At 43.4% G+C, this 72,089-nt stretch overlaps 1 long non-coding RNA gene across 1 annotated transcript; it reads left to right on the top strand.

The window, feature by feature from the left end:
* Window positions 1-55,837: 55,837 nt before the first annotated feature.
* Window positions 55,838-70,156, top strand: LOC309348972. The gene is made up of 3 exons (XR_014159600.1): window positions 55,838-55,923; window positions 68,530-68,701; window positions 69,287-70,156. It is a non-coding gene; the product is annotated as an uncharacterized lncRNA (long non-coding RNA).
* Window positions 70,157-72,089: the final 1,933 nt, after the last annotated feature.

Below are 72,089 nucleotides of genomic sequence, written 5' to 3'. Positions count from 1 at the left end.
GGATAAATGGACCAGGCTACTTAATACTGAGACAAGGAATAGGCTGATTAGATATTATTCACCAGGAATCAAGTCGCTGTGCAACCTCTTAGAAGTGTAATAGAAAATCTAATAATGGCTTCTATTAACATTCCAGCCAAAATGTAGGTCATAGGACTCATCAGAAATAAACTATCTCTGGGACACTATAATAAGGAAAGAAGATTTGTGCTTGGAAACATATTCACTTGTTCTGTTCCATAATGAAAAAAGAAATCAAAAAGCTACCCCAAATTTCCTATGAAGCATCTTTCTCTGGCCTGGCACACTGTAAGATTTAAAGCAAGTTAGGCCGAAGGAAGAAGCTTGATATGAAATTTGGGGTAGCTTGATTTCTTTTTCATCATAGAACTCACAATTCCCCTTCTGCTTTCATTCACCACATATTAAATAGAGTGTACAAGTTTCAAACTTTCCATTAGAGTGGGTTATTTTTTATCATTGACATGGAATGATAGATCGCAGTTATAAACCCAGTGTCTCTTAGGAACCTCTCTGAAGACCAGCTCTTATATCAAAATATTATCTCAGTCATCCAAAAGGCCAATGTAGAAGCCTGAAGAAGGGAACATTTTTGTAGGGCTTCCTTGTAGCAATGCTTGATAGAAATAAAGGAAAGAAACCTGGAGATAATAACAAATCAGATTCAGAAGTGCTAGGAAGTTCACCTGTAAAATATGTAATGCTTTCTCCTCCCAAACTGAAAACTTCAAAATGTTGCATCCTGTCCACATAGGACACTTGTTCCAGCCCAATGATAATATTGGATGCCCTTTTCTAGCTCTAAAAATGTCCTTCTTGAGGTGTGTCAACTAGAGTTGTGCATAGTATTTCATGTGCCATTAGAATACATATGTGTATACATGAAGTTAAGGGGCTTTTCCCCAATGTGCTTTACTTTACATTTGCTTGCACTGAATTGCAGAAGACATGCTGATTCTTCTTCAACAAGGCTTTTCCCTCTATATGCTTGGTAATTCTGTCTTAAATAATGCTATCTCCCAGTGTTGCCAGAACAGATGTTATGCTTGTTTTGTTGTTGTTGTTTTAAAAATTGGATCCACCTAGATTTCTTTTTTTAAAATAGTTACACATGGGCCACTTTCCGGTCCTCAGGTGTTCAAGGCTGATCTCAAGGACAAGTTAGACATTTTTCTTAGAAGATAAGCAATTTTGCATTTGACTTCTTTAAGAACTCTCAGATAGTTACCATAAGGACCTGGTATTTTGTCCATTTTTAGTTTATCAGTACGACCTAGAACTTTGGCCACCATTTGCCTTAGTGTTCCTCAAGCTGCTTTCCTCAGAAAGTTAGTTCTGGCACAGGGATCCACCTTGTGCAGTGAAGACAGTTGCAAAGAATTCAGTGAGCTTCTCTCCAATCTCTTTCCCCTCATTTAGCACTCCTTTGATTCCCTTGTTATCCAAAGGTCCAGTTGCCTCTATTGCTTCTAATGTTACTAACACATTAATATTTATTTTTAAAAAAACCATTGATCTTAATAATTTTAGTGATGTGCTCCTTGACTTCTTTTTTCACATCCCTTATTATCTGCCTGTATTTATATTGTGTTCTTCTCATTTGGACAATTACCCCCCTTCCCCCCTTTTTTTGAAGGAGGCCTTCTTCCCTATTACAGTCTCCTTGATCCTGCTTGTTAACCATGCTGGTATCCACTTGGCCTTGGTCTGTTTCTTAGGATTGCACCCTTAGTCTAGCACTCTGGCCATTACATCACACTGACTCTCTCTTGCTAGACATTCTGTCCTTAGTATATGCAAAAATATGAACTCAGTTCTACAAGTTCCCGTCCTTATATAGCCAAAATGGCTCCAACACATGCACAGAAGGGTGGTAGTGGTTAGTACTGTGCCAAAAGGGCTTGCAGGAATCCCATGGTTTTCAGAAACATAAACTTTAGGGGTGAAACCCAAAGTGTATGGAAAATCCAGTAGCCTGATGATGCGTGAGCATGTTTAGGTTCCTTGAAATGCTGAGTGACCATTGGTGGCATAGAGGAACAGAGGGAATGAAACAGACTATCCTGTAAAAGATTATTGGTGTCTTCCTGGCCCCCTGAGCAGGAGTACTTCAGACTGGACCACTTAGTTACAGGTTCCACTTTCAGTAGTATTGTTATAATATTATAACGTTATGCAGTATTCTTGCAATAAAAATTAAGATGGCTGAAGTGCTTATGCGAGTGAATATTTTCGAATGCTATAATCTTATGGATTCTTACTTGGGAGCGTTTCCTTCCAGGGTGGTGGCTTAGGCCCTGTCATGTTGTGTTTCCCCCCCTGCTCAGAATACTACTGACCATGGGTGCTGTATGTGACACAGGGTTTGCAAACTGCTGAGCATTTGAGAAAAATGAAAAAAGCCTGGAGCGCAATCTTGTGGAAAATGTCGTGGGAGAAGAGAATGGTTGGGAAAATGCAACTCTGAGCCTGTGTGTTTATTTATTTATTTCAAGATTAAATTCTGCCAGCCAAGCTGTTCAGCAAGTGTTAAATTGGCTGTTCCAATGTACCGTAACTACTCCAGCTTGCATCAGCTGAGGATTGCAGCCTTTTTATTTTTTATTTTAAGCAGTGGGAAGGCGGGTGGGGGTGGGGAGGTCTTTATTATGCACCATGTGTGAGCTACATTGTGTTTTGTCAGCCTGGAAATCACTTCCATCAGTGAATATTAGCTTGGAAATGCCCTGCTAGCACCACACATTTGAAATACATCAACAGCGTCTAGGCCTTTAGATGCCCTCTCTGGAATACATTTAAGGAGAAAATGCACCATTTTGCTTTGCTGCTGGTGGTGCAGCCAAAATTACTGGACTGACTCCCTCCCTCTGTCCTGCACACACACACAGAGAGAGAGAGAGAGAGAGGGAGACAAGAGAGAGTGAGAGACATAGACAGAGACAGGATATCTGTTTCTAGTGTAATGGGTCATTAATAAAAGAACTAGCAAAAATTTCTCAGTGAAGGAGCACTGAGAACAACTGAAGCACCATGGCTGATAACAACATGCAACAACTTCTTTAAGGCATGGTAATGGGGGGGTGGGGGTGGGAATAGATAAATGCAAAATTAGCAAGGAGGGATAGGATGAGTTCCTATTAAGTGTGTGTGTGTGTGTGTGTGTGTGTGTGAATGGCAGAATCACTCAGTACTGAAAGTCACTTTGCATACACAGCCATCACAGAATATACTTAAGGAAATGTCAAGTCTTGCAAAATAAGATGTCCTTTCACAATGCTAACTGACAAGGCTGTTTCAGACTGAGCTATGCATGAGAATCATACACCTCAGACTGGCTGGAGTGCTTCTCTGCATCATAACATGCACACCTTTGTTTTAATTAAAAAAATCTACTTTCTCTCAAGAACAAAGTAGCAACAATAGACATTACAATCCAAATACTCAGAACCAAAAAAGGACACAAACAGTCAAAACAATTAAACAAAAGGTCATTGAAACAAAAAAGGATTCTGCAGAGCTTTAGAAGGATGTCTCCAAATGGAGTGAATGGGCCATAAAATGGCAAATGCAATTCAACATAAACGAAGTGATGCATGTCCAGGCAAAAATATATATCTTAATTTCCCATATATGCTCATGGGGGTATGAACTTGAGGTGACTTACCAGGAGCAAGATCTTGGGGTTGTAATGAAAAGGTTCATGGGAGTGTTGACCCAGTGTGTGGAAGGTGTGGAAAGGGCAAATTCTATGCTAGGGATCATTAGGAAAGGAATTGAAAATAAAACTGCTGATACCATAATGCTGCTATAGAAACTGTGTGCAGTTTTGGTTACCTCACCTCTAAAGAGATATTGTGGCATTAGAAAAGGTTCAGAAAATGGCAGCCAAAATGATCAAGGGGGTGGAGAAACTTTCCAAGGAGGGAAGGTTGCAGCAGCAACTGGAATTTTTTGGTTTAGAAAAAAGGAGAATAAGAGGTGGCATGGGATTATTTATTTGCTGCCATTTTAAGTTTGTAGATGATTTTACAGTTCCATTTTTCTCTCTTATGTATTTGAAAGCGTGATTGTGATGGCAGCTGAGCTTTGCTCGTACTTAAGGCAAAGAGTATAATGGTCACAAATCCAATACATTCAGAACTGGCACAGTCCATAAGAAATCCAGCTGCAGCACTTACAATAAAACTTCCAATGACTTATAATAAGACTTAGACTTAACACTAAGCACACAGAACAGAACACCAGAACAAAGAGACAGAAAGACAAAGCGGGTGAAAGCCAGGCTCCTTCTGGCCTCTTATTATAGTCAGCCTGGCCTTGACAGAAAGATAACAGAACCAGTTTAAACCAGCTGTACTCAGCTTCTCAGAAGGAAATAACCCAAACAATAACCTTCTGCCTGTTTCTTTCACATAGGAAGAAAACTTTCCAGAATACTCTTGAGCTAAGTAGAACAGGAAAGATGTCTACATATCAGATCAATACTTTATGTATTAAGAAATGCAAACTGACAGATTGTTCTGTCCCAGGAAGTGGCCCCAAAGGAGGAACAGGATCCTAGCTCAAATGAGGTTTTGTGTTAGGAAGAGTCCCTAGATGTTGGGTCATAGGCCTCTTAGCACCAGGCCCAGATCCAGGAAGCAAAGTGAGGTCAAACTCCTGACAAAGCAGAGGGCAGGTTTGGCAAGCAAAGCAAGAGGCCAAAGTCCAAAAGACCAAAGAAGCAAGGTGGGTAGCACCCTGGATAGCTCCAAGCAGAAGCTAGGCAGAGAAGCCAGATAAGAATCAGGGGTCAGCATACTTTTTCAGCAGGGGGCCGGTCCACTGTCCCTCAGACCTTGTGGGGGGCCAGACTATATTTTGAGGGAAAAAGTGAACAAATTCCTATGCTCCACAGATAACCCAGAGATGCATTTTAAATAAAAGGACACATTCTACTCATGTAAAAACACAATGATTCCCGGACCGTCCGTGGGCCAGATTTAGAAGGCAACTGGGCCAGATCCAGCCCCTGGGCCTTAGTGTGTCTACTCATGGATAAGATGGACTTTAATTTTGCTCCAACAGCCAACCAATCCAGACTGAGCCTTAAAGAATGGGTTTTCCACTTCTTTTGAGCAGCTAGCCCCGCTCCTGATGAGTGGAGTCAGGGGCCCATACTATGGACTCCAGCAGCAAAAGGTAGACTATGGTTCTAGTATGGCCTCTGCGTTGGCATCCTCAGGGTCTGAAGACAGTAATGTGATTTCTTCAGACCAAAGAGATGCTGGCACCAAAGGCTCCTTTGTTGCTCAAGCTTCTGAGGTGGTAGGGACACCACAGGCTGAATCACACAGTATATTCTCCCACTCAGATATTTATTTTGTTACACTTATATCTCACCTTTCCTTCAAGAAGCTCAAGGTGGTGTACATGGTTCTTTCATATCCCTTGTGGTCCTCACAACAACCCTGTGAAGTATGTTGGCTTAGAGATAGGGTCAGGGTCACTCAGTGAGTGGATATTTCAACCCTGGCCTCCCAGGTCTTAGTCCAATACTCTAACCAGTACACCTCTGAATAATGGCTTCCTCTTCCGATGATGGGAAGTCAGAGTCCAGGATCATGACAGTGATTTGCCTGGGATTTTTTTTTTTTATTAATGTCAGAGTGGTATATATAAATTTTAGAATTTAACATTTGTTTTAACTTGATAGAACTGATCTATTAGAAAACCCATTTGAATGCAGACCAGTATCTTGGCAGGAGGTCTTTTGATAACTGGTTTGAAGTCAAACTGAACGGAGGAAAAATGAATGCAAATTGGGAAATTGGTAGGTTCAGGAACTTTTTAAAAATGTATTTCTGAATAATTTCTACCCAGGCAAGAGTTGAGAGGCTAGGTGGAGCAGCGGTGAATTAATGCATTAGATTTTTCACCTCTGAATATTGGGAGTCATATTTCACTGTCTCGTGATGATTCAAGTGGAAACAATTCTATGGTTTCACAATTTCTAAGAATGGATTGCTGCAAGTACCCGAGAGCCACGACTCAAAAATACTCCTGTTCTGAAGATACTGGGGTATTTCAGGATACAATTAAAGATAACTGACAGGGTTGTGTAGAAGAATTGAGGGAGGATTTTAAAAAGAACAATAACAACAACAATGTAGTTGTGGGAGGGTGAGTTATTGGTTTGCTTCTGATTCTGTTTTATTATGCATTGTATATTTTCATTTTGTATCCCCCCCCCCCCGTTGTGAACCATCCTAGGATCTTTGGATGAAGAGCAGTATACAAATTTAATTAATTAGTCCATATTAGATTCTCATGAGGAGGAAACTGGACAATCTTAGTTTTAAAAGCAGAGAAAGTGAGCCTACGTGCCTATGTAAGAATTGTGTAATCACCTTGTTTCAAAACACACCATGCTTCAAGGTAAAATGTGCTAGTTTTTTTTTCTATACACCCACACATACACACTCCATCTCTCTTGGATATGTTTTTCTCATCCCATGTAGTTGTTGGTCTGGGCAATGTAATAACATTTCTAATATAATTACTTGCAGCTGTTAAATATTTGTCTCTGCTTTTTCTCCCTCCGGTCTCTCTTTTTGTTGATTCCACTGCTGTCAAAATTTAGACTGCAAGCTTCTTGATGCAACATGTTTTACTTCCTGGCATTTCCAGGTAGGTCTGAGAGAGGCTCCCTGCTTGAAACCATGGAGAACCAAAGCAAATCAGCCTAGACGAGGGGTGGAGAACTTTGTCTGGGCAATGGCCCAAATAATTGTCTCCTCCACCCTTCACAGGCACAGTTTGACAGGTGGACAGAGCTACCCACCTGTCAATCACCAATATCAGGTGAACTTTCTTGCCCATGTGGGTCTTACGGAGCACTTCGGTGGCTATCAGGTCTTGCAGAGCCTCTTTTGGAGCACCGCACAAGTAATTAACAAGAAATTGATGTGTGTGGAGTAATTTTGTTATATCATTTATTAGATTCGTTTTTCTCCTATGGTTTATGTTAGTAACATGAATTTGCTTACACTGTATATAGTATATGGACAAGTATTGATATATTGTGATGTGATGTACTGAATCACAATGCTGGCATTAAGTTTAAAACAGATTATAAAACAAGAGGGAAAATACAGCATTGACAGCATGAACATGATACGTTTGAAGAAATGGGTAGGATTAGTATTTTATGCTGGCTTTGCTTCAGGTATCTTTAAACAATAATAATGGAGGCTAAATAATACAGATATTAGTAATCCAATGGCAAATATTAACAAAGGCAAACCTCCATTAAGTGACTTGATCATGAGACATATTAATTTAACTGATGTGGCAGATGAAATACTACCTCTAAGGATAACAGAAGAGGGTTTTGTTCACCACTGCAAATTAATCTCCAGCTTTGTTCATTCAAAAACTGCCTCATTCTTGATTTTCTTCTACCAAGGAACTTGTGCCTTCCTCCTAAGGATGGAGCCAGGTCTGGGTAAAGCTGGGCTTTATATTTTTTGCAAAAATAGGAGCCCAACAACTGTGTGTTTCTTCTTGTTCCCAGTAGTCCTGGGTCCATCCTGAAACCTACTGTACAATGCACCTAGGAGAGCCTCATTTGAATGTCTGTTAACCCATCCCACATTCCATCTTAAGCCTGAATCTAAATGCAGGCTCCATGGCTTCAACATCTGACAATCTTTCCCTGCTACCACTCACACCCTTGCTTTCTTTACCATTTCCCCTGATGATGAGTACCAGAGTACAGTGGTACCTCGGGTTAAGTACTTAATTCATTCCGGAGGTCTGTTCTTAACCTGAAACTGTTCTTAACCTGAAGCACCACTTTAGCTAATGGGGCCTCCTGCTGCCACCACGCTGCCAGAGCACGATTTCTGTTCTTATCCTGAAGCAAAGTTCTTAACCTGAAGCACTATTTCTGGGTTAGCAGAGTCTGTAACCTGAAGCGTATGTAACCTGAAGTGTATGTAACCCGAGGTACCACTGTACTTGTAAGCTGGCATGCTATTTTGTTCCCTTTTGGTTGTCCTGATGTGGAAAACAGAATTGGTATCCTTGTATCAGATCTGCTCTCCATTCAGCTTATACAGATAGGAGTATCTAACACAAAGCATTATTGATGTATGCTCTCTTGCTCCTTCTGGTTTTACCCATCATCATAAATCCAACCACAGCCCAGGAAAAGGACTGGCTGACTGGATAGATTTAGAAAGGACATGACTCACATATGTTTCCATTGGTCCACAGAACAGAATTGTGCTTCACACAGCACCTATAATTTAAGCACATTTAGAGGCAGGGGAATAACGTTTTAGAAATCAGAGCTGAAATGGCGGCACTGTGTGAATTCAAGCCCTCCTCTCCCTCTTGTGTGACCTGTGTTTTTCAAAAGATACAAGAAAGCTTTCCATTTCTAAATAAGTGGAGAAGGGGGGGGGAGTGGGGAGGGGGCTTTCAACCAAACTCACAGCGGGAACAGCCGACGCTATGTGAAACTCAATGGGGTCAAGATGGCTTGCCAAATTCAGGGTCTTTGTCCTCCTTATCCGCAATATTCCTAAGAATATTATAATGTATAACGCAGACAAACGCGCGCACACATCGACTATGTCATGTCGTTTGTTTAAAGGACCTTGCCACAGTTGCTTAATGGATCTCCTTATAGGTGGGTTTTTATCTTTGTCGATCGATGAATGGTCAAGGCCATTGTTTTTCTCCCTCTGGCTGGAGGACGAAGGCCACGGGGCTGTTCAAATGTCAGCTGCATTCATGTGCAAAACAGCCCCTGAACTGAACACATTATCTTTTAACCAAAATAAGTCTTTCAGACCATACCGAGCATCCTAAAGGATGTTGCACGCTTGAAGGTTGGTTATTAGTTGTACCAAATGCTGTAGTAGCATCTGCTCGCAACTAGCCAAAAATCATGTTTAAGAACAAGAAAATCTACTTCAGCCAAATCCCTGTTGGGAGGGCTTTAGCCTGAACAAAAGGCCCCCGTGACTACTGATTTCCATAACAGATGTAGTATCTGAGGCATGACAGCTCAGTGTAGTGCTGTTCCATTATATGCCGTTCCCTGCATATCCATCTGCAGGAAACAGTTCTTTCATTTTATTAATTGCTCCTAGTGTCCTCTACATTAGAATGCATTGCTCAGACAATAGGTTTTTGTGCCACACAGATCATTGTAATAGGCTAGCTTTCCTTCACTTGTAAAGTTAAAGGTTACTGCCTTGACATGTTTGAGGCTAGGAAAGCCTGTTATTAATCCCAACTACAGAGTTGCTTTTCCTGGGCTCGTGCTTAAGGAAATACTGTGTTTTCATACATCACTCCCCACCAAATGATCTACTGAATTAAGAAAGATAAGTCTGCGGAAACCAAGGTAATCCTCAGGCAGGAAATGATGTATAGTCAATAGTGGATGCCACAGAGTCAATAGTAGTGTGGTGTCGGCACTCACCTGATCTACAGATAGCTGGGTCCCTGTGACTTGGAAGGGTAGGACTGACATGGCAATCACTGAATTGACTCTGCCAGTGTGTTTGCACCACGCCACCCTCTGTCACCTTGGTCCTTCTCCCCTCTCCCAGTAAGCAGAAGGGACTCAGTTGTCAGGAGGCCTGGCGAGCTCCATGTACAGTATGCAGTATATACTAACTGAATGCTGCTCTGTCATTTGTCGGGACGTCCACAAGGTCATTAAATCAAAGTGTGTGGTGATAAGAGGATAATTGGGAGCATTATTTGCAGAGGTTTGAATCATATGGCAGCTGCACACTAAATTCTAATGAAATGAGATCTTGATCAGGTTGATTCTCCCCACTATAAAAGTGCCGCAAAAAGTTTGTAGCTTTTGGTACAGCACTAGCAGACATCTCCCTCTTGTGCATGGGTGAGTATCATTTTGGGTACATAAGGTCCAAAACTAAGATCACTATTAATATATAGAAAAGTAGATAATATATGATAATGGAGATGTTATTATTCATGTGCCATCACATCATACAATCTACCACATACAATCCTCTTCTTAAGGGTAATTTACTCATGTGTGCACATTTCATTTTAAAGTTATATCCTACGTTATATATCTCATTGCATGTAGCAAATGAACCTCCCCCTTTAAAAATCACAATTTTTTTCAACCATCTCATACACCCCCTTAAAAAAATAAAGTACAATAAACTTAATTAATTTCAGAATCAAACAAACAACCAACAAAACCAAAAAATCCAGATCACATCTCTCTAAAAGTCTTAATTGATGCTGGGTCTCCCTAGGTAAGATGTTCCACAAAGAGAGTTGCATTTCTGTCAGGTTGCATTTCTTCAGAGAGCTCTTTGGGTGTGAGTAGCCTTAAACTCCCATGCTTGTAACTACATGGCGCAGAAGTCCAATGCCTTCAGTGATTCTTTTAAAAATGACATCAAATATTTGGCCATAATATGATATTAAGCATCTTTAAACACCAAGTGCAATAAGGGCCAAAGGCAAAAGCGATTGTCTTAATTGTCACTAAAGATGTCACATCTACTATGAAATAGTGCCCATCCTTAACATTTTGGCAATCAAAACTATATTCAGCACTGCAACCGCACTAGGAATGAATGCAGAGGAAGGAAGGGGAATTGTATTCAGCCAGTAATGGCATATTGCCCCCCGCCCATAACCTGGAGGGAAGCCTATGGATCAATTCATTGCCAGAATTATCTGACAATACTCTAATGCTGTAAGATGCTTCTCCCACCCCACCATGACTCACAGATTTCTATGGTTCATAGTGATAGCTTTGAAGGTGTATATTGCAGAAGCAAGGGGAAGGGAGTGGTATATTAAAACAAATGTTCCTTAATGCTTTTTAGAACATGACAAGGCATCATAAGGATGTCTGGAGTGATAATGGGGAGTCCTTAAAATAAAATAAAAGCTTTCAAACTACACTCAGAAAAAAGCAGTGGCATATAACAGATGGGGGGGCAGGTAACAGAAACAATTGAGATCCCTTATGAAAAGCCCTCTTGCAGCACACCAGCTGTTTAATTGCAGGGTTGCACCTCATCTGTTAGGTCCACCCATCTTGGCAGAGAAATGAAAAGCAAACGAAAAAAAGAACGAAAATGAAAAAGGTTTAATTCGTTTCTCAGGTACGTTGAGACTGAAGCTGGGCAAATAATTGTGTTCATTTCCTTTCCCTAGCCATATTAATATCTATGTTTCCTAGACAGAAGAAAGCTTTTTACGATCCAAACATTAGAATTGTTCTGTCAGGTATTTAGCAATCATCGACACCTGTAACAACTGCAATGAACGTTGACAACAGCAATTCAAACTCATTAGCAGTACAGGTTGAGAAGAAAGGTGAAAATCTAGTCTTCTGAATCCAGTTTTAGGTGTTCAAGTTATATTAAGGGCATTTCCCATATGAATTCACTTCTTTTCATTTCTTTCCTTTTCCTTTTCTTTATTCTCCTTTCTCTCTCTTTTGGGTAGCTCTTATGGTGCTTTGATGGAATCAGATTACATATCCAACAGTGAGTTGTCAAATGGCAAAACATATGTATAGGTGACTCAGCCCAGTGTCTACACAAGAAAGCCCTTCACAAAGGGAATTAATTAATACATTAATAAATTCTCTACTGCAACATGTCAGTGACGTTGATAAGTTTAGCCAGTACAATTGGGTGTTACTTGCATGCAGTGAAACAAATAAATAGAATGGGAAGAGAAACCAGAGACGATAAAGAACACAAGACCCTGGTGTTTTCAGACCCTTTTCACAACACTTAGACTCTCTGTACAATTTGCCCTAAAGCCTAAGTTAGAGAGGTAGCACCATGTCATATTTTCATGGAAGAAGCAAGATTTGAACTAGGCACTTCTTGATTCACACTGGAGTACTGGAGAAGCAAAGCTCATCTAAAGTTTATATCCTGTCTTATATGACACCCCCCAGTTCTGTGAATGATATTTCCTGTTTCTCCTGCACTATGAAAAGAGGAAGAGAAATTCACAAAGATTTGTACGCCAACGTCAAGTGTTTAGATCAGTAAAGATGACAAAGGTGGAATCTACACATATATAAAAAAAATTGTGAAAATGCTTTTTTAAAAAAGTTTCGAAAAATATATTGAATTTGCCATAGCTCACCATCACCATCTTGTGTCAAATTTGTATAATGCACTTTACAACACACTTAAAATGTTTAGTTTGCAGCTGCAGAGCTAAGTCCCAAATTGAAGCCAGGGAGGAGCTAAGTTGTCCTTAGGAACCTAAATTCTCCCTGCTGCAGTCAGTGCAATTCACAGAATGGTTGTCAAGGACGTGATTTTCCTTCCTGTCATGGCTGTGGTTCCAGCAATACTGGAAAGCAAAGTCAGTACTCCTTCTGATGCCAGTGAAGTTGCTGAGGGCAATGGTAGTGTTGACACCATCATTCTTTAATAGTTTAGCAGTGTCTGAGTGAACTGGTGGAGGAAGAGGGGGGCGGGGGGAACGCACTGCCTCTGGCACCATGATCCCAGTGGGGTACTATCATGGCTGCCCCCCCCACTGGGCGCCATGCCCCCGCCTGCTCTCTGCCCCTGGTGCTGGAGCTTGAAGCTCCACCACTGTCTGAGTGTCCTCGGCATTTAAACCTGCTGTGAAAGGATCCAGGGTGCAAGGTGTATCTGGGATGCTATGGGATGAAAAAGCTACTATCTCTGCTGAAGCAGGCCTTTTTGCTAGGAATAGCCAAACTGGAATAATCCCCAGGAATATTCTAGCCCCTCTTTCCAAGTGTACAGCAACTTCGTAGCCACTTGGAGCAGCTCTTACCTTTAACAATGTTTTTAAAAAGAAGGGAAAGCATTTTTGGGGGGTGGGAATACATTTGGGCTAGGTAAAGGTAAAAGGTAAAATAGGGACGCAGGTGGCACTGTGGGTAAAACCTCAGCGCCTAGGACTTGCCGATCGCATGGTCGGCGGTTCGAATCCCCGTGGTGGGGTGCGCTCCCGTCGTTCGGTCCCAGCGCCTGCCAACCTAGCAGTTCGAAAGCACCCCCGGGTGCAAGTAGATAAATAGGGACCAGCGGGAAGGTAAATGGCGTTCCATGTGCTGCGCTGGCTCACCAGATGCAGCTTCTCACGCTGGCCACGTGACCCAGAAGTGTCTGCGGACAGCGCTGGCTCCCGGCCTCTAGAGTGAGATGAGCGCACAACCCTAGAGTCTGGCAAGACTGGCCCATACGGGCAGGGGTACCTTTACCTTTACCTAAAGGTAAAAGGACCCCTGACCATTAGGTCCAGTCGTGACCGACTCTGGGGTTGTGGCGCTCATCTCGCTTTATTGGCTGAGGGAGCCGGCGTACAGCTTCCGGGTCATGTGGCCAGCGTGACTAAGCCGCTTCTGGCGAACCAGAGCAGCACACGGAAACGCTGTTTACCTTCCCGCCAGAACAGTACTTATTTATCTACTTGCACTTTGACGTGCTTTCGAACTGCTAGGTTGGCTGGAGCAGGGACCGAACAACGGGAGATCACACCATTGTGGGGATTCATTTGGCTACCTTGTAACTATAAGTGTACTAAGTGCCCACCAAGTAAAAAGTCAGATGACTTTTGTCCACCATGGATACCCCCAAATTTCTTCCATTGTAAAAAAAAGGTCTGAGGAAAATGGGAAAGACTGGCTGTATTTAAAGAAACAAGCAGGAGCTGAATTTGGGCAGAGACTCCTACATGTTTAATTTTCACAGCTTCAGGCCATTCTTGGCCCTGATCTTGTAGCTTTCTCAGTAACAATGAAGGGGATCTTATCTCCACATTTCCTTTGTTCTCTGGGAAAGAGATGATCCTGTAAGAGTATAAATGATGTATGAAATGAAAAGCCTCCTGCTCCCAAAAGGAGAGGATTCAGGAAGTACTTAATGGTTTAATGTGTTATTTATCAGTTTGCTAATTGGCAAATTGCCTCAGACAACAAAACCTCAGGAGCCTAATGAATAATCCCTTATTTCACCCACATCTATTCCCCCAAGCAGAAATGCACTCTTTCCATCTCACTAGGCTTAGCATAGTTTCCTCAGGAAAATTCCCTTTTCTTCCTGTCTATCAGATACCACGGTGAAGTGAGAAAGCTGTGGAATATGAAGGCAGTTCAGTCCAACATGTACACCACCTTGAGCTCCTTGGAGAAAAAGGTGGGATAGAAGAGAATAAAATCATCAAGTAAATTAAAAAAACCAAAACAAGAACCCAGAAAATGCCATGTAAATCTAATTTGCAGATCTGAAGCATATGATGAGTGAATTCAGTTGCCACAATTTTATGCAGACCTCTTTCCTACATATATGTACTTCCTCTGGTGGGATGTGGTTTATGTCAAATTTAATCCAATACTTCACATATTGCATTAGCACTACATGTTTTCCCCAGTTGAATACATTATTCTACAGTGTTCAAGAAACAATAACTACGACCCTTAATTCACACCAGATGAAGAGGTGGTGTGTGCAAGGCACTGTCTGAAAACTGAAAATTCACCACTCTGGCAGTGTTTACAACAGTAGCAGCTAGCATTGTGACCTCCAGATACTGAGGGCTACAACTCTCATCTTCCCTAACCGTTGGCCATGTCCCTGAGGCTGATGGGAGTTGTAGTCCATAACATCTTGGGGGTGCTACATTGGCTACCCTTGTCCACAGCGCTGCAAACCGGAAATTAGAATGTGCACCAAGCAGCTCTAGTGTAAGGTACCCCCTGCCCATACGGGCCAGTCGTGTCCAACTCTAGGGTTGCGTGCTCATCTCGCTCTAGAGGCCGGGAGCCAGCGCTGTCTGCAGACACTTCCGGGTCACGTGGCCAGTGTGACGAAGCTGCAGCTGGCGAGCCAGCACCAGCGCAGCACACAACAGAAACACCATTTACCTTCCCGCTATAAAGCGGTACCTATTTATCTACTTGCACTTAAGAGTGCTTTCGAACTGCTAGGTGGGCAGGAGCTGGGACCGAACGACAGGAGCTCATCCCGTCGCGGGGATTCGAACCGCCGACCCTACGATCGGCAAGTCCTAGGCACTGAGGTTTTACCCACAGGGCCACCCGCATCCCTAGCTCTAGTGTACAAGCTACCTTTTCTAAAAGCTGTATTTGCTTGGTTCCAGTGGGAAGGTTGAACTGGGCATAAGGAACCTGAGTAAATCCATGCTCAGCTATAATGCTCATCAGGTAGAATTACTCGGTCCCCTGGACTGTGAGAGAGGGGGACGCTGCTCAGACTGCCCAAGTCTGCCCAACCCTGCTGTTGCCAAGGTGTCCGAGGCAGTTGCTTGAGGTGGTTGGGCAGAGGCAGGGACTGAGGAGGGGGATGAAGGAAAGGAGAGGGGTTTGGTTGTCCAGGACTGGCCTTGGATGGTCACATGAGTTGCCAAGGGGAGAGAATGAATCAAAATGGCTGACAAACCCCTACAGGAGGCAAACTGCAGGTCCATGCTGCATTTCTGCTGGTTGACTCAGGTGTGCCTGGGTGGATGGGCCTCTCTCACTTTCTAGGTGAGAGGTTGTACCCTGGATTTGAATCAGGGACCTCCAGCATCAGCTCTTCCAGTCATCTTGGGCTCTTCCTGCAGCCCATGTGTTCTAGCCTCTATGATTGGCTCTTAGGGCTGTGGGGAGGGGCAGAAAAATGCCCCATGAAAGATTGGTGTCTACTTGAGAGATTAGGTTGAGTGATTAGGGATCTGCTCTGTTGTGTTGCAATGTGGGTTTGAGTCCTGAGCAGCGCCGGATTTACGTATAAGCTAAACAAGCTATAGCTTAGGGCCCCACTCTCTTGGGGCCCTGCAAAAAAAAAAAAAATAAAGGGGGAAAAAGATGTAAATTTCCAAAATATAAAATAAATTCAACAATTACTTTGATAAAATACATATTTTGTTATGTGCAATGGCTTTAGATACCTATTAGGTCCATAAATTACCATATAGCATATATTCAACACAAAAAACAGCGACAAATTGTTGTTGACAAAGGACAGCTGGACCTATAAAGGGCCCCATTACCTTCAGTAGCTGAGGACCTCATCAAAACTAAATCTGGCCCTGGTCCTGAGATCTCCTTCTCTTTTGCCCCAAACGTGACTGTTTCCCCGTTCTCTCCTCTGCAGTATGCATAAGATGACTATGTTTCCCCTTTCCTATCAACCTTCACTGTTTTTAAATATTTTGATACGTTCTGAATGGATTTTTTTTTTTTTTTTGCATTTTCTGGTATTATTGGCTGGAACGAAGACCCCACCTTTCAGCTTGTTCTTGACTTACATTCATTTTTCTATGCAATTGTGTGTTAACCTTCTTGCCAATAAACAGTGTTGTCTTCTGGGCCTACTGAAGTGAGTAAACCTGCCTTATAAATACCTAAGAACTTGCTTTTCTGCTTTGCTGTTTACTGTCCTGGGCTCATCGGGAGAAAGGGCAGGGTAGACACCTAATGAAATAATTAACTCCTGTTTCCTGCTTCCCATCTCTGTGGCCTGTGCAGAGAGCCACTGCAGTCTGATGCTGTCAGTGTGGCTGTGCACACACACCATACAATGGCTCCCTCGAAGAATCATGGGAACTGCCGTTTACCCTCCACAGATCTACAATTCCAAGCACCCCGAGCAAACAACCGTTTCCAGCATTCTTTGGGGGAAGTAATATGCTTTAAACGCATGGTGTGTACACAGCCTCCTCAGACTCTGTGGGTACCTGTGTTACATACCCTCCAACATTTCTCCAACAAAAATCGGGACGTCCTATTCAATAATAATAATTCTACTATTCATACCCTGCCCATCTGACTGGGTTGCCCCAGCCACTAGAGGGCAGCTTCCAACACAAATAAAAACATAATTAAACATTAAACATTGAAAAACTTCCGTAAGCAGAGCTGCATTCAGATGGCTCGGGGGTTGATAGCTCCATACCTTTCAACATTTCTGTGATGAAAATATGGACGTCCTAAGGAAAAGCAGGACATTCCAGGATCAAATCAGAAACTGGGATGGCTTCTGTAAATCCAGGACTGTCCCTGGAAAACAGGGACACTTGGAGAGTCTGTTGTTATAGGCAAGGCCGGCCCAAGACATTTTGGCACCTGAGGTGAACAACAAAAAGAGAGACTGATGCATAAACCAGTGGTCAGTTCACTAGTAGGTACATCTGTCATTTCAAACTGTGTCGCCAACAGGAAGTCTGGTTCATACTATAGTCCGAGGGGCTGGCTGTGAGCAATAGGGTACATCCATCTTCACACAGAGCCACCATCCTAAAGGTCAGTCTTAACCCCGAAACTCTGGAATGTGACAAATGTATCCTATAGAAGATACATAGCTGGAGGTAATAAGTCTTTGAGCAATGTGTTAAAAGTCAGATGGATTCAGGGCTCGAGACAGTGCTGGAGCATACAGATAAGGCAATATATTAGGAAGTTGTTGTAGGAAACTTCCTAAATCTGTCAGGCAGGCCTACGGCTGACAGGAATGCCGGGGAGCCAAATACCGTGGTGTATCACAAAAAGAAGAGAACATAAATCAGGAGGAGACGACGTTATATAATTACTTATTTCGCTGATTAAATCTCCCATAAAGTGAGATGTACACTATAGCAAAGGTCATTAAGGCTTAACCAGGATATAACTCAGAACTGTCAGAATGCCTGAGTGATTCTCCAGGGTCACTTGATTTTCTTTTTCCAATTAGATAGACTGGAAATCTATGGAGACGGAGAAATTCTAAATGAACCTACCTTAAAATGAAGAAGGACACCTATCGGGCTGTTGTCATTCTATGAGCTCCTGCCTGGCTTAGAGAGGGAGGCACGATGCTCTCACGGGTCCAAGAGCCCTCCCATGACCTTCCCAAAGGCCACCTGGACCAAGGGCTCCAGCATCCTGTCAGAGGCCTAGCACTTCCTTCCCAAAGCCCAGGAAACTTCTGCCCGGCTTATGGAGGGAGGTGTGATGTTAGTCCCTCCAATTGTACTCATAAGCTGGTGCCACTCGCCCTAGCTGCTCCCCTACAAAAAATAAAATAAAAATCACCACACACCATTGTCCCTATCTGAAACCCTGGAGCACTGCTGAGAGTTAGTGCAGACAATACTGAGCTAGATGCACTCATGAAACTGATTTATATAATCCTATGGTTTTGAAGGAAATGGGTCAGTATCATGACTCACACGTTACAGATGTGGTCCTTAAGCAATGGTGGCTTTCCACCACTAAGATTATATAGGGTGCATAGCAGATCATGCATGGTGTTGGCATATCAGCCCTAGCTGTGAGAATGACCCATCTAAATGCACCCTAAACAAGTTGTTTTAAAATAATAATAATAATATCTATGCATGTAGGTCAATAAAATTCCTGTTTATGCTGGGCATAAATATATGATGATGTCATTCACATCATTTAGAAATGAAATCAGAATGTCTGGGGTGCTCTGTTTATACATCTGTGCTGCAGTATATTATGCATGTTATTCATACTTCAGAAAACCAACACATGAAATATGGGTCAGGCATATAGGATCAGGACTGGCACCAGACTGCTGTGGGCCCTTGGCCTGGTGTAGAATAAGGAATCATAGAATTGTAGAGTCAGGACCATCAAGTCCATCCCCCTTGCAAGGCAGAAATATGCAGCTATCCCTTGCGAGGATTGAACCTGCAACTTTGGTGCTATCAGCACCACGCTCTAACCCACTGAGCCATCCACTTTAAATCCCAAAAAGATGTACACATAATTTGAATGGTCTTTTGAAAGACACATTTCATTTCATGTAAACTGGCATGATCAAATAATTCTTGGGGAATAGCTACATTGCAAACATGCCTCAATTTATACCGTTTTTAATAGTCATAGCTTCCCCAACAAAAAAAAGGAATTTGGGAATTGGTAGTTAGCTAAAGGTGCCGAGAATTCCCCTTTCTCATTCACAGAACTACATTTTCCCAGGTTTCCCTGTGGACTGGAGAAACCATTTAAATATAAATTTGTTCTAAAGATATATCCCAAAACCCAGAACAGAAAATAAACTAATATGCAATAATATTAATTGAAAATACATTGATCTGCACTAATATTCATTGAAGATACAGAGCTTACGCATGTGTTTCCCTGTTGGATTTCATCCATGCTCTTTAAGTCTCAGTTGCTAATGAACTTGACATTTCTTTCTTTCTTTTTTTTAAAAAAAGTGCTGAGTGGCATGTTTTGGACTATTAGATCCTTAAATTATCTCTTCCATAATTTGCATGTGCCAGCATTAAATTCCATTTAGCTGTCTGTACTATGACTCACCCAGTAAACGGTTGTTGGCATTTGCACTGGAACAGTCTTGCCACCACCTCAGCCCTCCCAGCAAGCTGCGGTAAAGCCAATTATAGGAGGCCAGGTAAGTTTGGCTGCTGCACTGACTGCCTTTTATAGTCATTTCTGCACAAAAGGGCCCAATGGCCAGCCTGGGAAGGTGGGGCCCATCCAGAATTTGAGAATATTTGACTGCCAAGAAGATATTTCGAGCTGCAGTTATGTTAACTTACCGTATGGAGCAAGTGTTTGAGGTTCTAGCCCTGAGAGCTTGTGACACTTGGGATAATCACAGATGTTACAGAAGCTGTGGAATTAAGCCAATGATAATAGGGACAACGTAGGGGCGCGGGTGGCTCTGTGGGTTAAACCATAGCGCCTAGGACTTGCCGATCAGAAGGTCGGCGGTTCGAATCCCCGCGATGTAGTGAGCTCCCTTTGCTCAGTCCCTGCTCCTGCCCACCTAGCAGTTCGAAAGCACTCAAAGTGCAAGTAGATAAATAGGTACCGCTCTGGCGGGAAAGTAAACGGTGTTTCCTTGTGCTGCTCTGGTTCACCAGAAGCGGCTTAGTCATGCTGGCCACATGACCCGGAAGCTGTACGCCGGCTCCCTCGACCAATAAAGCGAGATGAGCGTTGCAACCCCAGAGTCGGTCACGACTGGTCAGGGGTCCCTTTACCTTTACCTTTAATAGGGACAACACACCAAACTGGCAAGTGTTTCTTCTTTGAGGTTGACTTGGACTCAGTTGGTTAGAGCATGGTGCTGGAAACGCCAATTTTATGATTCTTTATTCTACAACCAGTTTGCAGGCAGCCACCTGGGAACAGCCCCCTTACAAATGAAGGACACAGGATCACTACTGTTAGTCATAAAAAGAGAACTGTAATCTGACTCCTCACTTGTGGGAGCTCACGTGTTCCTGTCACCTTTGGCATGATTTCTTTTACAGTATTTCACAATCCACATTCCCACCAGACCAGAAATAACACAGCAGCATGCAAAAAAACCTACAAAGGCGGGGGTGAGGGGAATCAGAGAAATCACGATGTCAGGTGAGCTCACACAACAGCCCCAGGGAGAGTGCCGCATTCCAAGATCATCTAAGGAAATTAACTTCAGGCAAATACATTCTGTGGCAGCTCCAGCAAGCACCTTCCTGTGACACTCTCAGCTTGTACCTTGCTGTGGCCTGGATCGTGCGGGTCACACAGGCCTCTGCAACTTCTCGTCCACCAAGCGGACCACAACCACACCACACCAACCTTATAGTGTGTCTGAGCATGTTTTATTTAAGACCCAGAAAAAAGAAGAGGTTTATTGAACCAGCGGTGAGCTGCCAATTTGGCTGGTGGTTTGTGTTTGGCTTAGTGCAGAGGTGAGGAATCTTTTTCAGCTCAGGGGCCACACTCCCTTCCAGGCAGCCTACCGGGGGCCACACAAGAGTGGTGGCCAGAGGCAAATGTGGTCAGAGCACTGAATGAAACTTTTATGTTCATACAGCGAGCTAGCTTCTTCACAAGCTCACATATCCCTGGTCTGTATCCTCCATCCAGGCACGGAAGATGCATTGTCAGACTTCAATGTAACATTCTACTCAGACATGAACACTGAAGTGTCTGAAGCAAGGACTTTCATGCTCTGCTTATGGGCTTCCCATGAGTATGCAAAGTTGCATGGATTGGGTTTTGCTTTTTTCTTTCTATTTGCTTACCTGATATATGATTATATCTGACTGTGTGTAGATATATAAAGGTAAAGGTAAAGGGACCCCTGACCATTAGGTCCAGTTGTGACCGACTCTTGGTTTGCGGCGCTCATCTCGCTTTATTGGCTGAGGGAGCCGGCGTACAGCTTCCAGATCATGTGGCCAGCATGACTGAGCCTCTTCTGGCGAACCAGAGCAGTGCACGGAAACGCCGTTTACCTTCCCGCTGGAGCAGTACCTATTTATCTACTTGTACTTTGATGTGCTTTCAAACTGCTAGGTTGGCAGGAGCAGGGACCAAGCAACAGGAGCTCACCCCGTCATGGGGATTTGAACCACCGACCTTCTGATCGGCAAGTCCTGGGCTCTGTGGTTTACCCCACAGCGCCACCTGCATCCCACGTGTAGATATATAGATGCAGATATACATTTACTATGCTGTGATTGAGCACAATTTCTTGGGGAAATCACATATAAATATCTGATTGGCCACAGTGAGAAGCAGGAAGCTGGACTTTGGTCCAATCCAGAAGAGCTCTTCTTACATTCTTATGCTTTAGGGTAGTTTTCACTGACCTGGCACCCTCTTGACATTTTGGACTACAACTTCCACCAGGCAAAGTGAGCATGGTTGAATGGTAATGGATAATGGGAGTTGTAGTCAAAGAAATCTGGAGAAGACTGGGGAATCTGGTGAAGACTGGTTTAGAGCGCAGTTCACTGCAAATGTGCTTCCAGTGTCTGCTTCTGATACTTCTAGCTTTTCTGTTTATTGCTTCCTCTGCACAAACATTTCACATCTTGTATTTCCTATTTCAATGCAGAAAGAGGGGGAGAGAAAGAATGGCAGAAGCTGTAGACAGAAAATTATTTCCAGCAACTAAAACAATATTAGGCACGGAAGAAAACAACTACACATGAGGGGGACTTACAGTTGCTGCATTTTTGTCATTGTGTTCCTATTGGTGCTATTTTCTCTGGCAATTTACTTGTCAGAAAGATCATGAGAAACTGGTAATTTATTCTGAGCAGAAGGCATTGTGCTGCCGCCACTGCCTTTCCTTATATGCCTGCAATCTTTCATTTGTCTGAATGGAGCGATGGATGAGCAGATATCATTGTTTGGCATGCCTGGGCTGCCATTCACACCTCTCTTGTTGATTGTGGAGCACATTATATTAAGACAAGGCAGCCCTATGCCATCGTCTTACATCGAGGAGAAGCACTACCAAAGTTTAGGGGTAAATGTGTTTTGGTATCTAACTGCATGAGGTGATTTTCCTTTGTGCTACAGGCCTGTGGGCATGGGGGCTCAGTTTCCAGAGCAGTGGCAATGGGGAGATGAATACTTCAATCTTCCCATCACATTCACTGCTTCTCTCCTCCAAGCTCTCGTTCCATCTGCTTTCCCTGATGTCCAGGTTCCTGACCAATAGTTGAAACAGGGGACAAGTACATGGAACTGTTGCTGGGGAAAATGTGGGAGGGTAAGGGACAGGCTCAGCTCCCTCCTTCCATCTGCTTCCCCTGGAGGTCAGGGTCTCTAAGCTGTGTTTTGTAAAGAGGAAATTAGCTTTTGATAATGATGATGATTTTCACTTATTTATCGCTTTCCACAAAAAATGTCTCAGAGCGACTTACAAGTCCATAAAAATTCAGAAAAGTTTACAAACGTTAAAAAACAAATGCATCAAAAATGCAACAAAACATGATTTTACCAGGCATGTTTGTTCAACAGTTACATGAATATCTGTGTAGTGTTGAGATGTGCTTTTACCCTAAGAATCCCTGAGGAACTAAACAGTGCCTGTCAAATTCTTGTCTAGGGTCTCCCCTGACTGCCTGTCCCCAGGTGCTGGGGTCAGAAAAGGAAACATTGCAGAGAACTGTATTTTCCTACTTTCTGGCATGAGCATATTTGAGCTAGTCAGGGTGCCAGAGGAGGAGAAAGAACTGCTAATATGTCAACTTTTGAACAGAACCAGGATACCAGATGCTGACTGTCCCTCGTCTTTACAAAAGAGGCATTTTGAAGCAAGAACTGGCTTAGGCAGAAAAAGGAATCTGTGGTGATTCTTATCCATTTAGTTGAATAAATGTTCACTTTCTGCTGTTTCCAGGTTGGCTGGGAAAGACTGCCTAAAACTTTGGAGATCTCCAGCACAGTCAGTGTAGAAATTACTCAGCTAGATTAGCCAATGGTCTGATTTGGTATAAAGCAGTTCCCGTTTTTGTAGGAATTAACTCCTACATATACTCAGGGGCGTAGGAAGGGAGGCGGTGGGGATGATCCGCCCCGGGTGCCATCCCTGAGGGTGGGTGACATCGCTGCCCCGCCCCCCCATACGCTCGCAGTGGGCGCCCCCCCCCCGGGATGCACACCACTCTGGGTGCCAGAGCAGCTAGCTCCGCCTCTGCATATACTTCCCATGAGATAGAGAGGTATTTTGCCAGAACAATGCAAGTCAGTGCACTGGAGCTACTACTGCAATCAAATTGCAATGTTTCTGTTGCTATCCTGGTAGATTTGACTCCCGTAATCATATCCTCTATTGGGAGACTTGGTTTCCAGCTACCAATACATTTCTGAATGTGTTCAAATGTCTCCTTTTTATCCAGCTTGAGGTAGGCTAGGATGTTCTAGCCACTGCGACTAATCTTTTGTCAGCGTGGGCACCCTAGATAAGTGAAGTCATTTCTCTTCTATATGCTGGGCAGACACAGTCATTAATCATCGTTATGCTGGAGGTGAGAATTGTGGGTTGTGATGACCTGGAGAAAAAATTATAATTGATAGAGCTCCTTTCCTACATAGCTGCAACAAATACAGAAATGTGCTTGAAAGTTATTGAAGACTTGCCTTTCAATTTAGTCTTTAGACATGATTACATAGGGGTTTTAGTGTGGTATCATGTTCACAGGGCTGATCATGAAGCAGACTTGCTATTTCTGCTGCAAAGGACAGTATTTCATTTTACCATGCAATGTTTTAAACTACTTGTCTGCAACAATTAGAAAGAGAAGGATTACCCCATCTGATCCTCTGCCCTTTTAGTATATTATGCATTGAGCTGGTCTGAGAGCCCACTGTTTCGGGCGAAAAGTTTTGGAAGCAAATGTATCTTCATGCCGCCATGTTCATTATCTGAGCCTTAGTGGGTTGGGATCAGTTCTGTGACTTATCTAGGAAGTTTTGCCCTCACTTGCAATTGGCTTTCCTTCCTTGGTGCAATTCGCAGCCAGTGATGCGGAGTGAGATTCAGCTTACAAGTCTACTACCTCACCTCACTCTCCCACTTAAATCTATGGCACATTGTTGCTAAATTTGAAACCAGCAATGTTGCCTCCTGCAACTATGAGTGTGATCCAATTAAGTATTTTCAAGCACCATTGATTTCAGTGGGAAAGATTTAAGAATGTGCTTAATAGTAATAGTAATAGTAATTGTAATTTATTATTTGTACCCCGCCCATCTGGCTGGGTTTCCCCAGCCACTCTGGACAGCTTCCAACAAAGATTAAAAATACATTAAAATGTCACACATTAAAAACTTCCCTGAACAGGGCTGCCTTCAGATGTCTTTTAACTGTCAGGTAGTTGTTTATCTCTTTGACATCTGATGGGAGGGCGTTCCACAGGGCGGGCGCCACTACCAAGAAGGCCCTCTGCCTGGTTCCCTGTAGCTTAGCTTCTTGCAGTGAGGGAACCACCAGAAGGCCCTCAGCGCTGGACCTCTCCTATTGACACTAATGGAGCTTAAATCTGGCTAATAGTGCTTAAATCTGGCTGAACTGAGTCTCATGATATAGACAAAGGATAAAGCCAACTATAAAAACTGAATGGGTCAGGATGGAGAACCTGGGAGACTTCAACTTCCAGGAGCCAGAGACAGCATGATGAGATTTCAGAATCAGAGTCAGGAATTATGAGATTTCAGAATCATTTGTAGGGCCACATACTCACCCTCCTCAGAGTGGGGGATGTTGATAAAACACCCCTAACATATCTCAGTCTATTTATTATTTGCATTTGTTGGTTGCCTCAAAACAGGCATTCTCTAGGCAAGATAAAACAATCAGGTTTGAAACAGAATTAAAGCAGAACATATAACAAATCAAGCATTTTCAGTATGACACCCCCCCCCCCCCCGGCCGCCGCTGCCACCAGCAGAGACACCCAAACAGCAACAGCAGCAGGAAAACAGCTTTATCATATAGAAAGAGCTGAGTGAGCTTATAGGGCTGAAAAGCTGATCAACTACCATGAAAATAGAGATTACTACTATTGACAGTAACATTTCAAAAATTCTAAAGTGATCTTCAGAAGTTGTTAAGAGACCTGAGGATACAATAAAGTCTTTGCCCAACACTGAAAGGATATTAATGTAGGAACCAGGCAAGCTGATCTAGCAGTGCTGAAAAGGCTCTCTCCCTTTTAGTCACTCTCAGTATTTCATATTGAGAAGACACTTAGCAAGGACACTCCAGGCACTACAGGAATGGGGAACCTATGGTCCTCCCAATGTTGTTGGACTCCACCATCATCCCCAACCAGCATGGGCAGTGATTTGGGGATGATGGGAGGACCACAACTTCCCCACACCTGTCTTAGAGTATGGGTGGGCATATGGGAGGTGGCATTCCAGTGGATGTAAAGCTTAGCAAACAGGTAAAAAAACCACATTCTGGGCATCAAGCATGCCCATTCAATTATGTCTGATAACTGCAAGGCATATAAGATCTATGGCAACCACCCATCAGGTAGCAGAGGAACCAACCCCCAGGTTGCCAGGAACGGATAAGACAAGGAAAAGTCCTTACCATCTGCTTTTATTCAATATTTACAGAGAGAGGCTTGGGAATGCAGCCTCTTGGAATAATGGTGTTGTCCCAAGTAATCTCCACCTTCCTTCTCTTCCACTTCTTCATTCGTCAACAGCACCACCCCCTCTATGGTTGCCCTCTGTCTCTGAGCCCTTTGCTCTCCTACTTTTAAGGCTCGCTGGGTTCTGGGAGATGGTGGGTCTGGAATGCTTTCTAGTGACAATGTGTTAGCCAGCTGCTCCAACTCTGTCTCCTCCTCCTCTCCCATTATTTCCCACCTTTCCCCCTCATCTTCCTCTGAGCTGTGACCTCCCTCAAACCCCTGTTGTAATTCTGAACTGTCTTCTTCTTCTCTGGAAGGGTCAGGCTGGGGAGGCGGTCTCCACCATTCCTCCTCTGCCAAGTCCCTGACACTACCATGTTCATCCTGCTCTACATGTCAAAATGGTAGCTCAGGGACTAGCCATGAGGTAGCCCTGCCATAAAGAGTGACTACTGAGGAACAAACCTTCAAATATGGTACTTCTTCTTCTTTTTTTTACAGTGCCTTTTTCTCCACCTTCTAGTTTAGTACCCCCAGCCTTGAAAGAAGCCGCTGGTGCCACCTGTTCTCATTTACAGCACTGTTCTTCAGGGCCCAATTTATTAATGCTTTTAAACAGACCTGAAATCAGGAGTCAAAGTATTTTTGTCTGTGTTCCTCACTTGAAAGCAAAGATGACAATGAGTGACTATTAAATGGAAGAGGTAGTTTGCTGTAATTCATGGAGGAGCTGCTTAGGCAAATTAATCATCCTCACGAAATTATACACACTACCAGGAGTGGGATTTGACTTTAATTGTTTCCTCATGTGGCCATCGAGGACTTAATTCAGGCTGTCACTCTGTTTTTGAAAGCGTTTATTCTTCAGACAAAAATGGAAAGTAGATTAGGCTACACATGAACCTTGTTTTTTTAAGGTTTTGCCTCATGTGCAAAGTGGATGAACTTTCTAATTCTACTTTCAAATGTGCAGGTTGCAGTAGGTCTATGCATTGAACATGGGCTGATATGGTCACTTAACTACTGGCTTCCTATTAAGATGGATGTGTGTCCTGCTTTGGAGAGGGAAGTTTTCTGGTTGAAGGGCAGTCCAATCCAAGTCTGATTTAAGGATTTTAGTTGCCATATGGTGTGTGCAGTCAGTGGACTAGAAGGACTAGGCTAACCCCTTAATATTCCTGGTAAAATAGAGTATTAAACTATTAAAGCCTGGTGCCTCCTTCCCAAAGCCCAGGAAGCTTCTGTGGAGCATGTCCTTTCAGAAGGGTTCAAGTGTCGTCACCACAACACCAATGGGACACAGCACCATGCCCTCCACCATCCTGAGAAAAACTCTTAATCTCGGTTTTATTTTATTTTATTTTATTTTATTTTATTTTATTTTATTTTATTTTATTTTATTTTATTCTTTGATATATTTACAAAAAAGGAAAACACACACCAATAAATATATCTCAAGACTCCTTGTGCTCTGCTCCCCTACCCATTTCTTCCCTCCAAGAGAGCCCTGCCCTCTGCCTGCACCTCGGAACCACCACCAGCTTCTCCTCCTTGTTGCCTGCCTGTTCTCCAGCAGCCGCTACAAGCTGCCCAGGGAGGAGGCCAGCAGTGACGGCCTTAGGATGTTCCCTTGCAGGACAAGCACTGTCCTCTTCCTGGAGCTCAGCAGCGGCAGTGCTGGCAGGGGAAATAGGGACATTCTGGGATCAAATCAGAAACCAGAATGGCTTTCATAAGTCCTGGACAGCCCTTGGAAACTAGGGACACTTGGAAGGTATGGAAGTTATGTTGGTTGCCATGGGATTTGATGGGACAGTCCATTTCTGTTTCCTGCCAGCATTCGCTCTGGATCAGAGGTTGCATTTGCAATGACAGCACTGTTGTGAAGTGAAGCCTTGCCTTACATGAAAGAAGTGGCTCTTGGTACAGAGACGCCTTCTTGAGCAGCCACAACACCCAGGCAGATGCCTACAGGAAGCCCAAAAGCAGGACCTTAGTACAACAGCGTTCGCTCTCAACCTACACCTGGTATTCAGGGGCATAGTGCCTCTGACTGCAGACACAGAACCCAGCCATCTTGGCTAGTAGCTGCTGATAGCCTAATCCTCTTTTGATGCCATTCAAGTTGGTGGATTGGCACTGTTGAACACATAACAGTCTGAAAAGGAGTCAGCACACATGGGGATGTTGGGGGCCCATTGTTAGGTTAGGCCCTCACATGTTAGGGTTTGTGTCTTTTGGTCACTGAGCCTCTTGGGCTTGCTGATCAGAAGGTTGACGGTTCAAATCCCCTCAACAGGGTGAGCTCTCGTTGCTCGGTCCCAGCTCCTGCCAACCTAGCAGTTTGAAAGCACGCCTAAAAGTTCAAGTAGATAAATAGGTACCGCTTTGGCGGGAAGGTAAATGGCATTTCCATGCGCTGCTCTGGTTTCGGTGTTCCACTGCGCCAGAAGCAGATAGGTCATGCTGGCCACATGACCCAGAAAAACTGTATGCGGACAAAAATCGGCTCCTTCAGCCAGCAAAGCGAGATGAGCGCTGCAACCCCAGAGTCGTCCGCGACTGGACTTAACTGTCAGGGGTCCTTTACCTTTTTAATCATACTGATGGGTTGTTGGCCAGGCTGCTGAACTTCTGTACCCTGCCATTTCAAAATACATGCTTATTTCTTGTCCAATAACTTTAGTTTTTCAGACTTTTGGGGGGTAGGTGGGGTAGCCAGAGCCATAATTTATCTGTCGAGTGCTCAGGGCCATTTAAATCTTTTGCAAATATCCTGTCTTGAAATAAAGATTGCTAGCCATCCATCCTCCTGAGATTAATCCCCTTCCCTTTTCATTTCACATTGTGGTGGTCTGCGATATCGAATTAAGCAGTAATTGAGAGAGGAGGCAACCCTGTCTCACTTCAACCTTGGTCTTAAACTATCCTGTCAGATCCTTATCGGCCTTGAGCAGTGCACTCATTGGCTTGTCATAGATGTTTCAATCAAATGTATCAACTCCAGTTCACCCTGCCGAAAATGGCTTTCCCAGCCTTCTAGCAGCATGCATCACTCCCATGAGAGTGACTGCAAATCCCGCTCTGTGCTGTGAGTTTTAAGCGGCAAGCTATGATCATTCTAATTTATAATATAATTTTTCCAGAATTTCCTAAACCAATATTTATTCTAAATGTAGAGGGACGCCACTTCCTCACAGCGATACTATGCCTGTGGCAATGTCATCTAGCGCAACCATCTGCATGGATTTTCCTGAGAGTTTCCGATAAAAACGTAAGAGCCTGCTGGATCAGACTATTGACCCATGTAGCCAAGCATCCTGTTCTCACAGTGGCCAACTAGATGCCTTTGGGAATCCTGTAACAGGACCTGAGAACAAGAGCCCTCTCTCCTTGTGGGGTTTCTAGCAACTGATTTTCAGAAGGTGCTGCCTGTGACTTGAATGTTTCTGAAGGCATCTCTCATTAGCAATTTATTTCCCCCTCCCAATCCCAATTCATAAGCCACTCCGGGACTCAAGAGTGGGCTAGAAATGCTTCAGATAAACAAACAAAAACTCTCTGTGTGATGTGCAGGATTTGTGTGGAAGTCTCCATTAGATATTATAGCGAGCCAGGTATGAAGAGTTGCAGTGTGGAAACAGCTACCAGATCAGCACATGGATCAAATAAAATGCAGATAGGCTCATATTTTCATGCAGGGTGGAGTTGCACGATGGTATATTCCTTTTGGGAAAATATGTTTCATATTATTTCCAAAATTACACAGCAAACCCTTCCACCCAGTTCAGCTCTTGCCTTGTTATCATTAGACTCAAATGTAAACAATAACCTTAAATGCAGAGATTTAGTATTTTTTCTATTATCAGCAGCCCAATGAACAATAGCCCGATACTGGAAACAACCTATAGAAATCCCCATTGAAATCTGGGTAAATAATATTTGGAATGTGGCTCTATAGGAATGCCTTACTTGCCACAGAAGGGTAATTAAAGGCACTTCAAAGATGGACACTTTGGGTGAAACTTGGCTTCCATTCTTTTCCTTTATAAATGAGACAGAAGATACTTTTATTCCACCCACAACACAAAAATCTCAGTGGAGAGGAAACTTGAATTGATAATGCATAAATAAACGTATTGCTTGTGCACTGTGTACTGCATATGAAACTCAATAAGACTGTACCACTGGGCAAGTTACTGTAGCTATATGTTGTTCTTGTATTTACATGAAAACCAATAAAAATTATTTTAAAATAAACAATATGCAGAATGGATATGTAGATACATAGAATAGGTGTGGTTTTTCTTTATTTCTTTAGGCAAAGTCATTTGGTTTTTGGAGACATTTTTGAAAAGTGAGGCTCAGATTCATGTTTGAAAATCAAAAACCTCATAATTGGCAGAGAATTACATTGATGTGGCTCATTGATTATGTCGTAAAGAGAACTTACTGTAGAGGTATTGAATGCTGTTGGATGGATTCTGTACAGAATTAGAATCTTCTGGGAAGGATGTGTAGAATCTTTCCAGATACATGTCAAGAACCAGACAATTTTTAAGTGTAAGATTCTGTAAGCTACCAAAGTGGGATGGAAGCTAACATATTGTAGAATATCTAAGGGTACAATACCTTGTGGTAGACTGACAGCCTTGCAGCCCCAATCAGGGTAAAGAAGTCAAAGTGGGTGCTTTGAGGAGAGGAGGGAAGAGCAGTGAAATCTATCCTGCACCCAAGAAGTCTGTGTGCACAGAAGGTGGCAAACATTCAACTGCTCAACAGATTATTGGTGCTGCCAATGATGACGATGCTGATTGCATGTCAAAAGGGAGGATTACTAATTCCAGGCAGCTGAGTTTAACTGCATGGGTGATCAGTGACGACTGCACTGGCCATCTGTTTGGAAGGAGAGCCTTGCAGGCCAGCATATACCCAATGCTAGCTGACTTTAACTCAGCAGATTTAAGAACAGTTTACTCTGTTACAGGCTGACAGCACTGATGAAATTGTCCAATTTAGGTCTACATCTCTACATTCAATGACTCCAGCCCTTGCTTTCATCCTCTACCAGAAAACAAATGGGGATCATTCTGAGTTCTGTTAGTGGCTTTGATGTAAAAATTGAGATCACTACTTATTTCTCTGTTAAGAAAAGTGACATCCTATCCCATAGGGACACTGAGAGGAATAAATATTGATTAATCATAATAATGCTTGTTAAAGATGAAAACTTCATACCCAGCTCACTTTGCAGATCGTGACACAGTTGTTATGGCTTTGCTGAAATGCCATTTTTATGTGTGGACTTAAGGATTTTTGTCCCTGAGGGGGAGAAAAACTCCATATGCATGCTACCATTGTCTGTTATTTCAGTGCTTTCAAGGAAAATCTGTAAGGTGGATCTAGATACTAAGGTCCCATCTGCACTATATATTTAAAGTTGTATCATTCCACTTTTCACAGTCTTCTCTCAAAGAATCATGGGAAATGCAGTTTCTTAAGAGTGTTGAGAGTTGTTAGGAGACACCTATTCCCCTCACAGAATTACAATTCCCAGAGTTCCCTGGGTAGAGAAATTGATTGTTAAACCATTCTGGGAAGCTGGACTGACTTCAAACTGTAATTGATATGAGCTTACCTTTGCTCTGAATCGTAGGCTAGCTGTCATTCCTGCCCAACCACCAACATACTTCAGGCTGTCAATTTGCCTAAAAGGGGAAGGAAAAAACCAGACAAGTTTAAATCAAGTTTAAGCCTTGAGTTGAAGGATGGGGGAGAAAATACAGTTTTGTATTTTAATGCAAAACTGTCTAATTCAGAGTTACAAAAAAAAAAGCAAACCAAAACTTACCGTATTTTTCGCCCTATAGGATGCACTTTTTCCTCTCCAAAAATGAAGGGGAAATCTGTGTGTGTCCTATGGGGCGAATGCAGGCTTTCGCTGAAGCGTGGAGAGCGAAAGGGGTCAGTGCGCACCGACCCCTCTCACTCTCCAGGCTTCAGGAAGCTATCAGCAAGCCTGGGGAGCCCGCGGGAGTTCCCCCAGGGCTCCCTAGGCTGCGGATAGCAGCCTGCTGCCCGGAGCGCAGGGCGCGCTGAAGCAGAGCGCCCCACGCTTCGGGCAGATATCCGTGGCTGGGGGGGGGGGAATAAATTTTCCCCCTTTATTTCCCCCCCAAAAAGCTAGGTGCGTCCTATGGGCCGGTGCGTCCTTTAGGGCGAAAAATACGGTAACTATTCCTCAAAACCTGGCCCCCCTCCAAATTTTGTGATGCAGTTCTCCAACCAAACAATGTGTACAGTAGTGCATGTATGAGGAAAAGTGTACATAAAAATGCCTATATGGATTTTTTAAAACCCACAGAAAATTTCTATTTTATTATTGAAAATTAATTGTAAAACTGTGTACATCAGGAAAAACTGCACATAAAAATATGCATCTTAGGGCAATGCACACAAAAATGCTGATTATCTATACAAAATGTGTATATTAGGAGAAATACGCACGCGCGCACACAAAAACCCTCAATGTTATGCAGATTACGGCTTCCATTCCTATTTCTTCTGAAAGCCTTTGTTCAAAATCTTCTGCAGATGAGCTTGCAATGAGTCATCTCCTGAAAGATTAACTATCAGCTGCAAAAAGGTAGGCTTCAAACACAACAGATGTGAACACAAATAACTACTGAGTGTTCCTAATATAAAGAATTGTATCATAGATTCCTCAGAAGAGGCAAACTGTAACAAAAGGAAATGAAGGAGTAGCTTGCACAATGTTTATAATTATAACTTCTGAGCACAGAAAGTTTCATTCTTTTGCTGAACCAAACTGGGTATTTTAGGAGATTTCTACATGATCTTTTGCAATGCGCTTGGATCTGTGGGTGGTGCCAAGCTTTACACAGCAAGCAAAATTCCCAAGGTACACCTGTGTCACACAGAAGGTTCCCTCAGCAAACACAGGAAGAGTGAATGACATGCTTTCAAGGCTGCATATTTACTGGGGATAAGATCCCCAAATCATATGGCCAAATAAAAAAGGAGGGCAATTTCTTGAGCCTTTAATGGTTTTGCAGAAGAGAGAATTTCAGCAGATATAGCCTTTTCCCTTCATTTTCCCACCTGCAACACTTGATTACAGCTATTTCAGAAAGCCGTGATAGTTCCGACTCCATTTTCAAGGACTCCAGTTTCTACCTCCCCACCACCGCCTGAAAAAGCTTCCGTTGAATAATATATACTTTTATTTACTCTTTAAATCAAAGTGGAAAGAACAAAACAAGTTTAAATTCAGGGCCCTTGGCTTAATTTGGTTGTGGTTTGAATTTGTTTGTGTCTTTCAGCTGCAATTCCAACTTGACAGTTCATTTATCTCTACCATCTGGAATGAAGCATCAAGAGTATTGAACTTCAGCCACAAATAACTCTTGAGGTATCTTTCATGGAATATATTTTATAACCAATTTGCATTCTGATTGCACCATTGGACAAAATCTGATTAATTCCAAGCCCTTCAATTCAACTAGATTATCATGACCTTATCCCAAGGTCACACAACTCCGTGGCTGACAGATAACTGTCTTCCATATTGCTGGTGCACCTAAGGCTCATCAAGACCGACATCGAACAGTAACCACAGGAAAGAGTGAAAATGAACACAAGAGATTAAACAACAGTACTGTAAGTAAATTTTTAGGTGGGGGTGGGTGGGATTAGTCTGAGCACAAATGACCTCCTGAAATTCACTGCCCCCAGCAGGAAGACAAATGAGGGTAGGGATACCATTCCACTAAAGGGCTTTTCAGTCTGATTTTAATCTGGTTTATTTAGTGCCCTTTGTGATGTTGTTTGTAGCATCTTGGGATCCACTGCAACGTGTCTGTTCCTCTCCACTCAATAACGATAACATGACACTGAAAAGGAGGTAAATCCCCATTCATCTCAATGGGGCTTACTACAAAATAAGCATGCTGTTTAGGATTGCAGCCTAAATGAGATCCGACAGGTGCAAAGTGCAAGGAGATAATAGATCTGTAGCTTAGCCATACTAGAGCACTACTTTTCTTGTACATTTTGATTTAGTGTAGGCCAAAACGTAGAAGAAAAAGAGTTATTGGCTCATGTTCACTGTTTAACCAAAAGCCAAGATGTTGCGTTTGAATAACGCACAAACAAAAGGAACCCTAGAAGTTGGCATGAAAGATCATGGAAAGCACCAGGTGGCAAAGCTCGGGGATTCACATCAGCTTAGCAATACATTGGCTTAGTCACATTTTTGGACATGCAGCCAGATCTCTCAGACATTTCCCCTTCTATAAACAGACCAGCACCCCTCTCTCTTTTACGAGTTTCAGGGTTCCTGCAATAAATGAGATGGGAAAGCAGTATCATAACACCGTTCATTATTTGCAGTCTTCTCATACAAACGTTTTGAATTTTGTAACGCACACTGCTAAATACTATCACTGACAAACAAACATGAAAACATTGTTGGCAGCTGTGTCTGGGGTTTTACGAGACTGCTTTCATCTGTGCTTTTTGGTAACATGGGTGGCGCAGTGGGTTAAACCACGGAGCCTAGGACTTGCCAATCAGAAGGTTGGCGGTTCGAATCCCCGCAACGGGGTGAGCTCCCGTTGCTCGGTCCCAGCTCCTGCCAACCTAGCAGATCGAAAGCATGTCAAAGTGCAAGTATATAAATAGGTACCGCTCCGGCAGGAAGGTAAACGGTGTTTCCGTGTGCTGCTCTGGTTCACCAGAAGCGGCTTAGTCATGCTGGCCACATGACCTGGAAGCTGTACGCCGGCTCCCTCGGCCAATAAAGCGAGATGAGCGCCACAACCCCAGAGTCGGTCACGACTGGACCTAATGGTCAGGGGTCCCTTTACCTTTACCTTTATCAATCGCAAAAGCACTGGGGAAGGGGGAACCATCTATAACAGAAGTCTTAAAGCAGGCGTAGGCAAACTTGGCCCTCCCAGATGTTTTGGGACTACAACTCCCCTCATCCCTAGCGAACAGGACCAATGGTCAGGGACGATGGGAGTTGTAGTCCCAAAACATCTGGAGGGCCAAGTTTGCCTATGCCTGTCTTAAAGCATTCCAAGATATCGGCAACTAGTGGTCTGTTCCTTTTGGGCTTCCCTCATAGCTCTCTCCTGTCAAGACAGTAAATCCAAGTCTGACCCTTACCATACATTGGCCATCCATCTATCCATGGCTGCATGACAACATAAATCAAACGGCTGGATCAGAGTTAATGTTAAGGCACCAGCTGAAGCATGACATGCTACTTCATCCAGGCTTTGGGAGCAGGGTTGATTTAATGAGCCCACTTGCTAATGGATGGATTGCCTACTGCATTACTATAAACGCTGTGAGGATATTTTTATTTGGTATCTCAAAAAGTTTTATATTGCAATGCTGATTACGATGGGGATATACAAAGAGCCTGCTGGATCAGGCCAATGGCTCATCCAGTGCAACGTCCTGTTCTCACGGTGGCCACCCAGATGCCTGTGGGAAACCCTCAGGCAGGACCCCTCCCCAGGCAGAACATTATCCCCTCCTGTGGTTTCCAGCAACTGGTATTCAGAAGCACTACTGCCGCCAACAAATTATCTGGATTTGCCGTGGATGTCTTATAACGTAACTCACCCTGGGATTGTTAAACAATGATGGACAGGCTATAAGTTGAAGAAAATGACTGACTGTGCGAACGAGGGGGAATCCAGGGTATTGTGGTCGAAATATATAAAAAAATAGAGACCAACTAAGTTTGTTCTTGGTATGAGCTCTCGTGTGCATGCACACTTCTTCAGATACACTGAAAAAGAAGTCACCAGACCCTTATATATAGTGGGAGGGTATGGTTTTTCCTCAGGAGGGTAGTAGGAGATGGGTGATGACTCAATGGGTATATATTTTGAACTGCTTCAGACCAACACGGCTACCTACCTGAAACTAGAGGGTATTGTGGTATTTTTGTCCAGAGCCTCAAGGACAATGATTCTGGGAGGTTTGGCAACTGTTCCAATATATCCCATTATTAATTTGTCCCTGCCTATGACACCGTTCAGAACTAATAAGGACACTGCGTACTGTTACAGCTGCTGTTTTATTAATCTTTTCTTCAATTACAGTGTTGCCCCACATATAAAACCAGACACGAAATCTTCCCAGCTCTGTAATTAACTAACCATCTGTGTGAAGAATAAACCACTGAACTTGTGAAGAAATGTGGGCAATGTGCAGAAAATCTCTGTGGCCTGGAACAAACCTAGCTATTCCCTAGCTTAAGGTTTACATGACTGGACATTTGCCTGAAATGTGTGAAAAGCCCACGGCCAAATTCTAGTCTGTCAACCAAGCTATATTATTACACTTCAAAATGCAACCCTGGCAAACAGTTTCCAGTACTGCCACCTGCAATGCATTCACCAACTGTGTGTTTAAATATGTATGGCTTCACATGTGCCTTTCTTTATGAACACCAGGCTATGTAGCGTCAGTAAGACACATTCAGGCACACAGCTACATCCGGCAACCCTGGATATTGCTGAATTTTCCCCATCGGCAGTTTGTGCCATGTGATAAATATAGTATTCAGCAGAAATACAGTGGTACCTCTGGTTACGTACTTAATTCGTTCCGGAGGTCCATTCTTAACCTGAAACTGTTCTTAACCTGAAGCACCACTTTAGCTAATGGGGCCTCCTGCTTCAGGTTACATATGCTTCAGGTTACAGACTCCGCTAACCCAGAAATAGTACCTCGGGTTGAAAACTTTGCTTCAGGATGAGAACAGAAATAGTGCTCCGGCGGCGCGGTAGCAGCAGGAGGCCCCATTAGCTAAAGTGATGCTTCAGGTTAAGAACAGTTTCAGGTTAAGAACGGACCTCCGGAACGAATTAAGTACTTAACCCGAGGTACCACCGTATTGGCATAATGCTTTCATTAAAAAATGCACATAATAGTGAAAACAGCATACAAAATACATTATAGTTGGGACATATGCTTTGCAGAATGATAAATATTAATAAATAATATTTGGGGGCACATGCTTTGCAAAAATGTCTATATTGGGCAAAATTGCAACCCAAAATGTATACATTAGGGAGAACTGGAACTGAAAAACTGGTGAATTTTCATGAAGGCTTTTTAATTTTTTTAAAAAATGACAATGGATGTGGAGAACTGAAGAGTGACAAAATGAGAAACAGAGAAAAAATTGACATATTTGCCCATCTCTAGTGGACACAGATAAAACTGGGACTTAGAAACATGGAAAGCGAACTTACACTGAGTTGGACTACTGATCGTGCAGCTTAGTATTGGCTACACTGAATGAAAGAAGCTCTCTAGGGTTTCAAACAGACGTCTCTCTGAGCCCTACCTGGAGATCCCAAAGGTTGAGCTTGGGACCTTTTGCATACAAAGCATTATTCTCTTCCAGTGATCCTTAGCCCTTTTCCTTGGTTCATCATATCTTCATGAATTTCCGTAATGACATCAAAGCTCTATTAATGCATCCTCCCTCCACATATAGGAGGGAGGAAGACGGAATGGACCTTTGCCTCCAAGCTCCAACCCATCAATGAAATGCCTGCCAACCATATCTGCAATGTCTTGACACACATGTATTTTTTTGTCTGTGCATGCCAGGAACGATGATGGCTCCTTTCACTGAGCAGTGGGGCAGGGGGAATATATTGTGTGAACCAGTTCAAGGCCTTATTAGGAAGATTTAACAAGCTCTCCATTATTGTGACTGTCTCTTGAGTGGAGAGCTAGAAGTTCCAGGCAAGAATAAGTCCTGTTCAGAAGGAGGAGGAAGGGAAATAACAGCATCAGATGATTTCCTCTGTGGTCCCCGCAATTTGTCTCTCCACTTAACCAGTGTAAATTTCTTGCCAGCATGGGGGCTTTAGATATTTGCATCTGTTTCTACACACTGTCTCCCCGCTGTGATCATTTCTCATCTAGACAAATGATTTTCAACCTATTTGTTTGATGGGGCTAGAAATTTAAAAGCAGCTCAAATTAGGGCTTAGGGCTCTGATTGTGCTCACATCCATCTCATATAAGCTTTGTCTCTTCTTTCTCCCCTGTTAAAATGTAGACTGTGGTGTTCTTGAAGGAGAGACCTTGCTTGCATTGCTCTGCAAAGTATTCTGTACACCAGAGATATGAACAACGGGTGACCGTCCAGATGTAATTGAACACAACCTACCAGCTTGGCCAGTGGATGATGGGAGTTGTAGTCCAACACATCTGGAGGGACATAGATTTCCCATCCATGCTGTGGATTTTTTATTTTTTGCAAAATGTGAACATAGTAAGTGGCTGGGATCCATTTTATAAATAATCTCTTGATCTCCCACCCCCCGCATCAGAATATTATTATTATAACAGGGGTGCAGGGGGATTGCTCCATCTGGCAAGCTGAAAGGCTTGTGAAGGTGGAATATTAGTAGTAGCACAATGTTGAATTGCACCCTGAATGTGAAACAATAAATTAGTTGCTCGTGATTGGTTAATTTTCAAAATTACCTTATAGTTGCCTACATGAAAAAGAAAACAGTTTTACGGAGCATTATGCCCATCACAATGAATTCCATGTTGCATCACCTTTAGATAATTTGCCAGATTGAAGGTCATTATCAATTGCTGTTTAATCAACCAAATCATGCATGTAGGCAAAGGTTAACTGAGCATGAACCCATCTGACTTCCTTTGTCAAGTCAAGACAATTTGTAGACTAATAAAACTGCTCTGATTGCACTTAACAACACCTGCGTTGAAACCCAGCCTCATTAATACTGTGCTAATGAGTGAGAAGCCTCATTGCAAGAGCAGCACCAAAGGCACTCATTTCCCACCGTTCAAGCTATCGGCATACAAATAAATAACCACAAAATTATTATTATTATTGTGTTAAGGGGGAAACAAATTAAATGTATAGATCTAGAAGTGGGCAATTTTAAACAATGTTAAAGACTCATATACCAGCCAGATCTAGTAGCTGAGAGAAAAGGGTGAAACCAAGAGGCTTTTTCCCCATTGTAGGTCTTTCCCTTTTCCCCCTGACATTTGGAAGACCCAGTTTCATGAGTCATTCACTAATTGGTTTGACAAGTAATGGGCACATTTTAGAAATATAACAACAACAACAACAACAACAACAACAATTTATTACCTATACCCCGCCCCCCATCTGTGTTGCTCCAGCCATTCTGCACAGCTTCCAACATAATATAAAAACACAGTGAGGCATCTTCCCAATGTCTTTCTGATACAGGGCTGCCTTCCGATATCTTTGGAAAGTTGTGTAGTTGCTTATCTGTTTGACATCTAGTGGGAGGCTGTTCCACAGGGAGGGCACCACTACCGAGAAGGCCCTCTGCCTGGTTCCCAGTAATTTCACTTCTCACGGTGAGGGAACTGCTAAAAGGCCCTTGGAATGGGACCTCAGTTTCCAGGCTGACTGATGGGGGTGGAGACGCTCTTTCAGGTATACAGGGCCTTGGCCATTTAAGGCTTTATAAGTCAGCACCAAAACTTTGAATTGGGTCAGAAACATACTGGTAGCCAATGTAGATCTTTCAGGAACAGTGTTATACGGGCCCGATGGTCGCTCCTAGTCACCAGTCTAACATCCTCATTCTGGATTAGTTGTAGTTTCTGAGTCACCTTCAAAGGTAGGCCCAAGTAGAGCAGGAGATAGCCAAAGCATGTACCACTCTGGAGAGTCAATGTGCAGTCAGGTAGGATCTCAGCCAATATATCAGATGGAGCTGGTAGACAGAATTGACCTATGCCTCCATGGCATAGCTGTCAACCTTTCCCTTTTTTAGAGGGAAATTCCCTTATTCCGAATAGGATTCCTCGCAAGAAATGGGAAAAGTTGACAGCTATGCTCCATGGACAGCTGTGAGTTCAATATGACCCCAAGGCTGCACACTTGGTCCTTTAGGGGCACGGTTGGCCCATTCAGGTCCAGGGAGTCCCCCAGACTTGCCCACCCCCTGGCCCCCAGAAACAGTACTTCTGTCTTGTCAGGGTTCATCTTCAATAACCAACCTCTAAATAAAGCAGACCTCTGAATCCCACTCCTTAATAGCTGGGAACAAATGCCATGGATCATCAGCAGGGTAGCCACATTAATACTATTATTATATGAAATCATTCCATTAAAATACACTCTAGAGATGAGGACAAATAAGAGGTGAAAATGGTTCAACAGTATGACTGTCATGGTGTAATGCTCATCCCTTTTGTGCCACTGTTGCATCTGGACAAACAAGTTTTACAGGTTTTTGAAGTGCTGAAATAAATGTACAGATGATGAGCAACAATTCGTACCCTTTCAACTCTGCAAAAGCTGCTAGACATATTCCACCCTGGAAAACCTAGGATGATTCCTTCTACTGAACCAGACTGCTGATGGATCTAGCTTAGTATTGTCTACACAGAATGGCAGCTGCCTCCAGGGTTTCAGGTAGGAGTGTTTCCCAGCACTATCTAGAGACGGTGAAAATTGTATTTGGCATCTTTTCCAGGACATGTCATTAGAGTGGGTTGCTTGCTATGGAACCAAGCTCCCAACAATGGCATCAGTGCTGCTTAATGGGCAGTGTGAGGGCTGTGTAGCATTAAGAGCCCACCAGCAGGACCACCAGATTGACTCTGCTGGTGCACCACCAACCTGAACCACCCTGTCCAGCTCCACAGAACCACAGCACCATCATGCTGGCCACTCCTGCCTTACAGAATCACTAAAATATACAGTTCCTCCCTCTGCATTTTGTGGGAAGGGGAATGTTTTCCTGGTGTATATCTGTTCTTCCTCTTTAAGACTCCCAGGCAAATGTCATTCTTTACTAGGAACTAATTCATTTAGAGCTTCTCCAGAATTAGGCAGAAGGTCTTCCTTCTGGCACACTTCCTTCAGTCATTGCTCAAAGATCACAGGTGGTAAATGAGAAGTGCAGGCTGGGACAATGGAGGAGAGGAGGACATTCTCAAGTATTTGAAGGCTTGGTTACAATGGAAAATCCTCCTAGGCTCAAGAACAGGACGTAATGAGCCTTTCGTATTGAGTCTGACACTTCTTTTCTTAGTCCCTTTTTTATTAGTCCTCATTCGACTTCTTTTGACTGGATGCACAAATCCATTTCAAAAACAAAGATTAAGCCATCGTTGGCACAGATGTTTCAGCATTAGCCATAATGAAGCTATGCTGCAGCTTAGACAATGACAAGCACTTGAGAATTTTTCCCCCATCCATACATGGGGGAGATAATGGGAGAAAATGCTGTACGGGGGCGGGGGGAGCAGACACAGAGTATTGCCTCAATTAAATTAAACAGAGGGTATGAAAGGCCATTTCTCCCTATAATTTTAGTTCATGAAATTCCCTTTGAGTATTCTCTTGTCCATAAATATGAAAATATTTTTTTCTTCCACTACAATGTTTCAGAACAATTTGACCATGTGGTTACAGCTGTAGATGCTAAACTATTTCCTTAAATAAAGATGAAGGAATAGTCATTTGGTGACATTAAGCATGTCCTTTAAATCTAGAATTAGTCTGGATGAGCCCTAAATGTGTAGAGTGGGGTGGGGAACTTGTGGCTCTCCCCGTAGGTTGTGGAACACCAACTCTCATCAGCCCCAGCCAACAGAGATGATGGAAGGTTTTGTCTAACAACATCTTGAGGGCCTCAAATTCTCCACCACTCCATGCACCGCTTCCAGGCCTGCTGAATCCAGGCCTTGGATTCAGACATTGGATTTAATGTTTGCATAGGGCCTATGTTTAGAAAATTCAGTATGAATATGCGTGAATGACAGGGTCACTTCCCATATTTTCTGTCAAATCAACTTTAATTTGCACAATTTGAGTTAGCTAATATGAAATGGAATCCCACCCACAAAATAGTGACAGTCACTCTGGAACCAGCTACAGGTATCTGATTATGGTAGTGAGCTTCCCTTGGGGATGTGCAACCACCAAGGATAATAAGGCTATCAATGGCTACTAACCATGGTGCATGTGCTCTGCCTCCAATATCAGAGGCACAGTAGCTGGGAATCACAAGGAGGTGGAGTGCTATTGCTCTTAGGCTCCATGGGCCTCTGGTTGGCCACTGTGAGATTCTGGATTCCTGATCCAGCAGGGCTCTCCTCATGTTCTTAATAGGAAAAGCAGTCACTAAGAACACCTATCTAAATACCCTTCCGGAACTTGATGTACATATAGTAAGCTTGGGAAGATGCTTCTAGTCTGAGGGTGTGATATGGCTAAATGGGAGGAGCACCAGACTTATTTTTTGTTTCTTTGTGTTATGATATCATGAGCAATGGATGTTCAACATTCAGTAGATATGTCAAGGGCAGGTACTGGGAAATAACAAGAGACAACTCCTGGAACATCAGGTTACCTGAAGCATGTGAGAGATTGTTTTAGGATTGTGTTGAGACCGAAGCTCCCTGACTCATGGTTTAAACTCTGTGTTATGTAAATTATTTGTGAACTCGCTATGTGAGTGAGGCCATGATAGCACTGGACAGATGCTTTTCTTAAGGGTGCTCTCATATGTTTATGAAAGTCTTGGCCCTACCTCATTTGGATTGCAATGTCGTGGGGCAAGAGGTGAGTAGGACATATTTCATTACTGAAATGAAATGAAGACCTGCTTCCAAGAACCCAAATGTACCTCTGGGGTCAGAGAAAGATGAGTCTCATCCCAATCAGGTTCTGACCTAGGCCAGAAGCACTCCCCAACTGGAAACCCATGTGCTTCCTTTCAGAATGAGTGCATTCGCCCATCATGGTTCCTTTGATCATCTTCCTGAAGACAAGTGAAAATCAAAGTCAACCGTATGCAAGCAGCAGGAACATAAGCAGTTTATAAATGTGTGTCTTCCATGTAAGGTTTGGAATGTTGGTTCTGCAAGCATTCCAAGCCACATTCCCATTTGATTTTTTTCATGTGTTTGGTTAATCTCTGAGCTTTATAAGATTAGCGAGCAAAATGTGATATTATGGAATGCGAAACTCCTTCACTCAGTGCCGACGCTGATGCTGTGAAATCAGGCTAAAACGACCAAAAGTGATACACATGGTGTTCATTTCGCACAGAGCAGCGTGAATTAGGAATAACTCTGCAGCGGCGTAGATTGGTGTAGATTGGGTTGCTTGAGAAATCAACCGCACACTTGGAAGCGAACAATATGTTCAATAGTATTCGGCCATCACCCAAACAACTGACTTGATTTTTTAAAAAAGCCCTGTTGGGCTTTATGCACAACAATTTCTCAAGCATGACAACTGGCTAAAGAAACAGGATGCAATAATATAAAGTATTACATTGAAGGGGGGGAGGCTAGGCCATAGGTACACTCCCACAGTTCAATAATAATAATATTTGTAAGAGGGGAGAGAAATTACACGGACAGGTACAATAAAAATGATTGCTTCCATGCCAGGATGACCAACCCAGGAAACAGCTTCAGCCATTTTAAATCAAAATGTTTGATGGAAAAAAATAGCGTAAACAAACAAGCAAAGAAAATGTATCAACCTGTGGAATGGTTGTCTGTCTGACAGATTACATAGTGATCTTCCCTGTACACTCCTCTGTTACCTGGAAGGATAGATGTCCTGAAATTCAGCCTTTCAGGATATTTGACATAGGGATTGCTGTGGCATCATCTGGTAGTGCCATGCTGTTCCAGTAACATTTCTAAAGAAGGTCACTGTGGTCCCCGGACATTTAACGGTCCCTGTGCCACCACTGTGCTCGCTTCCCCGCTGCCACCAACCAGTTACTCTCTGGTAAAACACTGAGTCCAGTCAGTTGTTAAAAGTGAACAACAACAACAACAACAACAAAGTTTATTTTACAAACATTAACAAGTTTATGGTTTCTCAGATAATATTCCTGTCAGTATCTTAACTTTAGTTTCTTTACCGGCCTATACCTTCCTAATACCTTCTGACTGATTATCTCAATTGTTTGACTGACTCCTCTTAACAAATTTTCTCACTCTTTCACACCAGACTAGCCCAACCCACAGACTTATCTTCTCTGTCTTTTCTAACTCCAGCCTGTCTTCTAATCAACTCTAACTAACTAAAAAACCTCTGTGCTTAAACCTTATACACAGTTAACTCTGCCCCCTGGGTTCCCATTGGTTAGTCATTTTACAATTAGTTAACCCTTTCCCTATGAACACAGTATGATGTCACACACATAGGAGGGCAAATGCCACAGTCACCATTCCTAAAGAAGGTGAGCACGATGGCAATGTATGTGGCATCTCTAGGTAGGGCTGGGAGAGAACCCTGCCTGAAATTGTGGAGGGCTATTGTCAGTCAGTGTACACAATTTTGAGCTAGCTTGACCAATGGTATAAGTCTGACTTGTTATTAGGCCGTGTCCTAGGTTCCTAAGTTCAATGTGAGCTTTTTCCAACAAAGATATACTTATGGAGGAAAGCTCCACCTGTCATGCTGTGTGAAAAAGAAGGAGAAGCAGACTTCTCCTTCCTTAAGTGTCTTGATTATGTAGAACTAGACAAGATGAAACAAAGAACCACAGCTGTCACTGGAACGATGCGCAGAGCAGATATGAATGTGGTTGTCGTCTTGACAAAGAGAAAACTTCCCCACCCCCGCTCTCTCACACACACTCAGCTGACAAATAAAATAAAAATCTTCTGAATCCAGAAATCAAGTCTAAAGAGGAGGCTCAATCCCAATAACTGTTCATAAAGTAATGAAGTCATCACTGGGTGTGTATGATGAAAGGATATAAATGCATGCAAAGTGGCTGGTATGGATGACAGATGCAAGCAGCAGTCAGCATAGGCTGGATGTCTGATTAGACGGGCTTAAAGGAAGTTTAATTTCTGGTTTGGTACACACAGATGTTTTTGTGCACAGAAGAGGAATGTTCATTCTGCTCAGCCAATAACTCTTGCACATCTGCCGGCAGTCGCTGTAAGGCCACCTTCTCATCTGCGGAGGTGTTACGTTGCTGGCCTCTCTGGCTATTATCCTGTGGCAACTGTAGCTGAATTTATTTATTTCAATCTCTTCAATATGCTAATCCACTTCATTTCAGAAATAGGTTTGTATACTTCCAAACAAGAATCAGGTTTGTCGTTGTTGTTGCTTAAAGTCCAATATAAACTGCCAAAGCATAAAATCCATAATCAACTGATAACTGTGCTTTACAGCAGGGCTCACCAACCTTTCTGGACCTAGGGGGGCATTTGGAAAGCAAATAAATGGTTGTGGGCATCACAATACCCATTTTATAGAAATCCCACCCCACACAAGCAAAATGTCTTCACTGCACAGGGCAGTCTTGTCACCCACTAGGCAGATATAGTTAGGGCAATGCCAGAATGCCCCAGAATGCCTCAGGGTTAAAGTTCTCCAAATCATAAACTGTCTTTCCTGCATGGACTAAAGGCCCGATTAACAAGGAATTGCACCACTCCAAAACTTACTCCCAACAATGTGGAGAAGGTGAAAGAGAGTCTTGGGCCAATTGAGGGGTCCTGTGACTGGTGAAGCCCACACAGCAGAAGGGAGGGTGGGTGCCACAGCAGAAAAGAGGTGAGGTTTTAGGGAGGAGCAGGAATATATCTCCCTATCCACTCATGCTACCCCAATACTCCTCCCCAGGGAGAAACCAATTGAGTCATCCCCTGGGGTGAGCGGTGTGTGGCAAATTTGCCCTTACGTAAGAGTGGGAATGGCCTTAGAAAAGGGATAGAATAGTTCTCTCACACATCCTAAATTATCCACAATATTTTATATGCTCCTCTTATTAATAGTTTTCAGTTTCTCAATAACTACTACATCTTTTCCATTTCTTTTATGTAAACTTACCAGCTATTCCAGATGAGGTGTGGAGTTAATCAATAAAGATCACTTGAATATTTTGCACATTACATTCTATTCCATTTTCACCAGTCTCATGAGATATAGCTAGGGTTTTTTGTTCAATTTGTTTTTTTTAAAAGGATTACTGCAAAAGCAAAACCAGTCACAAAATTGAAATGAAATACTGTAACAAGAAACTGACATGATTTGTTACATGATAACATTGATTAAAGGCAGGAAGAGAACTAAGCTGCAGTCGTTCTTTGAGGAATGCAGGAAAATGGGGCTGAAATGCTTAATTAAGAAATGCTGAGAAACTGAATTTTGTGTTAACTTTCAAACGACTGATTGGTATAATTAAGACGGTACAATATAGAACTCTTCATGAGTCAGATAACTAAAAATGATATAAATGAAAACTTACCAGTCATATGGTGGAGGGGAAGGACAAACCATGATCCAACATTGTACATGTCACTGTGCTATTTTGTAAATGGTGTTCTGGTGTTGTGGACTGTAACTCTATAAACCAAGAACTAAGTGTTCTTAAATTGGAATCGGGGGGGGGGGGCAATTTTTTTGGAGCTGTCATGTTCTGAAATGGATGATTCCATTAACAAAGGCACAGGTGGCAAACCATGATAGTGATCGCTTCTGGATTACATTGTATTGTTGAATCTTGCTAAGAGCAGAACATTGATGAAATTTCATAGGTATACTGTGCTAATAAAAGACCTGAGACTAAGTGAAATCCTAGGTGTGCCTGCTCAGAAGTAAAGCCTACTGAGTCTAGTGAGGCTTACTCCCAGGTAAGCGGGCTTAGGACTGCAGACTAAGTCTGTAACCCTAAACTCAATATTACTGACTGTAGTGGACTGCTTGGTTGTGCTGTGCTACTCATCTAACCTAACCTATCTCTGGTTACGTCATTGCTGCGTATTTAGATGGAAAGGGGAAGGAGTAAGGTGATAGAGATGCTCTACTCCCTCCAGTTGCTTCACTACTATATGCTTGAATGGAGGAGACAAGGTGGTGGGGCTGCCAACCTCCCTCCAGTTTTGCCACTGCTGCATACTGGGACAGAGAGGGGGAGTGGTAAGTTGGTGGAGCTGTGCTGCTCACTTGACCTCTCCCTAGTTGTGTTGCAGTTACACACCAGAGGCACAAGGTTGGTGCAGGGCAAATGTGCAGCAGAGCCAATTTGGCACCCCTGCTGGTGTGTTAGCACCATGCTGACCTCACTGCCACCTCAATCCCACCCTCCTTTTCTGTTCCATTATGCAGCAATGATGCAAGTGTAAGGAACAGAAATATATCTTTTAAATGCACAGAAATAGGAGCCTCAATCCTTTCTGGCTACTGCTTCTGAAAATTATCCTCCGCAACCATGCACCAAAGCCCTGACAGAGTCCCCCAGCAACCTGGATTTACCTGGTGGTGACAGTGCTAAACAATCATTTTCATTTTGGGCAAAAGATTCCTGCATTGAAAGGGGTTGGCCTAAAGGACCCTCATGGTCCCTTCCAACGCTACAATTCTTTGATTCCATGATAGTATGTCTGCAGCATAGGGCACTGTGTGAAAATTAAAACGGAGAAGGTCTACTAGAGGGACCTTTGCCAAGCACTTCCTCGTGTGGGGAGCAGACCCTGAATATTGCAATTTTCTAAAGTGAAAGTGCAGTTCAAAAACCGGTTTGGAACGTAAGTTGGGCTTATTTATATTTTTTCTGGAGAGTTCCAGACCTCTGAATGTAATCTCGCTAGGTACTGTTTCCTATGTCCCAGTAAGATGAGAGTGCAGAGGAATGCAGTTCAGCGCACCACACTGTACTGCATAGTCTGATTTTCCAGGAACTCTAGGGTGAAATAACACATGTTAGGTCTAGTAACATTTTGTAGCAGTATTTCAGTTTCTGGAGTCTTGGGAATTGCCCTTACTTTTTACAACACACTAGCTCAAAGTCCGACGATTTACCAGATGGACTGCTTGTCAAAGAGAAGCAGGCCATTCCAATATCACTTTGTTTCCTCCCCTGAGTAGCATAAATACCCTTTTACTTAATGATTGCATAAGATGAGCCTTCATCTACATTACACAGAGTACTTGTGAATTTTCCTTATATGTACAAGAGATGCAGGCATGTGGCTTTCCTGTGTAAATCCATACGCTCACCATTAACTCAAGAGGGAAGTGAACAAATAAGGTTGCTATCCACAGAAATTGTTTGGAATCATCCAGATCCTGAAGTCATCTTGAAACATGAACGGGAGTGGAGGAGAGGAAAACAAAGCCACAAAACAATGAATACGAACCTTGAGATTTATACACATATAAGAGAAATTTGTCATTACAAAATTACACTCAGGCCAGACTATTCAGATCTGTATCACTATTCACAACCAGGTGTTTACAACACTTTTTGGATTTTTTAGTACATGTGGTGCAGAACTGTATATCCTTGAGGTCTTTAGAATTATATTGGTTTTCTACCACATTAACTGTCATGGTTCCCCCTGAATGATGCTAGGAATTCTCAAATGGAAATCCCTAGCTGCTGTCACAGAGCAATTCACAGTTTGTATCTGAGAGACAGTATATATGTTGCATTATACATTGGTTGCTATTTTGTTTTGTTTTACTCATATGCCTTCATTTTTTTTAAAAAAAACCAACCTGCTCATACTTTCTAACATGCCGCAGATGATAATCAGGACACGCATTTTTCAGAGCCGTGCTTCCGTGTGAGTCACATGACTCACACAAGAGTGCAGCCCAGGAAAACGTGCATCTTTTGGTGCTGCACTCTTGTGGGAGCCAAAATGGGACATCTCAGGATCCAATCAAAAGCCGGTGGCTTCTGTAATTCCAGGATGTCTAGCTTAATGTGGGATAGTTGAGGGGTATGCAAAACTGATTTGGATGGCTATTCCTGCCCCCCCCATTTTATTTTCCCAGTATGTCCCAGACATTGTGTTGTTCTAGAACATTCAAGGTGGAGGGGACACTGACAGCCACCATTTTGTATGGCATTCTCCATTTCCCCCAATAATGCTTCAGAACAGTGTAAATGCCCAGGCATTCTGGGCAAATAAAATAGTAGCCACCAGGAATACCATGACTAGAGACAGATGAGCTACCCCACTCCTAAATGGAGATGAAATTGAACTTAATGAGTGTGGCGTTTGCCTCCTAGGTGGGTCATAAGGAAAGGGTTAAATGAGTGTGATGTGATTGGCCAGAGAGAAACTGATAGGAGGAGTTAAAGTTAGAGTCGGAGTTGTGTGGAAGTCAGTTGAGAGTTGGGAGTTGAAGAAGAAAGAGGGAGGATAAGTCTGTGGGATGGTCGAGTTGTGTGGTGAGAGAGTGAGATGAACTGTTAGGTGGAGTCAGATAGATAGTTGGGATAATCAGTTTGAAGTTGTGAGGAAGTTGAAGTTGCTTAAAAAAATAAACTTGATTATTTGTTAATGTTAACAACTGTCTGGACTCCATGTGTACCCAAGGGAAACGGGTTGGTGGCAGCGAAGAGGCAATCACAGTGGTGGCACAGGGATAAATAGACCGTCAAACGTCCGGGGACCCTGTGTGATCGCCACAATGAGTATTCAATTCTGAAGTCAAAGGGTATAGCTGTTGGGTCCTCCTTTATGGCTGCTATCATGTACCCTGCAATTATTGGCAGCTTTTTATTATTATTAAGTGACAGTGTTTATGTTCTGCTTAATTGACAATAGCCTCCAAACAGTTTGCATAAAGCACACAGGGTTGCCATATTTTGAAGAGCAAAAAAGAGCACACATTTGCTGACTTCTGCTTCTAACTATGGATCGCTCTGACGACTCAGCCCATGAAAAAGAGGGTGTGTCCTGGAAAATAAGGACATATGGCAACCCTACAATATAATATATTCACTTAAAATACTGATTGAAAAAGAACATTAAAAACAAATTGCATAAACTTCATGTCTCCAATCTCTCTATTTTCTGGCTTCCTTGCTCCTGCCATGCCAACCCCTGGCAAAAACAAAAAGCAAAAATGAAAAAATGAAAACCTGATTCAGATACATGTGACGTTTCCTAGGCTAGGCCCCCAAACAAAAGCAGAGTTAACTGAGGATGAAAAAGCAATTTCAGAAGGCAGGTTTGAAAGTGCAGAGGAGGCAAACAGATTATGTGTTTCCCTCATAACAGTAAATTCTTATAGTGTGCTAGTTAACCGGCATAAAATAACAGAGATGGTATGGACTACTGCTTTATATATATATATATATTCTAAATTACCATCTGCTTTGCAGCAAACGCTGAAAGCTTAACCTGCAGCTTATCCATCACCAGCTGGAGCACTCATTGAAAATCAAAATCAAAATGTAAATAAACAATGAACCTGCACCAAATCTACCACTTATCTAAGCCTTCTTCTAATAGAATTTCTCCAGAGCAGCTTTCCATTTTTCACTTTGAGGACATATTGCATTGAGAATATTCTGAAATAGCTCTCTATACTGCATGCAGGCAATCCAGTTTTGGTGTAAACTTAAAGCACTGAATAATTCCCATTAAACAAATTTTGCTCAACAGTACAATTTCATACATGTCTCTTCAGAAGCAATTCCCACTGAGTCACTCCCAGGTTAAGCATGCACAGAACTGCAGTCTAAGTCTTGTGCCTGCTAAATACAGTGGTACCTCGGGTTAAGAACTTCATTTGTTCTGGAGGTCTGTTGGTAACCTGAAACTGTTCTTAACCTGAAGCACCACTTAATGGGGGCCTCCTGCTGCCGCCGCGCCGCTGGAGCACAATTTCTGTTCTCATCCTGAAGCAAAGTTCTTAACCTGAGGTACTATTTCTGGGTTAGCGGAGCCTGTAAACTGAAGTGTATGTAACCCGAGGCACCACTGTAGTTTAAACTGGGAATGGTAACCAAAGGAAAATGCAATTAAAGTTTTTGTGTGTGTGTGTGTGTGTAGGGGTGTGTGTGTGAAAGGGAAACATGAAATGTTGCTTGGATGAAGTAATGCTTAGCCTCCAGAGGAGTTAAAAATGTTTGATGATGAATTCAGGACAGATATAATTCAAGGATGCACAACAGCCAACTATGGGCTGGTTAGCATGGCTTAGCAAGACTTCACAAATGAGTGGGCTCCTGGAGAGGATCTAGCTGCTTCCTAGCCCCTTCTGCTGTCACATTGTGCTGAACAAGCCAAAGTTTGGACTCATGATTAAGCCCACTAACCATGAGTTGTAGCCAACTCACGTTCGTGCCATCCAAAGTTTGGCTAGTGTCATGTGAGCCATCACCATCCACCTACTCTGTTTGGTTCCTGCTCATACTCCAAGAAGGTCTGAAGTTTTAATCTCTGACATTTCACATTTTGTATTTTGTATGTTTTTATTTTGTAAGCTGCATTGGGACCCAGATAAGCAAGGTATACATTTTTTAAAAAATAAAAATAAATGCAGCTTAGGAAAAAAAGCACTGCATCTAACCATTGGCCTCCCCCCCCTTTTTTTTGCCAATTGTCCTGTATGCTGCTACTACTAGTGCACTTACTTTATCCACAGTTCGCAAGGGCCATTCAAGCACAGTCAGTTTCCGACCTCCAACATTACTTATATAAAAATGTTAATATGGAAGTTAAAGGTGTCTCCAGAGAAACTAAATTAGTTCAGATTGTATCTATTAAAGTCCTATTTAGCCAAAGAAGTGAGGCAATTAGGAGAGCACATTTGCCTCTAATAAAATAACTGTATGTGTGGGGGGGGGGGAGTTGCTAACGAAGTATGTATGCTACCAAATAATATAGTTACCAGTTGAACTGATCCAATTTTGCATACTGAAACTTTCTAGGAAATGATTTTCCATAGGGTTGAGGGGTCGAAAGCTCCCTGCACACAAAGAGAAGAGTGGTAGTTTTCTTTGTTTTGAGAGTTTTTGTTAAATGGTGATTCAGTCATATCATTCACATGCATTCTCATTGGTCCTGTTCAGAAACAACGGTCTCATATGAGTTGGCTGCATATGGTGGATCATCTGTGACTTGAGAGGTAAAGCCCTACATAATCCAAACAATTTAAAGTGGTTAAAGCATTTTTTAAAAAACAAAATAAAACAAAATTGAAATGAGCTAGTGGAATCCATATTTGAGGAGATTTGTTCCATCAAATGTCAGAGAGATGAGAAGCTGTGCCCCCAGTGCTCATATGAAATGAGCCATATTGCCTTTTGTATTATGTTTCAGCAGCAGTTTGCCCCACGTCAAAAGCTCCTCATGCAGCAAGAACCAATTTACTAAACATGCCGGTCATAATTATTTTTAATTGTAGTCATATGTATATGTTCCTATTTGGTGGAATATTTGATGAGATCATTTTTCATCCTAGGAGGCTGATTTTGATGATAATGCAAAGCGATGGCAGTGGCTGAGCTACGGATAGTGGCAAAAATCACCAGGGAAAGCACTGATTGTTATGCTTACATTTTGCTCTGTCTGTGTACTGTATGATGCAAAGCAATAAGAGAGGGATGCTTCGCTCTGCCATTCTGCTTGCAGAGACCGGGAATCAGGAAATAAGCAGACAGCTTTGGCCTGATTTGGACATTCCATTATATTCATTTGAATAGCAGATGCAAGGCTGACTCAGACATCTGCTTCTCCTCTAACAATGCAATACATTATCATATGCACACATGTGTGTCTTGGGCCAGCCCCAGGTGATTGCCAGTGATTCTGCAAGGTCTTGAAGAAAGGTCTTTCTCAGGCACTTGCCACCCAATTTTTAATCTGGGGTTGTTTGAGGATGTGTCACTGAGCTGTGTCCACCATGCTTTGGCCATCGTGTCTGAGTCCTTGCCCTGTCATGGTCTGATATCAGGTTTACACTCAATAACAGCTTTCCTCAACCTGATGCTCTCCAGATATTTTGGACCACAACTTCCATCAACTCCAGCCAGCCCAGTAAAATGGTGATCTCAACCCTTTCACCCAAAAATCTAGTCTTGTTTTTCCCATCCTATGTTCACTTCACAGCTCTTTCTCTGTGTTTGTTTGTTGTACCTATTGTTAAACAACTGGGATTCAGAAATCCTCAATGATCTATTGCAAATCACCCTGGGATCTATCACTAGATCCTGATCTATCTTCTGACCACCCTACATTAGAGCACCTAAATGTAAGCTAATATACTGATGGCACTACACGAATAACTGCACATTCACTCAGATCTTTTCTTTTAAGAAAATATTGAGAATAGCTGGCTAGTATATGGTACAGATGAGGAAACCATCCAAAGAAGGTGATTTTGACAAATGTCACTTGTCCCAAAATGCGAAAGGCCAAAGCACAATGAACAGGGCCGTCTTGACCCGGGGGTACAAGGGGTGCGGGGCACCTGGGCACCGAATTCTGGGGGGTGCCAAATGTATAACTACTGTATACCAGTCCCTCTCAATCGGCAGCAGTGAAAAGCAATGGAGCGAAAGTCTCTCCCCCCGCCCGTCGCTCTGTTACTCCATAGTGTCAAATATTACCAATGAGTCAGGAAACAAAAGCAGTTTTTTCCGCTACATCATTATTACAGGTGAGCAATTCCCCCCCCCTAAAAAAAGGTCAACAACTTTGCCTTTCCCCCTCCCCCCAAAAGCTAATTTGTTAATTTGGGGGTGCTGGGCACCCCGGCAGTGTATATGCTAAAGACGGTCAATGAAGGTTGGTTATGATCTGAATTAGGCTTAGCCATTGTGCGTACCTTTAAAATTTTGTGGTGCTGTAAAAATGAAAAAGTTTAGGAGTTGCAAAGGCAACCTTTGGGAATTTTTCCAGGCACAAATCTTCCAGTAATATGGAAAGCAAGTGCAGACGGCTTGCCAGGATTTTCTGCATTGAGTCAAACACAATGAAAAACACCATATGGGTGAAATAAATAGAGCATATTAGGGGGATGTGCCAAGCAAATAACAACAATGGGGAGAAAAGGGAAGCTAAGACCCAAATCATGACTAAGAGCTGATATAGGCAGTCAAGCAGACAGGGTAATGATGACACATATTGTATATGAGAGGAGCATAGGCAATTAAAACAGGGACAGGGAATAGTTTGTACACTGGGGAGCAGGAAAAATTAGATTTGCTTTATCAGTCAACACAACTGCTTTTCACTCTATTGTATGCACAATTCCTTCCCTCTTCCATTCAGAGTTTTGGTGCCAAGTAGAAAATTAAAATTAATTGACTATACTAGAGCTCTCTCCCCCTCTCCCCCTCTCTTTGTGTCTCTGTCTTCAGCCCCATAGGTATGGCCCAATAAGAAAACTATAGAAGGGGAAATATTCAGGTTTTGTGAAATTTCTTTTTGAAGCAATGTTCAGCAGAGACATAGGCCTGGTTTGTTCAGTCCAGGAGCAGGCGGCCTCAAGCCTGGGGGCTGAATGCATCCTTCCAGACCTTTCTATCTGGTCCTCAGAATTCTTCCCAAGCCACACCCTGAGCATTATTCCTTGTCTGGATGGAAAAGAGAAAGGGTACATGAGTATGCAGAAACCAGACTACTGTACAAAGGTAAAATTAACCTTTGTTGTTCTGCCTCCTTTTACCTCTGACCTATCATTGGCATGTGGCCCTCGGAAGGTTGATTAGAAAGAAAAGTGGCCCTCAGGCTGAAAAAGATTCCCCAACCCTGGTTCAGGCAAGCTGCTTCCATGGGATCCATTTACGCACTGTAGGAAGCTGTTCTCTGAGCATTGTTGTTGTTGTTTAGTCGTTTAGTCGTGTCCGACTCTTCGTGACTCCATGGACCAGAGCATGCCAGGCTCTTCCACTGCCTCCCGCAGTTTGGTCAAACTCATGCTGGTAGCTTCGAGAAAACTGTCCAACCATCTCGTCCTCTGTCGTCCCCTTCTCCTTGTGCCCTCCATCTTTCCCAACATCAAGGTCTTTTCCAGGGAGTCTTCTCTTCTCATGAGGTGGCCAAAGTATTGGAGCCTCTGCTTCAGGATCTGTCCTTCCAGTGAGCACTCAGGGCGGATTTCCTTCAGAATGGATAGGTTTGATCTTCTTGCAGTCCATGGGACTCTTAAGAGTCTCCTCCAGCACCATAATTCAAAAGCATCAATTCTTTGGGGACCAGCCTTCTTTATGGTCCAGCTCTCACTTCTCTGAGCATACAGTCCCACTTTTAACCACTGTCACCACAAAATATGCCACCATAAGTCACAGAAATCAGAACTGTTGATGATCTGTGAGGCGCCAGCAGAAAAAAATGCATCCCATACTGCCAGTGGCTCAGGGACCACAGTTTAGGGATTGTGTACATATCTTCATTTTTTGCTTAAACCACAGTGGCAATAGTTTCTGGTATGTTTATCAGAAAGCTCTTGCCTCTTCTTCCTCATTGCCTTTTGAAGAATATTGTTTTTAATTGCACCTTTATTCCATGAAGAAAATACATGAGCTGTCCCATCCAAGCACCATCTAGATCCTATCCTGCTTATTTTCAGGAAGGTTGCTGCATCACATGCCCTCAGGCCTTAGCTCTGAGAACTTTCTCTGGTAAAAGGAAGTAGCACATATATTCTTTGCTTGAGATCCTAAACCGTGCAGAGCTACCTGCCACATGTCTACAACCAGCAGCAACGCTCAGAACTGGGAAGCCAGGTGAGCACCACCACCCTCCTTGCCTTACTGAGCATTACCAACCAATTTGTCTACCAACAAAATACATGGCTGGTGCAACCATTCCTTCTTGCCACACATATCATAATGCTCAGAATCAAACAATTCATCTCAGGAAATTATTGCAGCAATCAATCCAGGACTGATGACGATGCAACTCCTTCTCGCATTAGTGTGCCATGAAAGTGACTGTGAACTCAACATACCAAGCGAAGTCAATGGACTGTGTGCATTTCTGCATACTTAACAAGGTCACCAGTGAATGATGTGGTGGATTCTAAATCAGCCTTCCTGAGGGTAGCTGAGTAAGCCAATGAAGAATGGAGTTTTAAGATATGTCCAATTAAACAAACAGCAGTAATGGAAACCACCTTATTCCTGGCAGTTGGTTGAGGCTACTCATCTTCAGGTAAGAAAACAAGCCTGGGCACGAGTCTTTTCCTTGAAAAAAATATGCACCATCAAATATCTTGCTAGACAAGATGCTCAGCTCATATCCCTAAATCACCTCAAACCACCTTATTGCCACTTTATACCAGTGAAAGAAGGTGAGGAGCACTCTGAGCCAGAGAAGATTATCTGCTGAGGGCGGGGCATGATGTTCAGTTTGTAATAATCTGAACCTTGCAAGTGGGACAAATTCATATTTTAGCTGCTGGTGAAATCTTCTTCTCCTCCATGTTCCAGAAGTTAAAGAAGGGTCGAAGACAGAAATGTTGCACCGCTGTTTAGGCAACACTGGCCCAATGCTTTTTTTCCAGTGGGTACTCAAGGGTATGTAGTACCAGCACCTCCCACCTTGTTAAAAATATGGCGCTTACTTTAACAACTTCCCAGCACTGTAGGACATGCATGTGCCAGTAGAAAAGCCAATTTTTCGGGGGGAAGATGATGTTTGGAGCTGATTGGAATATTCCTTATGGTTTCTTGCACACTCTGATCTACTCCTTAGCTGGAATGTGAGAGGAGAGCAGAGAGGGCTGTGTAGAGAAAAGTGCTGGAACACCCATCCATTTACCTGCCTCCCCCATCCCAGGAGGACAGATGCCCTGAGAGTTGGGGTGGGGAATGTTGCTGAACTGCAACTCTCATCATCCCTGGCTATTGACCATGCTTGCTGGGGCTGATGGGAGTTGTGCTTCATCAATATCTGGAAGACCAAAGGCTCCCCACACCTGGTCTAGACAAAATATAGAACAACAGTGCCAGATCAAAGGGGAAATAGGTGGTGCTAACTGAATTTCCAGAGTAGGCAAGGTAAAGAAAGCACATGTCAGGTGTATGGTGAGGGATGGGCAAAAATGACTGAGCAGCACTGAGGAAGTGAACTTGGATGTTGTGTTTGTGTGCGCGCTGTACACTGTATGTATTTTTTATATATGTGAATGTGTGTGTGTATTTTGATAGTCTTCAGGCAGATTGGCTTAGAATGCTTCATTTGATTTCCTGAAATTTTAATAGATGGCAGATAACACCTTACTGAACTCACTCAACTCAGTGAGCATATGCTGTGGAGGGTGAATGAGTCGACACTAAAGAGAGACAGAGATGTATATTTGAATTATTTAAATCGCTGCACAAAAACCTATGGAAATGTCCTGTTCATCCATATAATATATATTGAATGTGTTTATGTCAACTACTTCGGTCACTAAAAACACTAAATATTAATAAACATTATTTTCCATTCATCACCATCATCATTAAAAAGCTAATGTAGAATGCGTAACTATTTTACACTGAAATTGCACCCTAAATATATGTTAGGATCTGTCTGCTTGTTGCTGTTTACGGATATGGCCTCCAGCTGAAGTTTAGTATTGTGACTGTTCAAAATAGATTGTATCTAATGTAGCTACATTTGTAAGTGCAGTTCCTGGCAGAGCCAGAAATTTGTGGCATGGCGGGGAGAATTGAGGTACATGGTATTCAGCAGCTGGCCCTGGCTTGAAGACGTTGGTTGCGTACACACTATAAATTTAAAGCACATTCAAAACACATTCTTTCCCTGAAGGATTACTGGACATTGTAGTTTACTCTTCAAAGAGTTAAAATTTCCAGCAGCCCTTAGCCAACTATAGTGCCCAGAATTCTTTGAGGCAAAGAATGTGCTTTGAACATGCTCTAAATGTTTATTGTGTACACCACCTTAGTCAACGGTCTAGGGTGCCCTGCCTCCCAACCACCTAGGCTACTGTTCATTGGCTAGGGCTACCAGGCACGGACCAGAGTGGAAACTGTGCCAGTTAAACTGTGGCCTTGGTTGAGGCGGAGGCCAATATGTGTTTTGATATTTACTATTTTGACATCTCAAAATGGCTTATAACCTGGTTACATCCATGATAATTCTGCATATTTTACTCAAAGCTGGTGAGTATGCTCTTCAAGCTTTAAAAAGCCATTTTCCTACTACACACCACCAAAGGCAGGAGTTACTATATTCTCAGTATTAAGTGACAGGCTTACACATCTTCAGAATTTGGTTCCTAAATATTGCACAGCATGAAATATATGCAAAGCATCCCAGGAGAAACCATAAGTCCTATTACCTAGTGAATATGCATATGACTGTCAGTGAAAACTTGTTGCTGTGATTTCTGAAAAGCTTTTACAGGGAAAATATAGCTTAATGGTGTAAAAATCTACTGCCTGCGGAGAAATGCTACACCTTTTAATTTTGTCTTGCAAGCATAGTTGATAATTTATCAAAAACAGACGGTAATCTTTCAGTCTTGTTAATGAAGTCTGTGTCTTGTTTGAGTATCATGTTGGAGCCTTTATCCTATTATAATTAATGAGCACTGATTATTTGTTGTTCTTTTTGTCATTTTTGACTTCATAGCTGCAATTGCATGAGATTACTGATAGAAACCGTAGCCAGTGCACAATGTTTCAATGCCTAAATGTGCATTAGTTCAGGTCACTTTGTGGGATCAATATCAGATTCCTTAGTCTGCATACATAGTTTAAAAAAAGAGAGAGAGGTAAAGAACCCCTGGACGGTTAAGTCCAGTCAAAGGTGACTATGAGTTGTGGCATTCATCTTGCTTTTCAGACCGAGGGAGCCGGCGTTTGTACATAATATCCTTTTTTTAAAAAAAAAAAAAATCATATTTCTTTTTCATTCATTACATACAGGGGAGCCGACTTATAAAAAATATTGGGGGGGCCCATACCGGGGTCCTGCCCCGGGAAGTTTTCTAAATTTTAGATGAAAATTAGTGAGTTTTAAAGTTTTTTAAAAGTATTTTAGAGTCATATGATCAACATTAGAACCCCGAAAACTCGACTCTCTATAACTCCACACTCCGGGAAACTCGACAAGCCTGAAACACTTTTTGGCTTTGAAAAAAGAAATAAAACATAAACACGCACGGTATTTTCGTAAAAAGCTAATTTAATTTACAGTAACAATTATGCTTATAGACTATTACAGAGCAGTGAATATATAGCTCTGAAAAGACTGAAATGATATTTAAATAAATCCTAAACTATCATTAAAAGAATAAAACATAAAATATTGCTGTCGCACAGTAATAGCACTTTGATTAATAAGTGAAATAGCTAATTTAAGCTTACTTTGAATAAGGCTGAGGGTTCATTAAATAAAAATAATATCTCAAAGTTAATGCTTTAATACAGTTAATAAAGTTAATACAGTATGCCTAATACTGTATGTAAATACTGTAATACTGTATGTAAATAACGGGCTTTAATTGGGTCTTACACCCTAAAAATATTTAAGTATTTGAAAATAACTAATACAGTACTATAGTAATATAGAAATACAGTACTAAACTAGTACTAATATTTCAAAACTGAAAATTTAACATTCTGTATGTATTTAATTCTCTATTTTATAAAGATTTTTAATATCTGACAGTGAGTTTGGAGTAGCCCAATGCAAAAATCCTGAGGATCCATGTGGATCCATGCTTTGTAACCATGTTTTTGCACCACTGTGACCCTAGGCAACAGTGGGTGCGTGATTTTTTTGGTGCAAGATGTAGCCATGGACATGCTATGTGATCTGATGGTGAATTTGGGGTGACCCAATGCAAAGATCCTGAGGATCCATGTGGATCCGTGCTTTGTAACCACGTTTTTGCACCACTGTGACCCTAGGCAACAGTGGGTGCGCGATTTTTTTGGTGCAAGATGTAGCCATGAACATGCTATGTGATCTGATGGTGAATTTGGGGTGACCCAATGCAAAAATCCTGAGGATCCATGCGGATCCGTGCTTTGTAACCATGTTTTTGCACCATTGTGGCCCCAGGCCACAGTGGGTGCGTGATTTTTTTGGTGCAGACTGTAGCCATGGACATGCTATGTTATCTGATGGTGAATTTGGGGTGACCCAGTGCAAAGATCCTGTGGATCCATGCTTTGTAACCACGTTTTTGCACCATTGCAGCCCCAGGCAACAGTGGGTGCGTGATTTTTTTGGTACAGACTGTAGCCATGGACATGTAATGTGATCTGATGGTGAATTTGGGGTGACCCAATGCAAAAATCCTGAGGATCCATGTGGATCCGTGCTTTGTCACCACGTTTTAAATGGGGAGGGAAGGAAAAACACAGAAGGGACAAGAAGCACAAGAGGGGTGTGCGGAGAAGCAGCTGGCTAAGAATGCAGGGGAGGAGTTTAACGGGGGGGGGGGGAGGAAAGGAAGGCAAAAGTCCCCGTCCCCCCCAAGCCAGCCCTCTCTCTCTCTCTCCCACCTGAGAGTCCCTAGAGCACGGAGAGGAGGAGGTGGTGGGCTGGAGCCTGCACGCAGTGTGACTAGGAAAGAATTAGAAGGAAGGACTCGATCCTTTCCTTAACCCTCTGCTTGCCAGGAGGGCAGGGGATTCCCTGCTCTTTGTTGAGTTTGAGCAAACGCAGCAACAGAAGCGGGTGGGCAGTAAGACCCTGAGGCAGAATGCAGGAAAGCAGCAGCTTCCGCCTTCCCTCCGCCCGCCCGCCCGATCTTATTTTTGCCTGATTTTTGCCTATTTTTGCCCCTGCGCTCCAGCGAGTCAGCTCCAGGGACCACACATTCGCTCAATAACACGCACAGACATTTCCCCTTACTTTTTAGGAGAAAAAATCTGTGTGTTATAGAGCGAAATTTACGGTAATAATTTTCTTAATTTATTGGGGGGGCAGAGCCCCCCCAAACGAATTTTTGAGGGGGCTCGGGCCCCCTCAGGCCCCATGGAGTCGGCGCCTAAGATTACATACATCTCAATTTCTTAACATTTAGTATATATTCCTCCCTCCCTCCCCTCCAGGGCTTCCCCCAACTTCCCCTTCTGGTTTGTTTCTCTTTTCACCCACTTTGCTATCTCCTAACAGAAAGAGCTATTAAAAACATAACATCAAGCCTAAAAACATAAAAATAAAAGTAAATACACTATAATATTTCACTATTTTCTAAACATTTTCTAATACTAATAATGTGAATGTTTATTTAAATGCTGCCATCAAGTCTATTGACTTTCTTTGTTTCTGCAAATATAATATAAATGGTTCCCATTCTTTTTCAAAGTCGCTGTTGTATTTTTCTCTTAATCTATCTGTCATTTTTGCCAGTTCTGCATAGTTCACCAACTTCTCTTGCCATTGTTCTTTAGTTGGTTGTCAGGGAACTGCCATCGGAGAGACAGGTGGTGGACAGGCTACAGGAGAATAGGAGAGAATCTGCAGTAGAAGAGGGAACCAGCAGGGGGAGTGCAGGAGTCACAGCGGAGGGGAGGCTCTGGGATGCTTCCAGTGAGAGTAGTGGAGAGGTAACGGGACCCCCGTTGGGAACGCCCACCCTTCGCCGGAAACTGTCACGCAGAGAGTCTCGAAAGCGCATGTCTGTCAAAGAGCTTTTATGTTGGCGTAAATTCCGTAGACGCCCACTGTCAGATTCTACCAGCGACTGACGGAGTCATGCTTTGGGGGCTCCGTTAGTGCATCGGTTTGGATGACCAGCCAAACCCCAGAGGGATCAAGCTTTTACGCACAAGCAGCTCACTATCCCATCACAGCAATCTGACAGTGCTTTGAAAGCAGCTTGTGCAAGCAGAAGGCATCATGAGCGAACCATCCGGAACCGGAGGAGCAGGAGCGGGAGCTGGCGCAGATCCAAGCCTGGAACAAAGGTACAGGGCGTTGGAGGTCCAGCTGGCACTGCAAACGGCGAGGCTCGAGGAGAGGAGGGCTCAAGATGCAGATAAGGGGAAGACCACCCCACTTGCCAGACGGGTGCCTGGACTGGTGCAGAAATTTGGGGGGGATCCCCGGAACTATCAAGCCTTTAGGACAGAGATGCAATATGCTCTCAATCTACTGTTTGATGACTTCCCCGACGAGAACTCTAGAGTGGCGTACGTGATTGGCCATCTAGAGGGAGGGGCGAGGGACTGGGTTCGGCCCCTGATGGCAGCCAATAATGAAATCTTAAAGGACACAATGAAGTTTTTCCGCGCCATGGACTTGATGTTTTCCAGCGAGATCGAGCAGGGAGTGGTGCGCAGGCAGTTAATGGCGTGTAAACAGGGGAGCCGATCTGTACGTGAGTACTGGACTGAGTTCACCATGCTGATTCATAGACTTGGGTGGGACCTTGCTAGTGAACCTATTCAAATGCTGTTTGAAGAAGGTCTCTCTCCGGCAGTGAAAGATGAACTTTCCCGGGCGCCTAGGGCGGAGTCTATGGATCAGCTGACTAAATCAGCGCTGTCCATTGGGGCACGCCAGGAAGCTAGAGCTATGGAAAAGCGGGAAGGAAAGGGGGAACGTTGGAAGGACTTCCGCATTCCAGAGATTCCGGAGCAGCCTTTCCCGCCAGCAGAGCCGATGGAACTTGGAACAGCGCGCGCGCAGTTTCAAACACCAGTGAAGGGCGGAAGAAGGAGGGAAAGAGCGGCAAGAGATGCTATCTCTGCCAACAGCCAGGTCACTTTGCCAGAGTCTGTCCGCAAAGGAAGGAATGGCAAGGGATGGCGGGAACTGTTGGGGGGAAGGAGGAAGAAGAAATCACGGAGCCAGTAAAAGCCAACGCCTGGTTGCCAACATCAGGGCACAGCAGCCAGGCCAGGGAGTAATGAATGTGCCCACGCCGGAACCTCCAAGACCAGCGCTTGTGATAGAGGTGTTGCTGGAACTGGCAAACGGACACCCACTGAAGATAAAGGCGCTATTGGATTCAGGTAGCTCATGTAATTTCATGAGCAAAGAGTTTGCAGCTGCACACCAAATACAGACTATCCCATTGAGTAAGCCTTTGCAGGTTACCACGATTGATGGGAGGGAGCTGTTGGGAGGAGAAGTGAGCCAACAGACTGTACCAATGATAATGAGGGTGGCACGACACACCGAACTGATAGCGTTTAACGTAGCCACCTTGGGAGGAGCTCCTATTATCTTGGGTATGAGCTGGCTGGCGCTACACGATCCGCTAGTAGGCTGGCATCAGAGAGTGGTTTCCTTTGGATCAGCACATTGCCTAGAACACTGCAAGGAGGGAGAGGCTCAGGCAGGCGCCAGGGGCACTCTAGCAGGGATGGAAGTGATGGACAAAGGGAGGGTGCCACCACAATACGCTGACTTGCTTGACGTATTCAGCGAAAAAGAAGCAGATAAACTGCCCCCGCACAGACCCTTTGATTGTCAAATTACCTTACTCCCAGGAGCACAATTGCCAGTGGGCAAGCTGTATGCAATGTCAGACAGTGAGATGCAGGAGTTAAGGGAGTTCATTGACAAGAATCTCAAGCGAGGTTTCATCAGAGAGTCACGAGCGGTGGGGGGCAGCCCAGTGTTCTTTGTGGACAAAAAAAACACGGGCAAGCCCAGGCTTGTATGTGATTTCAGGGCCCTAAATGCAGTGTCAGAACCAGTGACTTTCCCTATGCCCAGAATTGATGACATTCTAACACGGGTGAGAAAAGGGAAAATTTTTACCAAGCTGGACCTTAGGGGGGCATATAACTTGATACGTGTGAGAAAGGGGGATGAGTGGAAGACCACTATGTTCACCCCCTTGGGGGCCTTTGAGTACACCGTTATGCCTTTCGGATTACAAGGGGGCTCCGCCTGTTTTCAATCATTCATGAATCACGTCCTGGGGCCACTGCTCTACAAGAACTGCGTAGCGTTCTTAGATGACGTTCTGGTGTACTCAGACAATGAGGAGCAGCATGTGCGAGATGTAAGAGAGGTACTGAGCAAGCTGCGAGAAAACCGGCTGTGGGTGAAACTGGAGAAGTGTCAGTTTCATACCAAGGAGGTGGAATTCCTGGGGTACCGGTTGTCTGACAAGGGATTGGCCATGGATCCCAGCAAGGTTCAAGCGGTACTGGAATGGAAAACACCAAAGACCAAGAAGGACGTGCAAAGGTTCCTGGGCTTCGGAAACTTCTATAGGAAGTTCATCAAAAACTTTGCCCATTTAACAGCGCCCATCACGGATTGTCTTAGTAGCAAAAAGAAATTTGTTTGGACGGGAGAAGCGCAACAAGCGTTCGAACGCTTAAAGCAGGCGTTTGCGTCGGAAGAGCAACTCTTGCACGTGGATCTACAACAACCAATGAGAGTGGAGACTGACGCGTCAGACCGAGCGGTGGGGGCCGTTCTTCTCCAGCCGGGAAAAGATACGTCTGAATGGAGACCGTGTGCATTCTTCTCGCGGAAGTTGAACAAATCAGAGAGGAACTACACAGTGTACGACCGAGAACTGCTCGCCATTCATGAAGCATTCCGGAAATGGCGGCACTTGCTGATTGGGGCGCAGCACAAGGTTCAAGTCCGAACTGACCACAAAAATCTGGAATACTGGAGAACAGCCCGAGTGCTGAACCAGAGACAAGTGAGATGGGCCCAGGAGTTCTCCAAATTCCACTTTGAGATTCGTTACGTGCCCGGCTCCGAGAACGTGAGGGCGGACGCTCTTTCCAGGAAACCTGAGTACTTAGAGGGGGAGGGAGCGCCTGAGGCAAGGCATGTAATCCCTGAAGACCGCTGGGTGTGTGGGGCGGCATTGGTGGGGCAGAGGGAACTGATAGAGGGTACGGAGAACGATGAATACGCCCAAGAGAAACTCAGAGAGCTCCGGAGGACAGAGGAGAACACAGGGGGGTTCGAAGAAAAGAACGGGGCGTTGTATTACAAAGGGGCACTGTACATACCCGACGGGGAACTGAGGGGCAGAGTACTCAAGCAGTTGCATGACAGCCCCACAGCGGGACATTTTGGACAGCACAAAACAATGTGGTTGGTTACCAGGGAGTTTTGGTGGCCCAAGGTGAGGGAGGACGTACGGGAATATGTCAGGGGTTGCGACAGGTGCCAGCGAGCGAAAGGAGAGAGGGTGGCGCCAGCGGGGCTATTACAACCCTTACCCACGCCCGAAAGGCCATGGGAGGCAGTATCCATAGATTTTATGACGGACCTGCCAAAATCCAAAGGCAAAACAGCTGTCATGGTGGTGGTAGATCAATTAACCAAGATGTGTCATTTTATAGCTTGTTCACATGCAGTCACAGCGGAGGAAACCGCTAAGTTGTTTGTAGAACATATTTTCAAGTTGCATGGCGCCCCCTTGAGGGTTTTGAGCGACAGAGGGAAACAATTTACTTCCAGGTTCTGGAGGAAACTTATGAGCTTACTGCACGTAGAACTCAATTTCTCAACTGCCCGGCACCCAGAAACCAATGGGCAAGCGGAAAGGGCAAATGGGGTTTTACAACAATACCTGAGGTGTTATGTAAAAGACAGAGAAAATGATTGGGTGGATAAGTTACCTCTAGCAGAATTTGCCTACAACAACGCGGAGAACGTGTCCACAGGGATGAGTCCCTTCCTGGCAAATTATGGGTGTCACCCCCGGGCATTCCCAGGAGAGGGAGGGGAGAGGTGGAGCGTGCCGGCGGCGGAATATTTTTTTGAAGAGATGGAGGCGATCCACCGTCAGCTTCAACTTAACTTAGAGAAAGCCAAGGAAGAATATAAGAAGCAAGCAGACAGAAATAGGAGGGAAGGTGAAACTATAAGGGTGGGGGACCGGGTGTGGTTGTCCACCCAAGGGCTACCGTTCAAGGGCGGGAGTAAGAAATTGAGGCCCAAAAGATTGGGACCCTTTGAGGTCATACAGCAGGTCAACCCAGTGGCATTCAAACTCAGGCTGCCCAGTCACATGAAATTACACCCAGTATTTCACAGGTCATTACTGTCGCCGTACCGAGAGGGACGTGAGTGGGGGGAGCGTGAGAGAGAGGCCACCCAAACGCCCGTGATAGAAGAGAGAGAGTGCGACATGAACGTGGCAGGAATCATTGATTCCAGGTGGAAGGGGAATCAGGTGGAATATCTGGTAGAATGGGAGGGGGAAGCAGAGTCGGAAAACACTTGGGTACCAGCAGAGGTAGTCAATGACGAGGTTTTAATAGAAACATTTCATCAGCGTTTCCCAAGAAAACCGCAACCCGTGGCTCGATTTAGAAGGGAACACTTTGGGACCACCGATGAGGAAGGAGAGTTTGAAGGGTTCCCAGAGTCAGGGGTGGGTGAAGAAGCCGACTCCGACGAAGTAGAGGAAGACGGGGAGAGAGACGGTACGCCGTGGCTGGAAGTGTTAGAATCCTCGGACGACGAGGAGAGTTCCTTCAGGGGCTTTCCGCCCTCACCGCCAGTGGGAGAGGAGGCGGGAGGGGGTGAAGGGGGCCCTGGGGGGGAGGTGGATGTCAGGGAACTGCCATCGGAGAGACAGGTGGTGGACAGGCTACAGGAGAATAGGAGAGAATCTGCAGTAGAAGAGGGAACCAGCAGGGGGAGTGCAGGAGTCACAGCGGAGGGGAGGCTCTGGGATGCTTCCAGTGAGAGTAGTGGAGAGGTAACGGGACCCCCGTTGGGAACGCCCACCCTTCGCCGGAAACTGTCACGCAGAGAGTCTCGAAAGCGCATGTCTGTCAAAGAGCTTTTATGTTGGCGTAAATTCCGTAGACGCCCACTGTCAGATTCTACCAGCGACTGACGGAGTCATGCTTTGGGGGCTCCGTTAGTGCATCGGTTTGGATGACCAGCCAAACCCCAGAGGGATCAAGCTTTTACGCACAAGCAGCTCACTATCCCATCACATTGGTATTTCTCCAGTCTTTCCAATTTTCCAATCAACATTCTTGCTGTTCGTTTGTACATACTATCCTGTTTGTAGCACAAAAATGTTTTTCTCAATCCAGACTCATTCCTGCTCATCACCAACATGCTGTTTTCTCTCTAGGTTGATTCCATAGCCTGCCATCCACAAGGGTGGAAGTGGTACTTGATATGCATTTGAAAACCCTCCCCTTAATTAGGTTATCCCTCTTCCTCTCTGCCCATGCTGCAGGTGAATGAAGAAGGAAGTTGTGGCTGATATCTTGCTATACACCCAGCCACAAAATCATTGGGCAGGTAAGGATATACATACATGTAATGATTTGTGGGCTGGAAAGGTGACACGAGGAGGACGCAACAGGACAGGCACACACCCTTCTATGCCCCCCTCCAAAAAATGCACCTGGAGCCATCACCCTGGGAGCTCCCCCACGCTACACCCCTGGAGGAGATGGACTGGTGAACTTCAGTCTACATTTTGGGCAGTAATTTCTATCCTCAGTTAAATCAGACTTGTTCCTCTAGAGTTGGTGGGAGTCCAAACAAGGAAGGCTCGTGCTGCATTTCTGTAGCCTGTTTATGTTTTCTATTGCAAGCACAACTAAATGTGTTGCATCTACTACTTCACCAATAATAAGGGATATTTGTCTCTGCTGGCTTTGATTCTGTTCAAATAAACATGTTTTAAATTGCTTTCAAGTCTTGTGAAGTATTCGCTCACTTTTATGGGTATGATTTTGCCAGCAGGTAGAAATGCATTTTTATTATGTTTTCTATTTCTTATTTAGTTAGTAGCACTTTGCAGATCCCGTTTCACCTCTCCCACCCATTTCCATCTGCTGAAATAACAACAGCCCAGAGTGCAGTGAAAATAGCATTTCATACATGTATTGGAGAAATCAATTTGTCACTCTTAGGAACACTGATTTCCTCTAGAGAATCTGTCTTATCTTACTGACAGGAAGAGGTTAATACGTGCTGCTTTTTTTTTAAAAAAAGGTAATAATTGGTTTAAGCCTTAAATGAACAAGCATTGTTAAACAGCTGTCAACAGGCTTAGAACTAAGGAACACCATTTAGCTTTGCTTAATTGTGATGTGATGCTTCTCAGAAAGTGAGGCTGCTGCTTGGAAAACCAGCCTCCTCAACCCCCCCCCCCCATTTCAGAAGACAAAAGCACTTGAGGTTGATATCATCAGCATTAAATGAACTTTAGGAGGGAAGTATTTGAAAGGAAAACCGCTACCAATAATACTGCTCTGTGACTGAGACTTTAAAGACCTGAGAATCAAGTTGCGCACTTTTAGGGAAGGAAAATGGTACAACATCCAAGGAAGATACTTTGAATGTGTGAAGGAATTGGGGTTTTTTCCCTCCCTTTCCCTCCTTTCTTTTTTAGAGCTGAATTTTGCGTAATGAGTGCACTAGAAAATTAAAAGAGGAGATTAAAGTCCTGTTTGTCATGGACAGAGATTTCCGAAATGCTTATCAGCCCTTCGCAGCTGAACGCAGCTCAGATTAAAAATGATCTGACAGAAAACGGGTTGACTGCGAAAATGGGGCTTTGCTTCCAAGCTAATTACAAAGTGCATATTAAACACGGGGCCTGTGAGGGGAGCAGCTGCAAAGGTCTTTATCTATATTAAGAGACTGCCCACCTACATAATAAGTGTAATTCTGAAGAAAGGTTTTTTTTTGTTTTTCAAAAAAGGGAAATTACATATAAAGGGGCACATTACATATTTGCTAATTTTATGGATGTGTTTAACGGCTTGTGTAAAGGTGCCACTTTTGTCTTCTTCCCTGGGACAGGTGCTTTTGCAGTGCCACAAAAGCGTCTGTGGTTTGTTCGGCAAAACCAACAATTTATTCATTTTCTTTTTCAAGGGAGACTGACTCCTCTGGGGATGGAAATTCTAATTGAATCCAGGTGCAGCAGCAACGCCAAGTCTACACGACTCCATTACAGTACCGTGATTATACCACCCCTGCAAAGAATCCGAAAAGAAAAAGAAAAATCAGATTTAGAGCCAACCAACACATTATGGAGAGTGGGGAAGTAGAATTCTGGATTGCTGGGGAGGGTGGTTTTTTGTTTTAAATGCTTCTTCATGTGAAAATCTCCCTGCCTATAGCAAACTAGTACATCAGGGCAAGGACTATGCTACACCCCACTCTCTCTCTGTGATGTGCTAGCTTCTCTTTTATATTTTGGAAAGTTATTCATTATGTATTTGGACAGCTATTATAGTAACCAAACTTTGCATGATGTTTCTTGAGGACAAGGAGCAGGTTCGGAGCTGTGTTACGCTATACATACCCTCCAAGTGTCCCTATTTTGACATTCCCACTTCTGCAAACTTTGCCATGCAGCTGTTCGTCAAAAACATTGTGAGAAATTAAAATGGCGGCAGACCCAGCTGCCCAGTGTTGATTGGAAGGCCTAGAAAAGGCATCCGTGACTAGGCACTAGGACCCCAACTGCTGCCTGAGGATATTGCATCTTGATGTCAGATCTGCATGCTGGTCCATGCTCTTTGGCAGAGCCTCATCCATTTGAGAATGGAGCAGCTGCACAATGGTAACACCAAACTATTTGCACCCTCTTGATCCTTCACCTCTTTCTCTCTCTCCATTTTCACAGGGGAAATGAGACAGAGATAGACAGAGAGAAGAAAATGATGGAGTACGAATGTCAGGAGCATGTCACGAAGCAATTAGGACAGCTCTATTTTTTTCCTTCCTGTTTTTAGAAACCAATTGTTCAACATGTTTATTTTTGGCAACGGTAACAACAGGCATTAGGCTGTTCATTAGAAAGGCACTGAGCACACCCTTAAGCCTGAGGGTGGGGGGAGTCTGAGAGGGGAAGTCAAGATCTTGCTTTTTGTTCGGTGATAGGCCTAAATGTGGGATGCTCTCTCTTCCTGCATATTAAGGATTTTAGTGGTAAGCCTAATTATGGGGTGTTTGTTAGTCTGTGCAAACAATACGGATCTAAATAGACCAGTGCTCTGACTTGGTATAAGACAACTTCCTATGTTCGGATGACTTCTCTGGAAAGTACTGTGGGAACAGGACGGTTATGTGAATTTCTTCTTTGAGATAATCAGGACAATAAAGCTTTGTTTATTTTTTAATTTTTTTATGGTAAGGGGGAGACATGAGAGGATGAAGTTCTTCCAATCTGGATATGTTTCTGCCTAAACGAAACCACTCTTTTGCTGGGGAATAGGCACTACGCTAGGTCCTTCTCAACTGGCTTAGTTGCTGGGAGGGAGAAGACAAGGGACAAGGTGACTGGGGGTCAGTACAGTGCAGGAGTACCAGATTGGCTCTGCCAGTGCATCAATCTCCCCACTTCCATGCCCCCTCTGCTTCCCAGGGGACAACAATGCTTCACCTGAGAGGCTAGTACAGCAGCTATATCCCAGCCTGAGAGTTGCTACTGCTGCCATGTGCATGCAAAACTTTTAAAATTATGCTTCAGCTAGCATAATTCTCTGTCAATGAAAGTCTGTAGCTAAGACAAAACAATTGCTATCCAACTTGCCCCAGAATAGTTGTTGTATTTGTTTATGCATTATTGTATTTCAAGCGTGTTGCTTTTTTTAATTTGGAGGGCTCCTGTTTTTAGAACCAGTAATAATACTCCCTACGGGCACTGATGTACCTCCTAAGGAAGATAAGCATGTTTACACCCATTCCGAGCTGGTTTCACTTTTAAGTGCTCCTTGCACTAAAGTGTATTGTGCTGACAAGTGCAAATGTCACATCTGCCTTGGGTCTTCGGAGATTAGCCATTACCCAGCTTCCATCAGAGTTTTGTCAGTGTGGTAATTCGCTAGCTAAATCTAGTATTTCTACTGGGAATTGAAATGTTCATCTTCTAATGCAGTTTCGTCTATACTTTTAGACCACTGGAAAAGTTAGAATGGTGTTCTAGGAGGCTACCATTCTAATCATAAAAATGGCGGCTGTCTTCCAGAACTGAGGAATCACTTGAGAACATCTTCGCTCTTCTTTGGAAATGTGTTTGGTACATGCCTTTTAAAATCAATGTATTATTATGTCTAAGGGTAGTATACAACGAAGTCAACCCATTCACGCAAGGTTTTCCTCTTGCGTGACAGAACTTCCCCTTCTGCTCCCTCCCCTCCCCTATCTGTTCCCCTAAACCACCACAGTAAATTAAGGGGGGGGTGCATGGGAGAAAAAAATATGTGTTCTGTTGCACAAGGGGAAATAGTTGCACTATTGGGACAGCTTTGTTGCATACAACCCTAATTTTATAATGTCCTAATGTAGACGAGCAGTCTGGAGCAATTTTGTCACCAGCTGCCTCCCTACATTGAGAACAAATCACTGTGCTGCTCATATTACCTATAAATCCCTAAATAGCTTACGCCCAGCACACATTACAGACCACATTCTGCCATGATGACCTCTGAAATCCACTGAAGGAGCTCTTTTTTGATATCAGCTATGTATCTGGTTCAGACAGAAAGAAAAGGGAGAAGCACCCCACTGTAGATTCTTTAAAGTTTAAGCCTGAGCACAAGCTGTACAGTGGAGAAAAGGAAAAGCTACAGCTTCCCAATAGAACGAAAAGTAATAACCCATTACACTATCCTGAACTAAGCATAATTTAATATGAAAATTTAAGGATTGCTTTAATAATAATAATAATAATAATAATAATAATAATAATAATAATAACAACAACCATATAGCATCAAAAAAATCCCAGAGATACAGAATCCTTCTGTAGCTTACCTGTGTTTGGATCAACCAAACATTCCCATTTGGGAATGGAGAGAAATGTGGAGGGTGGGCCACTGCCAAATCAAATTGCGTTGCCATATCATGGATTCTGGTTTTCAATTTGCATTTTGGCAGCTGCTATCCCATGTTTCATTAAGCTTCAGAGAAATCACACCTCTCCATATATATCAATGTGTGATATATCAGCTCAAGGATTTAATGACCCTTCCATTCCCAGAGACTTCTTCTGCAAGCAGATGCATTTTCAAGGATTTGTTGTCCTCCATGCTATTATATCAGGCATAGGCAAAGTCAGCCCTCTAGATGTTTTGGGACTACAACTCCAATCATCCCTAGCTAACAGGACCAGTGGTTAGGGATGATGGGAGTTGTAGTCCCCAAACAGCTGGAGGGCTATGCCTGCTATACATTTTCATCCATTCATTTAACTGATGGAAGCATCACAGAGGAAATAGTGTGCTTACTAACCTTGTCCCTAAAACACAGACCTAGACTGTAGTGTTTGGAAACAGATATCCTGGTGAATTGTGTTCTAGGAATTGGAGAACTTTTCAACCTAATGTGTGTGGTAGAGGGAATAACCACATCACTGAGGTGAGAAAAATGAGCCAGCTGATTGGCACAAAGACAATATCTGCAATAATTGGGTATTTATTTATTTG

The sequence above is a fragment of the Podarcis erhardii genome, assembly GCF_964252035.2.
Source record: "Podarcis erhardii genome assembly, chromosome: 1".
NCBI classification, from domain to species: domain Eukaryota; kingdom Metazoa; phylum Chordata; class Lepidosauria; order Squamata; family Lacertidae; genus Podarcis; species Podarcis erhardii.
Note: the sequence above shows the minus strand (reverse complement) of the source record. Positions and strands in the feature narration are given on the sequence as shown.